Source organism: Choloepus didactylus, chromosome 18 (genome assembly GCF_015220235.1).
Source record: "Choloepus didactylus isolate mChoDid1 chromosome 18, mChoDid1.pri, whole genome shotgun sequence".
Taxonomy (NCBI): Eukaryota; Metazoa; Chordata; class Mammalia; order Pilosa; family Megalonychidae; genus Choloepus; species Choloepus didactylus.
Genome location: NC_051324.1, coordinates 46,930,399 through 47,001,359, shown reverse-complemented (window position 1 = coordinate 47,001,359; position 70,961 = coordinate 46,930,399). Strand labels below are relative to the sequence as shown.

General features: G+C 46.1%; 2 protein-coding genes across 4 annotated transcripts; both read right to left on the bottom strand.

Moving 5' to 3' along the window:
• Positions 1-4,151: 4,151 nt before the first annotated feature.
• Positions 4,152-5,898, bottom strand: HOXB13 (homeobox B13). Its single transcript, XM_037810113.1, has 2 exons — positions 5,298-5,898; positions 4,152-4,405 (listed from the first exon to the last, which is right to left on the bottom strand). Exons 1-2 carry the CDS (start codon positions 5,896-5,898, stop codon positions 4,152-4,154), a joined length of 855 nt encoding a protein of 284 aa, XP_037666041.1.
• Positions 5,899-32,764: 26,866 nt separating this feature from the next.
• On the bottom strand, positions 32,765-65,161 carry TTLL6 (tubulin tyrosine ligase like 6). Of its 3 annotated transcripts, none has more exons than XM_037810368.1 (16): positions 65,031-65,161; positions 62,826-63,047; positions 61,907-61,947; positions 60,839-60,957; positions 60,598-60,728; positions 58,946-59,102; positions 57,998-58,141; positions 57,387-57,472; positions 52,378-52,603; positions 50,900-51,075; positions 48,495-48,683; positions 47,443-47,617; positions 46,180-46,443; positions 37,668-38,043; positions 36,919-37,187; positions 32,765-33,805 (listed from the first exon to the last, which is right to left on the bottom strand). In XM_037810368.1, the coding sequence occupies exons 4-15, from the start codon at positions 60,857-60,859 to the stop codon at positions 36,919-36,921; spliced, it is 2,214 nt and encodes a 737-aa protein (XP_037666296.1). In that variant the 5' UTR covers positions 60,860-60,957; positions 61,907-61,947; positions 62,826-63,047; positions 65,031-65,161; the 3' UTR covers positions 32,765-33,805. The 3 variants fall into 3 exon arrangements, with proteins under 3 accessions (XP_037666296.1, XP_037666295.1, XP_037666297.1); XM_037810367.1 differs by having other exon boundaries at positions 61,907-61,944; XM_037810369.1 differs by lacking the exons at positions 58,946-59,102; positions 60,839-60,957; positions 61,907-61,947; positions 62,826-63,047; positions 65,031-65,161 and having other exon boundaries at positions 60,598-60,621.
• Positions 65,162-70,961: the final 5,800 nt, after the last annotated feature.

Below are 70,961 nucleotides of genomic sequence, written 5' to 3'. Positions count from 1 at the left end.
GGGGGCGGGGATAGCGAAGGCCACCAGCCTGGAACTTCAAGTTCAAAGGCAAAGTCTCTGACCCTCCCTCCCCATTATTCTGGGGCGATCGAACTCTTTTGTTGTCCCCCTCTCTTGGTCCCATTTTTGGGACAAATTAGGGAAGGGGAAGGGTGGAACTCCTTCCTTCTCCATCTCCTCGGAACACCCCCATCGCACACACCCCTTTCTACAAAGCACTAACTGGTAGCTAGACAGGGGAGGAAGAAAGGTTGGCATCGGTTCCCCATTGGACGTTTTAAATCTCTCTCCAGACCCAGGCCAGCGCCGGGGGTGGGGTGGGGGAGGGGCTGAGTGTGCGGCTCTTGGGCGAGAGGCCGAGGGCCGCTCCAAGTCTTTCTCCCTCCTTTCCCGGACAGGGACTGTTTTTAGGTGGGTGAGAATATGGTATAAATTTCTTTGGAAAACAACGAAATCTTCTATCGCCCCCTCCGCAGCAGTCACCTTCCGAGCTTTTTGCAATTTTACGGTAATGAGTTCATTTATTTAATTCGAGGTTGGAGCTCTGGGGTTTCTATTAGATAGGGCCGGGGGTGGGGCACGGAGAGTTTCCCCTGAAAAAAAACTAATTAAAGTGCAGCACTCAAGTTTTTGAATAAAACTTAATGAAGGGGAGGAGAGGAGCTAGAGACCGGGAGGGCATTTTGCTTCGGGTTGGGGGAGGGGAGCGGGCGCCGCTACGAGAACTGGGGGGCTCAACCTGGGACTTTCCCCTGCCACAGAGGCAGCTTCCGGCCTTATAATGACTCGGAGTATGGGGGACTGTGGTGCAGATTCTCTGTCCTTCACCGCCTCGCACGATCCTGGACGCCGGAAGCATTTGCCAGCGGAGTAAAGGACCCCGGAGCTGGAGTCTCGGGTTCGCTCTCCGCAGAGTCGCTGCCGGAACCTTAATTCGAAAACAGCTTCCGGAGGTCGCGTCTACGCATTTCTCCGCCATACTCCCTAATTCGGCCTATTAAATACACCAGCTTTGGAATTAGACGTGATTTCAGACCTGGACCCAGCGTTGTTTGCTGAGACTCTGGGCGGGAGGAGATGTTTGGCTCCGAGGTAGGGGAGGGGCGTGAAATAAAATTATGCCTTGTTGGAGACAAGACGCCCGGTGTCTTGTCCAGAGTGTCTGATTCTACCTATTTGTGAACGTTGTGCTCACCTGCTTGCATGAATAATTTTAGCAAATAGCTGCAGGCCAAACGTAGATGTGTAGATTTTGTTGTTAGCTAGACACTCGAGTGAGGGAATTAAATATGGTCGGTCTCGGGGGTGTAATTAGCCTGGAGTAAAATTAGTGTTTGGAAAGGGATTCCATAAAAGAATTTAATACAGAACGAAATTAAATATTTTTTGCACAGGTTCCATACAAGTAAATCACAGAAAAAAAAAAAAGTGGGGGATCCACCGCGAATTGTTATCGCGAGGAAGACAAATATACTCCGGTGGAACGAAGCCGTGAACCGATGGCAGATGGCGCCGCTGCCTTGCTCCCTGAGCCCTGAACGTTTTGTTCTTCCTCCATCCGAGATCGCTTGTGCCACCCTCCTTGCCTTCCTCCTGGGTCTCTCGGCCTCTGGACCACTTCATCTGCTGGGTCCCGGCCGAATTCCGGGCGACTCCGGGTCCTGGCGCTGCATACGCGGCCCGGAACCCCTTAATCCCGGAGGCTCGGAGGGAATTTAAACGCTGGGAGGGGAATTAAAGCCGAGGTGGCCGGTGGGTTCCCCTGAAGTGGCGAGCCTCCGCCGGAAGGGGGCACCCTTGCCTTTTTAATAGTCTAAACCCACTGTGGTAGCAAAATAAATCTCTAAGACCCCAAATCTTTTGTTTGTTTTGAAATTATTGCTAGCGAAAAAATAGGAGGAGAGGAACCCCAAAACTTTAAGGAATTGATAATGGAGTGGAAGAGTTCGAGCCCTGGGAGTCCAGTCTCGAGACCCCTGAACCCCTCAGGCCTCTGCCAGAATCTTTCGGTTAATCAAGGTGGTAGCCCCTCCCGTGGGCTTTTTCCCGCTCCATGCAGGGAACCCTCAACCATGACGCCCCCTCCCCCCATTTATCCTGCGCTTTTCCCACATGACCATCCGCATTGACGTTTTGTCATTTTTGCAGTCGGCGAGGAGTGATTTAGCAAACCTTATCGTTGGTCCCGTTTGGGTTTATGGGGGAAGAAAGAGTAAAAACCTGTGTTTATAAAAGATGCCCGCAATGGAGCTTGGTTTGCAGGAGAACGTGGAAGGCCAAAAGTGAACTACTCTGCGCGGGGCGCGTCACCGAAGAGCTTAAAGCTGGACCACGGGGCTTGCGAGGATCTTTTAAATCACGAAATCGATATCCCACTCCCAGTTCATCTTCCCACACACTCTCTAAGGAGACCCACAGAGGAAGGGCCATCTCGGGTCTTTTCCCTCAGTCTTTTCCCAGGCTCCTCTTTGGTAAATAGATTTGGAAGAGTCTGATCCGTTTTCCACCTCACTCTTTCCCGGGAGAGGAGCAGGGCTGGGATCCCACTCGACCGCGGGCTGTAAACACCCGAATCGCTCCGCTGCGGCGGCCGCCCGGGGGGTTCCTGGATAACTATGAGGGAGAAACCGCACTGGTCGTCATTCGGGGGCCCCTGGGAACATCGGTCAGAGAGGGTGCTCCCGCCTTCACCGCCTGTGCGTTCCATCGCAGGGAGCGGGTCTGCGGGACCCCCAGCCCAGTCTGCGGAAGGCCGGGCACAAACCCGCTGGCTTTGCTACGCGGCCCTGGTGGCGAGCTCCACTCGGCACCCGGCCAGGCACAAGGCACCGGGGACCGCCACCGAGGCGGAAACCCCGCGTACCCCTCAGGGTCCCCGGCTCTGCGAACAGCGGGGCTGCCCCAGCTTTCGGCACACTGCACTCCGGGTCTCTGTCTACATCGACCGACGCCAACCCCGCCCTCCACTCACTCGGGGACTTGTGGTCCCAACCAGCTGAATGTGAAAAGGAAATGAAGCCTGCGGCCAATGTCGCCTCGGACGGACGCCGGGGCCTTCCATCCTGAGCCTGGGGCTTTGCGGTTCTTTAGCCCCGTCTCCCAGACCCGCGGCCCGCAACTGCCCCTCTGGGTGTCGCCAGGAGGCAAGCAGAGGAGGAAGAGGTGGTGAAGGGGCCATTTTCTGGTTTCCTCTCCTGCCCATTTACACTAACGTGCTTGGGACCGGCCAGCGGGTAGGAGAAAGTACTACTCTCTCCTTCTGTCACCGGTGTTTGTGCCTGGGAGAGGCTGCGTCTAAGAGGCTACAAATTTCCGTTTCATGTGGCTCTCAAATACCCAACGAGAACGTTAAAAGAAGACTAGAAGATTTTTTTCAGTTTCCCCTTCTGCGGAGGGGCAGAGGGAAGAGGTGAGGAATGGTGAATTATCCAGGCACTTTCTCAAATTTCATTTCTCTAGAAGGAAAGAGAACAGACGAGAGTGCCCTGCTGGCTTCCTTTTCAGCAACCGGAAAATCCAAGAGTTGGGGGTGGGGGCTTCGGAGACCAGTGGGTACAATCCATTGAGTGGGGTGTGGGGGCCTCTTTTGTAGCTAATCCTACCCAGCTGTCATCTTAGAAAAATTTAGCTGGGCATTGTAGCCATAGGAATGAATCTGCCTTTTCTTTCTTCTCCCGGACCCTCTTACTGTCTCTGGGACAGGCGGGGGCTTTGTAAACTGGGAAGGGGATCCAAGAGGAAGCTGCCCTGCCACAGGTCTCCTTCCAAATTTATTCATGATCAGCTCAATCCATGAAAGTGGTCTCTAAAGTGCTCTAAAGAGCTCTAGATAGAATATATGAAGCTAATTATCATGACAACTAGTACTGGTTATTGCCACTGTTGGCATGAATATGACTGGAACAGGTCCTTTCGGGTCATGGTACCCTGGCAGAATGGGTTATAACTCCTGGCTTCACTCCCTGTCTGTGGACATAGGGGAGTCCCCAGACCGCCTCTGAGGAACAGTCCAGGGAGTCATGGCCTGGAAAGGATGTCACATCTGGAAACCCTGAGCAGAGTCCTCGGTCCCCAGCCCAGCCCCAGCAGGCCCCTGGTCTTCCCAGGACACCTCTACTCCCCCTCCTCCCCAACCCAGCCAGGGAGCTCCCTCACGGGGTAGCGTTGGTCTTGACCTTGGCTAAGACCTTCTTCTCCTTGACCCGGCGGTTCTGAAACCAGATGGTGATCTGGCGCTCTGAGAGGCTGGTAGCCACCGCAATCTTGCGCCTTTTGTCCTTGGTGATGAACTTGTTAGCTGCGTACTCCCGCTCCAGCTCCCGCAGCTGCCCCTTACTGTAGGGAATACGTTTCTTGCGGCCCCGGCGGAAGGCACACCCTTCAGGAGGATGCTGCACACTGGAGTCTGCGCGGTGGGAGGGAGAGGGAGAGAAAGACAAGCTCAGACCCCAGCCCACCGTGGGAGACCCAGGCCCCGCAAGCCTTGCAGGTGTACCTAGATCACCCAGGCACATATGCACTATGGATCCCCCAAAGCACACAGTGGCACCCGTGCTTCCCTCTGGTTCTCTGATCACCATCAAACCTCTGAAAGACAAGGCTCCAGCAAGGCCACCTTCACCCATCACTTCCCTAACATGCACTAGTCTGCAAACACTGACCAGGCATGTCCAGGCCTTTGCCCACAGTCATATACATACACTCTCACATGCATTTTCATACTCTTGGCCACTCATATAGAATCTACAGGCCAATTCTGTACAGGAGGGGACATGTTCCTGTCTCCACTTCCAATACACACACACACACACACACACACACACACCAATGCACACACCTAACTCATGGCTGCAGAAAATCTAAATTTAATTTAGATTATATTCTCTACTCTACACAACATCCAATACCTCTGTCCTCCCCATCTCACCCAGACACTCACACTTATTGAGTGTTATTTAGCCTTTGTGTAGAATTAGATTTTGATTGTGCTGGGTAGGGATATCCTGACCCCTGCTCAACTACAAAGAGTGCTAAGATCCCCCACGGATTGAAAAGCTGGTCTGAGGGCAACCTGGGGAAGTGCGGAGGTCTGGTGGCCCACAGGCTTCAGACAGCACCCAGCTCCAGCTCCTCACACTAACCCTATGGGCCCCCACACCTGGACGTTCCTTCAGTTTCCTGATAGCCAACAGAGAAGGACCAGGCTCCTCTTCACCAACTCCAATCCCCCTTCTTCCGGCCAGGCGAGCGGGGCCCACAACCCCATGCTCAGAGCCAAGAGGTCCCAGGGCAGTTACCTGCAAATGTCGCCTTCCAGAAGGGACCCGGTGGGTTCTGTTCTCCCTGGCAACACATCTGGCTGTTCCAGCCACCAGCCAGGGCCCAGGGTTGGTAACTGTCCACCGGCAGCAAGGAGTCGTGGCGGGGCTCCCCAGGGGCGCCCAGGGTCTGCACCAGCGACACATCCAGGTAACTAGCCACAGGCTGGTAGGGTCCCGGGTACCCCGGATAGAAGGCAAACTCGGTGGGTCGACTGGGGTACTCCTCCCCAGCCGCGGGAGTCTCCGCGGGGTAGCCTGCCAGAGTGGCCGCCTGGGCACAGGGTTTCAGTGAGCTCCGGGACACTCGGCAGGAGTAGTACCCGCCTCCAAAGTAGCCGTAAGGCACCGGAGCTGGGGACGCCCCCTGGGACACCCCCGGGCATGGGTGGCACTGCTTCGAGGGCTCCGCAGAACCTGGTAGATCAAGGGGGGCATAGCTGGCCGCAGGCATCAGCGTAGGCGCCGCAGGGTGGCTGGTCAGTGGGGAGTGGGCGACTAGATTCCGACCCCCACCCGCTCCCAGCAAGCCTTCGATATCCTTGGCCCCGTCCAAGGTGGCATAATTGCCGGGCTCCATGGGGCCGAGGGTCGGCTCATGGGGTGCTGGGGGTGGGGGATACAGGGGGCACCCAGCTCTCTATCCCCACCCAGGTCCTGGGAATCCTAAGCGTTTTAAATCGCTTCCAGTTCGCACAGCGCCTGCCTTCGGTGTGCCCGGCCGTCTTGACGCAAGAGACGCAGGGGCCCAGGCACGCGCGCTGATTGGCTGCGGCCAGGGGGAGAGAAGCTAATAAAATCCTCGCCGCAGAAATTGCGAAAATACTTTCCCTCCCTTTCCCCCCTCCGCGGTCCCCCCCCACACACACACACCTCTTTCCCTCTCTCTTTCTCTATCTGTTGCATTTGAAAACAACATGAGAGAAAAGGGAGGAAGTGTCTCTTCGCTGCTATCCAGTTTGGAGAGATTCAGCTCCGCGCCCAGGGGGAGGGGAGAGGTGGGAGGCGCCGCGAGAGGGGACGAGGAGCCGGGCCCCACCTCCGTCGCGTTCTCTCCCTGGCTCTCTGTCTCCGGCGCTTTGGCGGGTTTAACGAGAGAATAAAAAAGCTCTCCCTATAAAGCGACCATTTCGTGGGGGGAAGGGGAGCCGGGGGTGGGGGGGGGAGTGGGGGTGGGGCGGGGAGGCCGTTCCGGGCCTGGAAAGGGAACCCGGGAATGAGCCAGAGTCAGAGGAAGCTAGGAAAAACGGAGATTACAGGATATTTCTAGGATCCCCTTGACTTGGGTCCTGCGTACTAGCTCCCGAGTTCACTCTAGATATCCTCACCCGTTCCCGATGCGCTGTAATGAGCTACTCTAAGGCATAGGAAAGTGCCCGAGACGCCCCTTCTCCAGGCACCCGCAGCTACTGCCCAGAAGACTCCGGAGGTCCCGATTCCGGGGCGGGGCGGAGGGAGGGGTGGGGGACATTGGCTCCGACCCAGAAGACGCGAGATCGTGAGCCCAGGACAGCGCAACGTCCGGATCTGAAGGGGAAATGGAGCCTCTATACGTGGCTTGTGGAAGGGGTCTGGATTTCCGTTTAAGGGTGGGGAGAGAGGTACACAGAGACGGAGACACATGTTTAGAATCCCAAGAAGAGTAAATGAGACCCCCGGGGACGGCAGCCCAAAGACGAAAGAGAGAAATTGGGGGAGGGTGTTATAAAATCCTTAAGTGCCATTCGGAAAAGAGAATGCCTTTTCCCCCTTTTCTGGGTTGGAAGAAGTTCGGAGAAGCCAGGCCTGGCTAACTGGGGTTCTGGACCCCAAGGAAGCAGGAGCCTGTTCTCTATAGAGATGTCCAACCACTCTGCCCTGTGGTTGTCCCTCTATGGTCTAGGAGGATCTGAAAACTCGCCTTGGCATTGGCACATTCCCTCTCAAACTGACCCTTATCTGCTGTTTTCAGGTTTCAAATTTCCCTCAAAGGAAAGGGGGGTGGGAGGGGGAGCCCCGACCTTTGGCAGAATTGCTTGAGGGCCCCTTAACTGGAGCCTAATGTGCAAAGCAATTCAGAGGACTCAAACAGTTAGTTTCACAAATCTGTCTTAAAAGGTTTTCTGTTTCTGTCACTGCCCCTCCCAAATAAAACCCTTCTGTGTCAGCTTTTTCTAGAACCCCCAGTTTTTTCCTGGAGAGGACAGGTACCTTTCCATTGCACACCACGATCGTGGTAACTGTATGGGACAGACCCAGAGCTCTGGGGTCCCACCAATCTGAACTTGAACTTGAGCCACCTGTGGGAAAAGATTCATGCAAGCTGGAGTTGGAGAGGATACTGGGAGTCATAGGCCCATAGCGGAGATTATAGATCACCCTCAGTGAGCATTGCTAATAACAGATACAACAAGCACAGAATCCTTTCTTCCCATAATAATTGCCTCTTGCTTGTCTAATTATGAGGCAGAAATACCAGAATTTATACCTAAAGACTAAGACATTTTCACTGGCTTTGCCTTGGATATAGGGCATTTCCACAGTTTTAACTTCCGGGAGGCATGAATAGATCGCTACAGGAGGTGCTTATGGCCATCAAAAGACATGTGCTGGAAAGTCCACAGCAACTTTATTCATAATAGCTCAAAACCCAAATGTCTTTCATCAGTAAAATGGATAAATAAATCATGCTACTATTAAACAATGGAGTACTACACCAAAATAAAAAAGAACAAACTACTGCTACATACAATATGGATGAAGCACACAGATATGTGAGTGAAAGAGCCAGATATAGAGGAGTAACTTGTATGATTCCATCTCTATGAATCTCAAAAACAGGCAAAATTAATCTGTAGTGATAGAAAAAAGATTGCCTTGGGGAGGGGATTCCTAACTGGGAGAGGACATGAGGAAGCCTCAGGGATGCTGGAAATGTTTTCCATCTTGATCTGAATGCTAATTATATGGGTATGTTCACATAGTGAAAACTCATCAAGCTGTACATTTGCGACTTCTGCACCTTGCTGTATGTAAATTATATCTCAAATTTTACAAAGGAAAAGTAATAAAAAACAAGAAATAAAAATTTCACAGCAATAGGACCTGCAACTGTGCTTTTTGGACACGCAGTGTTCTTATCTGAGTCCATAGAAATGAGCAGGAAGTGCATGGAACTCTGCACCTGCTGGGATGCAGAGATGACCAACTCAAACCTTGTCTGGAGAAGCTCACCAGCTCAACTGGAGATACATGTAATCAGATACATTTTTATAAAAACAAATGAAAATACTCCATGGGATTTTTTCCCTCTAAAACTTATTTATATCTGCCAGATCCCAGGGAAGAGTTCTGGATATCGTGTTTATTAACATGGGCATTTATCCCTATTTCCTGTACATGTGTAAAGGTGGATGTATATGTACGTATGTACAATTTGGAGTCAAACATGGTGGGATTAAGTCTCCTTATCTGTAAAATAAGGATAATTCCTATCTCACCGGAATGGTTGAAGATTAAATGAGATTGCACACGTAAAAGCATTATATATAAAATGAATAACTGTTAGAAGCTTTATTTGTATTCTTGTATGTGTATCTGTTTCTAATGAATTAGAAGCCATCTGCTTTTATTTGCAAAGAAAAGGATTGTTGCGCTGAAGAGTGTCTGTCACTCCTCTCTCAGCCCTGGGTAAGCCTGCGGTTCCCGGGAAACTGAAGCTGGAAGCTTCAAGTCCTCCCTGGCGTTGTACGTGAGTTCGGGGCAAAAATGCATGCACGATCCAGGCGTCCTGGCAGCCCAGCCTTCCCGGCCTGCGAACGCCCTTCCCCCAGCCCCATAGACTCCTTTGTGTCCCGTTGGGAACCTCCAGGCAGACCCTCTGGGAACCCCGAGCCTCTCCCCACCCCCCTTTACTGACCCGGCCGAACGTCCTGAATGCCGCAGCGCGCTCCTTTACATACCAGCCAGACACCTCGAGGAAGGTCAAGGCCAAATTGAAAGTTAAGAGTCTGTCTACCTCCGGGAGCCCATTCAGCGCGGCTCCACAGACCTCCTGTGACCTTTACTGCTGGGCCTTGGAGCCGGGCCCCCGGGAGTTCCGGCCGCAGGGGCTTGGCACCTCCTTGTCAGCTCCCGCCCCCGCCCCGGCTCGGGACCACCAACGAGGGGGAGGGGAAGAGGGGCGCCCTGGCTCCTTGTTTAGGTTATTTGTTAAACTGTATTTTTTTTTTATTTTATTTTTTTGCAAAACAAAGTGAGCGCCCGTTGTCTTCGTTTTGGCAACTCGAACATGTGGTCAGGATGGTGGCGGCCCTCAGGTCGGTCGTGATGAATAATGAGAATTTATTTGCGGCCGAGACGCTTCCTTCTCTCCAAGGTTTGGGGCTCCGCTGTCAGGCCTGGCGGAACTGCTTGGGGTCGCTTAGATCCTCTAGGTTTTACAGAAATGGCCTAATTGCTTTCCTTTCTATCTTCTTTTCTTCTGTCCTTTTTTCTATATTTTCTCTCTTCTGGCTTAATATCTTGGTATCTTTCTCTTTCTTTTCTTTTTATGTCTTTCTGCCTTTGTTTTTAGTTCTTTTGCTTATTTCTGTGTCCATTCTTGATTTTTTTTCTCTTTCCCCCCTTCTTTATCGCTTACTTTCTGCTTCAGCCGACCCTCTTGCCTTTATTTTTTCCTTTGCTTCCCTTCTCCGTACTGTCACATACTCCATTTTTTCTCCGTGTTTTTTTTTCTTCCTCTGTTTTTCTCTTTCTTTAGTTTTCTCTCGTATCTTTATTTCCTTTCTGTTTCTATTTTTTCTTTTTCTTTTCCTCTCTGACTTCCGCTTTACTTTTCTGTGTCCCCTTTCCCCAGCATACACACTCTATTTTCCTTTCCCGCCCTCTTTCCTGCAAAAATTTCCATTGTTTTCCTCCGAGTCTGGAAAGGGCCTGGCGGCGTCTCTCAGGGCTAAGAGCCTACGCTGGGCTGGGCGTCTGGAGCGGCGTCGCCGGCCGAGCCCTGCATGGGACTTAGTGGCGAGACCCGGCTGGGGCTGAGCAGCGATTCGGACCCGCTCCCTGAAAGATCCTCTACGGCGGATCTTAGAGGAAAATCTTTTGGAGAATTTGGTGGCGGGATCCGGACTGCAGAGGCCCAGAAGAGTGAAGGCACGACGGCTCTGAAGAAGGAAGGACTTGGTCAGGAGGCCGCTGTCACGCTCCATCGCCGTCCCCAACCCGGGCAGCCCCGCGACCTTCTCAGGGTTAGGACCCTCTCTCTACAAACCTAAGGGCCTCAGGGCGGGTCCGAGGAAGCCACCTACGAAGTTAGAGCCGATCATAGCATCAAAACCACCGAACAAGAGGATCTGTAGAACGATTTAAAATTGGGTGCGGAGGGGAAAAGCGAGCTCAAACACAGGGCTGCTGCCGCCAGCCGAGATGGCGCCTAGAAACTGCAGGCTTAGCCAAGCCCGCAGAACGTGAGTGAGGTCCGGAGCCGGGGAGGGAGGAGGGAAGTGAGGAAGGGGAGCCAAATCGAAGGACCTCAGAACAGAAACTGAGAGCCCCCCACCAAAAGACGGCATCTTCTGGTCCAGCAAGCCAAGCCAGCAGCTCACTGCCTGCCACTCGCGCTGCATGGAAGGAGGACTGCCTCAGGGTTCCCATCACCCTTCTACACCCTGGGCTTTGTTGCAGTACCTGACCTCCTTCCACCTCTGTCATCCCTCCCCTGCCTCCCACCCCACCCATCCCCACCTAACTCAGAGAAGCCCTGCCGGTATCTGGCCCAAACCATTGGAAATTCTGGGCATGATGGCAAGTCCTAGAAATGATCTGCCCTAGCTTGATGTGCCGGGCAAACCATTTCCCCTCTCTGAGCCTCAGTTTTCCTTTCTGCACTGTGTAAGGAAGGAAGGCTGGGCTAGTCGTGCTGCTCTAGGTCTGTGACTGGTTCACTTTGGACAGAGCAGGCTGGTCAGGCAGAATGGGGGCAAGGGAACTTTGGGCAAAGGAGGGAGCCTTAGTATAAGAGAACCAGAAAGAGGGACGCTAAGCTCACTGTTGATTATTCCACAGGGTTCTATGGTGGGGGCTGATTATTAGGTCCTTGAGCCTCCCTGCCTCACTACCTGGCCTATATGGGCCAGATCAGATATGGGGGTAGCATCATGGACTGACTTAGTTGGGATGGTCAGCCCCAGGATGTAAACTCCACAAAGCCCATTAAGTGGGACCGGGTTGGTGTGAGTGATCACCTCCTCCACCCTTCCCTGTAATTCCCTGGGGAACCCACCACCCTACAGACCCCGAGACACTTGGGGTGGAGTAACAGGGATGGGATCCTCAATTGGGTGTGGGACACACAAGCAGCGCCTTTGGGGTTTGCAGCAGCTTCTGGGGTCCTTGGAGACCTTGTTTCCTTTGTTCCACCCTCTGGGTTCTCAGATGGCCTGGTCTGAGTGACTTAAGAATGGGAAATATATCAAAACACCTACCTGAAAATCAAAAAAACTATTTGAATCACTTACAACTAACTCTCCCCTCATCTCATTCTCCCCTGAGGGAACGAGGGAATGGCTGTAGGTGATAATTATTAGGATACTTATTAGGATAAATGCTGGCTACTCTCAATGCTGCTAGAGATAAAGTCTCAAACCCTCAAACCAAGAGGAATGTTAGCTCCAAGTCCCTGGCCCCTCTAGTCTCAAACTTACCCAACTGGCCTGTAGTAGAGCTGTAGGCTTCAAGGCTTGGGGGAAAGGACCATTTGGGGGTTATTATTCTTTGCTCTGATTCCCCATTTTCCTTGCCAAGAGGTCTGAGACCCTTCCAAAGATCCAGAATGTGATGATCTTGTGGCCAACCCCACCCCACATCCCAGACCACAGCAAAAGCTTTTCCCTTCTCTTCTCACTAAGTTATCTGTTCAAAGAAACAATGTTGGGAAAGGAGGAAGGCAGGCATTTCATATATATGTGTATGTGTGTGAAATACATATATATAATTCATATATATATGTATATATATAATTTATGTATATAGAGGGGAAGAGAAAAATGGCCCATAGTCCATCCCTACTGAGGCTTGTCTTATCCGTGGTGCTCGTGGTTCCTGTCTTGAAGGAACATAACCAAGGTGGGAAGGAGAGGCATCCACAAAGGACTTCCCCTTTGAGGCTCAATGAAGACTTGAAAATAAATCTCCTGTCTCCAAGTGTCTGACTGTGTATACCACCCCCGCCCATCAACCTTTCTGAATCTCAGCCCCAGCCTGAAATGAGCATTGGGTAGTTCCTGGTTACTGCTTTGAGGAGTAAAGGCAGTACTCCTCAAAGAATTGCTTTGAAGTCCATCCCCGCTAGGCCCCTGAGTTTCTGCAGCCACTTAAACCCAGACTCTGATGCTTTTTGAGACTGGGGGGAGGGGGCGTCTGACTGAATGTCTGCACTGACCCTAATAGTCCAGAGCTGATGCCAGCCATACATTTGGGACCCCTCCACTTCATCAAAGTGGGATTTGAGGTTAGAGCAGAGCTCTGGGTTCACAATCTGCTTTAGTGCTGGATCACATGGGTTTAAACTAGTCCTTCTATCTAGCCTATTTCTGAAGGTTTCTAAGAGCTCTGAGAGGGTAGATTTAATGCTCTTCACTTTAAATTTGAAAATCACCCACACACACACATAAAAAAAACTCCATTTTGTTCCTGTAGGTCTATAGTTTTCCCAAGATTGGAGGGGATTGTAGAGATTATTAGCCCCTGATGCCAGATATCTTTCCTCAGAGACATGAAGATCTTTTCTCTCTTCCTCATGTTGCTCATATGGCTGGGGTGGGGGTTGACAGGGGATTCCAATCTTGAAGACTACTGTGTGGAAACTAACACCGGGGGCTCAGCATCTAAAAGCTTAGAAGGGTAGCAAAGCTTTCGCCCATGGGAACTTTAGGGCTGTTCCTGATTGGGAGATATGTGGGGCTCCCCTTTCTCCCTTCTTTTGAACAACAGGAAGCCCCAAATTCCCTGGTTACTCAAAATGATCAGTTGGTGTTTGGCATTGGGAGGACCCTTACAGATAATTCCATTTTAGACAACTATGTGCTTGGGTGACTGAGTGGCAGATGCCTAGGAAAGGAGCTGTCTTTCCCAAATCAGAGTGAATTGACCTCAGGACACTAACAGCCATTCTTGTGTTTCCAGGCAGCTTGTGCTGCCTCTGTGGGAGCAGAAGGAAGGATGAATGCAGAAGACAGATCCCTATGGCAGCGGGATGCAATTTTGGAGCTTCCAGTGATTTCCTGATTATCTCCTCCCCATGCCTGCCCTAAAGGGTGGGGTAGGGAGATGTGGAGAGAGGGAGGGAGGAGGGTGGCCGGTCCCCAAAGACAGGCAGACTGGGGCATAAGGATGTAGAAATGCCACAAGCACAGGATGGTTTTCTGATCCCAGTTCCATTGTCCATCAGATCCTAGGGAGCCAAAGCTTGGCTTGGGGTCACAGTGACATCCCCTTCCAGGCTGAAGGATTACTGGTCTGAAATTCCCAGCTCCACCAGGCAAGGCCAGGACTCCGTTTCTTATTCCTGAGGTCAGCCTGGGTTCCCTAGAAATGGGACTCAGCCCCAGAGGTCCAGATGGCTGACACTGGGGAAGACTCATGGGAAGAAGATCCCATCTCCCCAGGCGCTGCATCCCCCCAGTAACCCCTGGCACATGTCACAGACCCAGCCCAGAATTCTGGATACCCTGCTTGTATGTGTGGTGTAGACAGGGATTAGGGATGCTCTCCCTCTCCATTGTCCTCTGATTGGACCTCTCCCCCATCAGTCTGCCTGTGGGTTCTGCATCCTTTGCCCTCTGCAGGCCCCATCCACCTGGTTTTTCTAGCCTTAGGAATCACCTGCCCCAAAGGGCACAGGCCAAACCTTGGAAAAGGCAAGGCATAGACAGACCAACCCTTCATTTCCGTGAATGTCAGCCACCCACCCACGCATGCCAGGTGGTAGCATTCATAGGAACCAGGGAGAACCCGCCAACAAGAGCAGGTGTGAGCCTAAGGATTTTTCCCCTTTGTCCAAGATATCCACTTCCCTTCCTTCCGCGTGTGTAAACACCTCGTGGGGCAGTTTTTTCAGTAATGGGGCTGAGAACACCTCACTCGCCGGGTTTACCTGCTGCTCATGGATAGCAAAGCGGAAAGCGTGAGAGCCTCATTCGGCCCTTGCCTTCCACCCACCCCGGAGGCCTCTTCTATGCCAGTAGGTGCACCCTGACCTCCGTGGATCCCCACCCTGAGGGTGGAGCCGTTTATCTCCAGGCGGAGGTTCCTGCTGAACCAAAACCCTCTTAGTGCGAAGGTGGTGGGCGCGCGGCTGTCGGCGCTGTGGCCAGCACTTCCGCGCCTGCAGACCTCTACATCCCTGTCCCGCTGCCCTCTCCTACGGGGTGGTCTCTGCAGAACTCTCAGCGTAGTCATGGTGTGTCTGCGGGGTACGGTGTTAAATGTATGTACCTTTCATTTAATCCTTGCAATAATAGTGCTAGGAAGGAGCAAGCCCTTCCCTCCCTCTTTACAGTTCAGAAAACTGAGGTTGAGGAGATTAATTTTTCCGATTTCTAGAAGCTAATGAATGATGGAGCTTGGACTCCAACCTCACTTTTTCTAGCACCAAAATCCAGACCGGATCATTTCACTTCTCTTCCTTATTCAAGCACTAAGTCATTTACAATGTTTAAAATGGAAGTACATCTCATTACAAGGTACAAACTGATACTAAAAATAGACCTAAGTGTGGTGGTGAGTGTGCAACTATGTGATGAAATTGTGATTGTATACTTTATAGATGAATTGTAGGGTGTGTGAATATATCTCAATAAAATCTCATGAAAAAATAGATCTAAGATATTTGGGAAATATTAAAGGGCTCCAATATATTGGCTCTGAAATAAATAAATGAATCCACGTAACAACCAGTAATTTTTGACCAGTACCCCATGACTTTGAAAATTACCAAGCCGTTTCAAAGCTCAGAGGACTAAGCTCTGCTCCTGACTCCCCTGGAGGCCTCCCAGTTTCACTTCAGAGTCCATTTGAACAACAAAGGAGCTGCACCTGGAGAAATTTCACCTGCAGTTGAATTGACCGAGGCTCCAAACTCCTCAACCTTGGATAGCCCTGTTGCAGTGCAGTGCAGAGAAGGAAAACATGATTGTGCCAAAACACCTTCCAACTCTGCCTTCGCCATGGAGAGAAGATGGGTAGCACTGAGTATTCTGAACTTGAAGCTGTGGATGGTTGAAATGAGAGTGAAAGTTGATATGTGTGTGTGCATATGTTTTTCTGGGATATGGGTCCACAGCTCTATTGATTTACCCATCATCCACCTTCAAAAATTATCAATTATAATAGCCACTCTAGTGTCATCTACCTGTTCTCTACATTTTTTTTTTCCTGGAGTGTTTTAAAGCAAGTCCAAGGCATCATTTCACTCCAAAAATACCAAATACTTTAGTGTGAGTCTTTAACAGATGAGGACTCTTTAAAAAAAAAAAATCATATAACTTTCATGCCATTATCACATCTAACAAAATTAACAATAATCCCCCAATACTGTCCATGTTTGAATTTCTTCAATTGCCCCTAAATTTGTTTTTTACAATTGTTTTGCTCAAATCAGGATCTAAACAAATTCTACATGTTACATGTTACATGTTATGTCTCTTAACTTTCTTGTGACCTTTAACAGTTTTCCTCCCTCGCCCCTTTTTGCGTGCTGTTTATCTGTTGAAGAACCCAGGTCAACCGAATTTTCAAAGGGATTGGTCACCCTCGATAGAGGTTACTCCCCACTCTTCTGGGTTGGACCAAACAACCTATTTTTACAGGTTTCTGCCCCTGCTTGTTCTCTAACCGTGGCAGGAGAGTGGGAACAGAATTGCTGCACAGTTCCCTCTGTTTCCTCCCAAAGTAAATGGAGCTGGGCTGGTGTGTGCCACGACCCCACCCCCCTTCCCAGCCACTTCCGGACTCCCTTTGATACCTTTCTTGCCCTTGGAATGGTAGACTTCCCTCCCTTTCCACTCCCCAGGAGCCAAGGATGGAATCCTTTGATGGATCTTTGGATTATCTAGGTATCAGGGAGGGTTGGAGACTAAATACATGGCTCGAGATCTAGAGGCAAGGTGGCTGCGGTCACCAGTTCCTGCCTTGGGGAAACCCCCAGAGGCATCCATGCTTCCAAAGGAAACCAAACGGCATGGTCTGTTCTGTGGGGGAGTGGCCAGCCCAGCTCTGCCATCTCTTACTCCTTCCTGTAGCCAGGACATCACTGACGTGAGGAGACAAGACTTCTGTTCCAGCTCTGGCATGTGTGCCCAGCTGTGTGTCCTTAGGCTGGTCATCTCTCTTTGGACCTCAGTCTCCTAATCTGTAAAATGGAAGTGATTATGTCTGCTCAGCCTTCTTTACAGGGCTGCTTGAAGACAAGATGAGGGAAGTGGAGACTTATGGTATGTATATAACTAAACAGTTGTTTCTCTCATAGTTGGTGTTGTCTGTCCAAGGAGAAGGTGAGGAATTCCACTGGGGGAAGAGGAATCAGTCAATGACCTTGTTCTGGTCTCAAGTTTATGGGAGAGTGCCCATGCACAGCACATCAAGCTAGAAAGATACAAGAGAAGCTGTGATCTCCTGGCAAGGAGAAGAGTACCAGGATGCCCAACTCCTCTTCCCCAGGAGCCACTCAAGGATCCTGGAGGCTGGATTTTATTTTGGCCCTGAGCCACACACCCCCTAAAAAAAACAACACGGCCCATTCCCCTCCCTTCTTTCTAGGGTTCCCAGCTTTGGAGCACCGACCTCCCAAAGCCCAAGCTTGTCTCCAAGAGGTACTCCAAGAAACACTGACCAGTTCCTTGGGTTCAGAAGCTGAGGACCCCTCCTCCCACCTCCTGCTACAATAAGTTGGCTCTGCTTTTCAAGTTGAAGTCTCCATTGCCCCTACATTTTAATCTGGGACACTGAGCCAATGCAGAAAGCAGTGCAAACATCAAGCCCTCACATTTTTCATTTCCAAGCTGCACCTAGCTCATAAAGAGCTGGCGAATGTAATAAATTCTCCCCTGCAGGACATGGTTTTAGTTAATTATTGGGTTATTCAAGGTGACTCAAGTGTGAAATACAATTTGCCCTCGTAAACTGAATCTCACATAATCCATCCTGAGTAATGGGCTGTTTGTGTTCCTCTCCAGAGACTTAGACCAAACTTACATACATTTTATTCTTTGAGGTTCTTGGCATGAAATCTAAGTGTGGCTTCAGCTTAAAGAGAGCTCACTCAGCCAGCTAGGAGTAAAAGATTGGGTGTTGTTTTCTCAAATGCTGATTTGATGGGGTTTCTTTCCCAGAAAATCTGGTGTTTTACACACACAAACACACACACACACTACATGCATATATTTTGCATATATTTTAGTCACTTGTTTTGCAATATGTGCAAAGGACAAATGAAGCCATCTCATTGCAGAATAAAAATGAATGCTGGATTTTGCTACTGCTGGCTGGCAGCCATAGATCCTCCTGTTGCTGGGGCCTCTGAAATTTGGCTTTTAGCATTCAAGATCCATGTTTGTTTCACATTCCTAGGTCTCTACTGTGCATTGTTAAATTCCGTTTCTTTTTGTTTAAGTTTTAAAAGCCCTTACCTCCAGGGCCCACATCTGCAAAACAGGCTTCTGACCAGGATGGATGTGGGATTCCCATAGAGCCCTTGGCATTGCAGAGCCTCAAGGTCCGCAGCATCAGGGAAGCTACATGTTTTAAACCTTTCTGGGATGGTGGGATATGAGACGCTGACGCCCTTCTTTAAAGAGAATCTGGGAGTGCGGGGGTTGCGGGTGCTCTGGCCACTCTGGGCAGTGCCACCTGCTGGCCAGGCTCCTTCTCCAGAGGCAGCGCAGAGTGGGAAGGGGGAGTGGGTCATCAGGGGGTGGGGGCAGGAGAGTGGGCAAGGAGGACCTAATGCTGGCTTTGAGCCCCCCACCCAGAGTTCAACCAGAGATGAGGTGAGAGACTCTAGCGTTGCACCTGGTTTCCTGCCCCAAAGAAAATGGCCAGCTTCATTGCGGGAAGGAAGGAAGGGGAGACTGAAGGAAGAACGGCAGGATGGCTTAGAAGGCTCTGCCATGTGCCCTGTGCTGAGCCAGTTTTGAGCCCAGGGCAGCTTCCTCCAAATTTTTTCCTTCCTGGTTTTCTTTTCCCCTTTTGCCTCTTTTAATTCCTTCCTTGACTTGGAAGTCAGATTTTTCTTTTTCCAGTGCCAGGGAGGCTGGATTCCAAAAACCCCTTAGCTTCCTCCCAACCCCAGAACTCTGTCCTGGCTGGTCTGTGATGTTCCTGGGGCTTCCAAATGGTGGCTAAAGTCTGTGTCTCAGCCAGAGTTTCAGCCTAGAGTATTTTTTTTCCCCACTTATAGCCAGGCTGTGGAGACTACAAACTGAAACAAAATAAAATCCTCTTCATCTCTCTGGCCTACTTGAATTTTCAGTTTTAAGAGGAAAGGAATTTGTTGTAGTTTCAAACTACATGGGAATTTAAAAAATGCAGGTGGTGTGGGCCACCCTCCCCATGAAAACAAACCTGTCCATTCTGTAGGCATCCGAAACAGTGCCCACCACACCCATCTGCAAACAGAGCCATCCACAGCAGCTGCGTCCTCACACATAAATGCTCAGACCTACCATTCGAATAAGCCAGTTAACTAACTAGTAACTGTTAATTCCTTCACCAGAACTGGGGTACTGAATCCAGAGAATGCCACCCCCACCCCCACCAAGAAACTGATGCAGCCTATGGCAGACAGACTGACAGAGGAGATGAGGCCATATAGAGAAACGGAAGGAAAGAAGAGGGATGGAAATTAGAGTTAAGGGGTTAGAGAATTGGGTACCAGAGAGAACAGAGCAGAAGTTCTAGTGAGGGGGCAGCTGTGCCAGGTACGTGTGCTGGCAGGGGATTGTCCAGTCCATAACTCATGCTGGCACAGATGCAAATCACCCAGCTTAGTACCCGCTACTAGAGTGGACTTCTAGGATGCCAGAACAACCAGCCAGATAGGTCAAGCCCGGGAGAAATCAGCCGGAGCTATTGTTTGGCTCTTCTCCAACCAAATAATAGCAGGCCGGTGAGAATGTTCACTTTTCCTGGACTGTCAACTCCCGCGGGGAATTGTCAGGCTCCCTGGGTCCTTATGTAGGAGCAGACCCCCAGCCCCATCCCAACTGAGGCCAAGAGCCTCCGGGTGGGGAGATCTCTCACCTCTACCTTCATGTTGGAGGAAAAGTGCTTTGGCTTTTTGCTTATAAGCCCAACTAGGGTGATTCTGAAGTATCGTCACCTCCAATCTTACCTCCTTCAGTGAAACTCAGGTTATAAGTCCAGAAGCAGGATCCAGACAACACCCACCTTAAACTTAAAAGTCGTGAAAAGCCAAGGAGTTTTTGTTTTTTATTTTTATTATTAATCCTACTCTTGGTCATCTCCTCCTGCTAGATGTGACAGTGCCACCACCACATTTATGCAAAGAAATCTGGGGCATTTGGGCAAATACTCAGCTTCTAACACCACCACTACTCCCCCACCCTTTAGCCATATCTGTGGCTTTCTTTCAATGGGGGTGGGGAGGGAGTAGGGTGAGGTGGGAGTCAGAGACTGCCTGGCTGACTGATCTTTCCTTTTTCTAGCAGTTTCTTTGGAGGGGACAGACAAGGGTAGCAGGATCCCCAGAAAGGGAGTAGGAGGTGGGGAGTACTGTCATCACTGAAAGAAAAGAGAAAAAGAGGCAGTTCCTGACTTGGGGGTAAACCAGTCAGTTTAGAATTCAGGGGATGTTTGGAATATTCCAGCTTCTGAGAGGCTGCTAGTGGAGGAGACAGAGCAAGGTTTACCCTGACTGCTAGGAGCCTGGAGGGATGGCTAGCTGGCCCATGAGTCAGAATCCCCTTCCATGGGACTCCCTTTGGGGATTCCTGGAGGGTGGGATCTCCCCATCCACCCAGCATCCCCTCTCCTAGTCCAGATGTTCCCCGCAGCTAACTTGGGCCACCGTCACCGTCACCTCTCCACTCCCCACTCACACAATTCATCCTCTGGGGTTGCCCAGGATCCCGTGACAAAGAAACGTCTCCAAGACCTCTGCTTTTCCTAACCAGATTCTGGCAAATCCCTTTGTTTCTCTGTGCCTGTTTCCCTATATTTTTAGCGATGGGGACACAGAAGACAGTGAAGCGCCAATCTAGGCAGGAAAGGGGGGTCTGGGCAAAGCTGTGAGGAGGTGGTGGACCGCAGACCCATGCTTTTTCTGCAAGGGGATGGGAGGAAGTCTGGAGCCTGCCTTTCCAGGTACTGGAGAGCAAGCGCCCGTGGGAGCAGCAGACCCAGCCTGGGCGGCCTCCCCTCTTTCGCCCCATATTTTCACCCAGGCCCCCAGCTCGGTGCAGAGAGCGTGGGAATCCCCTGCCCGCTGGCTTCACCAAATCCTCGGATTGCTTTCTTTCGAATAGTGAGTGCGCAGGAAGCCAAGCGCAACGCGGAGAGGTTGTCCCAAGCGGGCCGCAGGGAGCGTGTTGGGCTGGGAGAGCCAGGGTTTCCCCGTTGCCTTCCTCCCGCTCCAGGCTTTTCCCTCAGGTACTATTTATTTCCGCGAAGAGTATTTCTCTCGGGAAGTCTCCTTTCCGAGCCCCTTCCCTTCCTCCGGGGACACCCACCCTCGGCGCAGCCCCAGCTTCCCTCGGTTGCCTGCGGCAGCCAAGTCGGGGCGGAAACACTCTCTCCTTGGGCGGCTCAGCGGGTTCCAGGCGAAAAGTTCCGAGGATCTTCACAGTCAAGACGACTGGAGGACTCGGGCAGCTCCAGTAACAACAACAAATAGATTTCGACTCGAGAAGAAACGATTCGAGTTGGGCTTACTTTTTAGTCTGAATGGTGCAAATGATTCTTCCTCTCTGCTCTTCAGGCTGAGGTCTCAGCTGCAGAGACCTGGTTTGGAAGCTACAAAGAGTCAGTTCCTATTTTTACTGGCGTAACCCCCCCCCCCCAATTTAAGCAGCTTAAGAAACTGCTTTACCATCGTTCTCATTGAGTTAAACTCTGCAAACTCGTCTGAAAAAGAAAATGCTTTGTTTTGATTTTTTAAAACGAATTCCTGAGTAGTCAAAGGTCTGATTTGTATTTCTAACTATCTGAGAAAAGTCTGCATTTTAGTTGTTATAAATTTTGTGTAAATCAGACCTTAATAAGGAGTGATGCAACTAATTTTTACTTTTTAATATTTTCAAAATTGTCCGTAATAAACCAAAATAACCTATATGACAAAAAATAAACTCTATTAGAATAATAATTTCCAGATTTTTCAATCTATATTTTTAAAAATAGGTAATATATGCTAAAGGAAAGAATTCAAAATTTACAAAAGGACATACATTGAATAGAAAAGCAATTCTTCATTTCACCCCTTTCCCCACTTCTTCTTTCTATACGCAGCCACTGTTTCCAGACTCCTCTGTCTCCTTACAGAGGTGTATATAAACACATCATTTTAACACAAATAGCAGCACGTCACATATACAGCTTTATATTTTGCCTTTTATTAAAAAAATAACAGGTTTTAAGGATAGTCTAGACCTGTACTACTGCCTCCTTTTTAATGGCTGTAGAGTATTTTGTTGTATGACTGTACTATAATTTATTTAACCAAGTGCTTATCGGTGTGTATATAGTTTCCATCTTCCTTTTCCTTTTTAAAAAAAATTGCAAACAATTTGCACTATATGCAAATATGTGAGTATATCTGTATGATATATTCTTAGAAATGGGCCATATCAAAGAATTTGTGCATTTAAATTTTAGAGGTTGCACTTACTTTCATAGGTTTAAAAGCAATTTGTATGTCCTTTTCCAAAGAACCCTCTGACCATGTCTTTCCATTTTTCTATTGTTTTTCCCTGATCTATTTTCTTACTAATTTGTTTCTATAATATTTTACTAAAATGTGAGCGTGTAGTTTTTGTTTTGTTAATAAAGGTTATGAAAGATCTAAAACTTACCCATCTCGTGTATTAGGGATTCCCAGCAAGTGTTTCCTGGAGGTGTAGGGCAGGTTGGAGGGAACAGGGAATTTGGACTGACTATTGCCTGCTCAGATTTTCTTCTGTAGAATTCTGTTTTTATTGGAAAGTGAGGAGAGTTTTTTTTTTTTCTTCCCCTTAATTATCTTCTCCTCTTTTCTTTTTAAGCTTAGAAGCCACAGGAAAATTCCCTCGTTGGGCTGGAGAACCAGAGCCCTCAGGCCCAGCACCCATGGCAGCCTCCTTTCTTCTAAGCCTCAGCCAAGCCTAGGGCACCTCCCCTTCCCAGGTTCCGTGCCCCCAAGTCACCAGATGCTCACCCCAAGAGCCTTAAAAAAAAAAAAAAAAAAAAAAAAAAACTAGAAGAAAATTAGGAGTCCAAGATAAGGCGCCTCCAGGCATGGCAGATGAGCTTTTGGAAATGCCCCCTTCCACCCTGGCAGAAGAGTGGCCGTCTGTGGCCTCGGCCTCCCGTTCCCAGGGAACTGAGAGAAGGCGGCCAGCAGCCCTCGGCTTCCCCGGGACCTAGTGACCGCCACGCGCTGATCTGTGTTCTCCGAGAGGGTAGACAGCGGTGAGACAGCAAGGACCCGGATGAGAGACGGAGGGTGGGCCGGGCTGGAGTTGGGGTGCAGGTGGGGTGCGAGGTAGAAAATCAGGGACTTTCCTTCGGAAACTCGGAGGGGTAGGAGGGATCCGTAGAGGCCGCCTGGTGCTCTCCCAAGAGGTGCCGCATAAAACGCGGAATCCCCGCGCTCAGCTTGCTGTCCCCCATCCCGCCAAAACGCCGGGACGGTAATCCGCGTCTCCAGACCTGGTCGCAAAGGCAGCGGTTTGCAACCGCGCGGGAGTTTTCCCTGGCGTCGTTGCCAGCGTTTTGCTGGGGGTTTGTTCTTTAGCCCCACGTTGCCCCCACTCTCAGGAATTCTTTGGAAGACAGAGTGGTTTGCGTCCATTTATCCTACCTGGGACACAGACAAGAAACTGGACAAAAACGAAGGCTGATCTTTAGAGAGAAACCTGGCCTTGAAGAGTTCCGTGGTTAGGATCTGGGTATCCCTCATGACAGGAGAGGAAATCGCTAACTTTTACTGAGCACTGGCTGCCAGCTGGGGATTTGCTTACAACTTTCAAGGTGGAGGGACTTCAAAACGAGTCAAATGCTCCCCGGCAATGTTTGAAGTTTTAAAGCCAAATATACCTTTTTCAAGATTTTGTTATTAATTTTTACTCCCTTAGAATTGTTGGAAGTGAGTTGTGGATTTGGTAAATTGAATTTCAAAGTTTTTTTTTTAATTATTCAGATAATGACTTATTATCTATATCTTTTTGCGGAAGGATCGCTCCAGGAGAAGTCTGAGGTGCTTTATGAGTTGATTTCTGTCCAAAAAAACTTAAACTTTTGGGCCCCATTATTGAGTTATTTCAGGTAAGAAAATGCTCCTCGATTTATCCAAATAATTCCTTGAAATAGTGTCAACTGCACACTTGGGCTTTAACATCTCTGCCCCTGTCTAGAAAGGGAGGTGGCCCCAGCCCCTCCTGCCTTGCTCTCAGTGTTTCCCTCCCACGCCCACTCTGCGACCCTGCCTCTGGGATGAATCTGTTTTTCTAAGGGTCTCCGGAAGCTCCCTTTTTTGAGGGGAAGGGGTGAGGAAGAGTGAACTGAGGAAGGATCTAGTGTTGCTGGTAGGAGTGGGGGCGGCTGAAGCAAGCAACTGCTGAAGAGGACTCCAGATTTCTAATGGCGGCTCTCTCCACCCTGGACAGATGGCCTGCGAACCTGGGGCCATGACCCACATAGGCTTTATCTACACTCCGTGGTACCAAGAGCAAAACACGATCACTCTGAGGTTTTCCCGGAACCGGTTGTTTCGGTGTAGACAGTCTCCTATCAGTCTGACCCCCCATTTGCTTGTGAGCAAGGTGTAAAAGAGTAAAGGGAAATGGGAAGTTGAGGACATTATTTACTTGTTGAGTCTGGGTGGACAGTATTATTTCCCCACCCCCACCCCATTTTCAGGGTTGAGCTGAGAGGGATTTTAAGCTTCGATTTCTGAAATCCTTGTTTACATGCTCTGACATCAACTTCCGCCTTTCTCTCTTAGTTTTTTATTTTATTTTATTTTATTTATTTATTTATTTTTTCCCTGGAGCTTCTCTGAGGCGATTTCTACATGGACAAAGCAGTTGTGGCCAAGTGGAAGGTGAGGGGACAGTTTTATAGCCCAATCAGGTGTCACAGAAAATTCGTTCCCCATTCAGAAGCACGAAGATTGGGAAGCGGGGTTAGCAAAAAGCCAAGTGTGTGGTCTACCGAGATCCAGGTCCGGGGGGAAGTGCGGACACACCCCGGGGCGACCCTCCCAGACCGAGTTCGGGGAAAGGACAGGCAGAGAATTCTAGAAAGGCAAAGAAGTTAACGATGTTTGGTCGTCTGGGGGCTTATCAGTGCGTCGGGGTCAGGCAGGGGCCTAGCGGACGCCCTGGGGCAGACGCAGCCCAGGGTGGGGCAGCGCAGGTGGGAGACAGGGCTGCTGGGGGCTTGGCCCGCCCACTGACCCAACCTGAGACCCCTTGGCGGCCGGGCTCTGAGGACATGCCCCTTCGGAATCCCCAAGGGAAGGAAGAGAATGGCTGGTGGAATATTAACCCCCTCCGAGCTCTGAAGGCGGTGGTTCTTGGAGGACGTGGATGGAAAAATGGGGAGGCTCCTGCCCCTTCTTCTTCCCTCCATCCTTGAATTCACTTCCCCAAGCCCCTGGAATTCTCAAGCCCTGTTCAGCGGGACGGTGCATGTTCTCCCGTTCCTCTGCTTCGGGGCTCACAGTCCCCGAGAGTGAAGAGGAGTCGCGCAGGGGGGACGGGGTGGGGGCGGGGAGCGTCAACCTCCAGCGGTGCCGCAGGGAATGCCCCAGGCAGGTTCATGCACCTTTTAAAGTTGATTGGGTGCGGGGGAGGGGGCGGTGGCAAGGGGGGGCGGTGAGGAGAGGGAATTATCGGGAAACACCTTCTCCATAGAGCTGAACCTCAATCCTTGGCAGTAGCAGAGGCGGCGCCCGGAAGCGCCGCGGAGTTGGGTTCTTCCACTGTTTCGCGCGCACCCAGGCCTGGGCAGCGCTTTTGGGAGGGCCGGGGCGCGCGGTAGGGATGGCAGGGAGGCTAGGGAGTCGCGGAGGGGTTTGTTGGCCGAGCGGGGTGGGAGTTGAAATCCTCGATCGATCTCCTCACTCTTGGCCGGGCTCGGGGCCGCTGGGTGGGGGCCCGGAGAGGGTGCCTCTCGGCGGTGAATCAGGCGTCTGACCTTAGCGCCATCCCCGGCCTCGCTCCGGCGGGTAAACATCCTCTGCACTTTGGAAACTGGTGGGACGAGAAAGACGAGGGGGTGGCGGGGGAAAGGGAGGGAGAAAGGCTGGCCAAGGGGAGATTCTGAGATTCTCCCTCAGGAAATCAGCGGTGACCTTACTTGCGGGCAGCCGCTCTGTCTTCTCAAGGCCGACCAAAAAGCATCCCAAGGGGCGGTGTTTCTCTCTGGTTAGAGAAAGAAAAGGTTCACTTGGGCCTCGGAAAGGCGTCTACGGAAATGCCTTGAGCCTTGGGGAGGGAGTGAGGGGAGGGAAGGGGCTGGTTGGCCTTTGCTCGGAATCACTCGAAAGACATGTCTCTGAGGGGAGACTGGGCATCCGTGAAGGGAGAAGGGAGGGCACGTGGAGGCGACTTTTCCCGTGTTCAAGAGCAAAAATCCTCACTCCTTTGGGAGAGACTTTGGCCAAACTGCAAGAACTGGGTGACTGTGCCATCATTTTAAATGTTGAAGATGATGTAGAGGAGCCTTTTTTTTTAAACCGTTTATTAATAATTTTAATAATTCAAAATTATTCTTGGGCCCCGTGCCTAGAAGAGAGAAGCTGTGGGGTCAGACAAATCATTGACCCCAAGCCACTCCCCACCTGCTTCAGGCCATGGACAAGTGTCTTCAATTCCCTGATCCTGGTGGTAGTTTCCTCAGCTGTAAAACAGGGATAATAATGACAGTCACAGAGTTGATGGTGGAATCAAACCAATGCAGGATGTGCCTAGCCCAGCCCAGCCCAGCACACAGTGGTCAGCAAAGATGTCCCACAGCCTCAGCGCCCTCTCAGTCGTGTTTCCCAGAGAAACCCTGGGTCATTTACTTTCTGCCTGGTTCTAGCCAAGTGACACTAGTGACTAACGAATAATCACAGCCAGCTCCATGCTTCTCTGCATAGCCCCCTGAGCAGAGGGAGAGAAAGAAAGAATGTAAGGGGGAAGGGGGGGTAGAGAGGGAGGGAGAGAGGAGAGAGAGGAAGGGAGAGAGTAAGAGAGCAAGAAAGTGAAAGAGAGAGTGAGAGAGAGCAAAAGAGGAAAAGGGAGACAGTCAGAAAAAGAGCGAGAAAGAAAGAAAAAATGGAAGAAGAAAGGAAGTTCAGCCTTCCACGCCCGAAGACCCAAGGGGTCTAAAAAGACGAATGTAAGAGTAAATCAGTTACTGCGGGCAGCGACACTCCTAACAGGCTGTGTTTTCAGCACATTTTACGTTCGCAGAAGAAAGTAATTCAGGAAAGGAGCCTGGTGGAATGCTTTTCCTGGCTTTGGCACATCAGAAGACTTCCTTCCAGCTGGTCTCCAGACTTGTTACAACACCGACGTCCCTGAGCCTCAGTTTCCTATGCTGTAAAATTGGGGTAAGCCCGCCGCCCACCCTGCCTTCCCTGGGAGTCTTTATGGGAGCGATGACAGAATGGAAGTGAGCACGCTGGGACGCGCGGCTCTGCTCACGTGAACGGCCTTACACTGATTCCCACGCGAGAAACGAATTCCGTGTGCGCCGTTCAAGTTCAAAGAATGGTGGTCCGGGAAGGACTGTGCGGCGGTCCCGCGTGGCCTTGGAGTCAGGGACCGTGTTCAGTGTCGCCTCCATAGCCTCTTGGGTCCAGTTTTGTCACACGTAAATGGGGAAAATACCGGGCTAATAACGTGGTTTTCACGATAATAATGCTTGTAAAGAACTTTGCACCAGGTCCTGGCACATAATATGTGCTAAATAAGCAGGAATGATGCTTATCCGTATGGGGAAACAAAAGCAAGCCTGATTTCACCCTCCCTGGGGAATTGACTTCACCTCTCGCGGCTTTGGGGTGTGGGAGCGGGAGCCTCTTGGGCCAAGTGGACAGAGGGGCTGGAGGAAAGCGCTTGGTAACGCGCTGTCGGGCCCGCCCGGAGCTTTTCTTCTGGGAGCGCACGTGCAGCTCCCCCAACCTCTGTCCTATTTCCTCCAGCATGGGGCGGATCCCCCTCCAACCCCGCTGGAACGAAGGCCCGGCTTCTCCGCAGGGAGCCCTTTCGCTTCCCGCTGCCAGCACCCGCGGGACCGGAGCCCTGGTCCAGGCTCTGGAGCTGGGATGCCTTCGGGCAGGGAACGAGTGGAGGTGGCCGTAGATGCGCGGGACACGCCTGCGAGGCGCAGTGTGGGTGAAGCCCCCGGGGATAGCCGCCCGTTAGGGATTTTTCTCCACCAAAGAGGGCGGGACTCGGGGATCCTAGTCTGCCGCACTCCGGGTCGCTTGGAATAGCAACGTGGGTCTAGGCGGTGGGGAGCGGAGTTTTCTTCTCCGCTGTCCTGGTCTCCAATTCTGGCCAAACTGGCTGGTATGGACCGTCCCGCGAGCATCCTCTCCAACAGCCTCCAAAGCCCAGCACCAGCCTCACTCACTCCCCTGCCACCCCCGACTCCACCTGCTCTCTAAGCCCTCTCTCCAGAGATGGGGGAACAGAGGACCGGCTCCAATCACCCCCTCCACCTCCAGTCTCCAGGCCCTTCTGATGAAAGGCAGCATGTCCCTGCAGGGATTCCAGGGAAATGCTAAGAAAAAAGAACCGGTTAATTGGATCTGCTCGGTGAACTATTCCCCTTTCAGGAATAGTTCAATGCACTTTTCTCCTCTTTCCTTTTCCTGTGCCCCCATCTCCTTAAACAGGCAAGTTGGAGAAATCATTTCAAATAATCAGGAAATCTTTCACTGAGTAATGGGGACCCAGATAGGGATATTGAATCCAACAGCGGTTTTATTTCTTTCAATGGAAGTCCAGTCCTTCCATCAGATATGCATAGCTACTGTGCATCTCTCCATGAAATATCACAAATCTCCCAACCAGATGGCAAGGGGTATAAATTTTCATAGGTACAGTGGGCCTCAGAGTCACCAAGGATCTGAAGGTCATAAGGGGGCCTATTTAGGCTATGTCCACACACAACCAAATTATGACATGAAAACTGGAGGACTCAAATCAAATCTTTCACACTTAAATAAAGGGAAAAAAACAGTTGAAAAATATCCAGATAATTGAGAAAATTTGCAAACATATCCATCTCACCAGGCCCCCATTTGTGTTGGTGGGTGTGGTAGACAGAATAAGGGATGTCAACTAGCTGTTTCCTGGTTTAAAACTGAAAATAAAACCCCTTCCCTTCTGAGCTATGAAGGTGGGCCTGGGAGAGCTCTGCCTGGGAAGAGACTGTAGGAATTGTCATGGAGAGTCTGCGGTGGACAAGTGGAAGGGTGGAGGGAATAAGAAATAAAGTTGGCACTGAGTCAGAGGCCCCAAGACTAAGGCCTGGCTCTGTGTCCTTGAAGTCCCTGAGCCTCGGATTCTTCACTGTAAGATGGGATAATACTGATCTCACAGGACTGCTGTGAGGAAAAATACAAATGATACCTGAGAAATGCTTTGTATATCTTTACCATTATCAACCTTTGCTTGGCCTGGGTCAATCTGAAAGGGCCTAATGTGGCGACCATGTCAGGGACGGCAGGGGTCCAGCTTGGGCCCCAGCCCCGGGATGGGAATGAGCATCCCCATGGCTGCCTGATTCCCTGACACGCAGACTCAGCCTCAGTCTCTGCCAGATGCGAGAAACAGCACGAGTCCATTACAGTGGGACTGCCTCAGCCCTTGTTTGCTTTGGCCACATTGTGAGGGCCTTGCTGGCTTTGCCAACAGGATTTTGGTGTTTGCTCTCCCTCCTGGAGAGGCTGCTCAGGCAACTGGCCTCCTGCTCCTGATTATCATGCCTACAATCTCCCACTGGGGCTCCCGCAAGAGGGCTCTGCTGACTTCCTGCCGCTTCCACCCCTTTCTCAGATGGATGGGTCCCTTTTTATTGTCATTGTTATCACCGGACTCCTAAGCTTGGCAAAGCAGGATGGTGGAGGGATGCCGCATTCTTTTCCTTTAAGATGGCTGCCCAAGAAGTACATATCCAAGGACAAAAAGGAACCAGGAAGTAAGCCAGGAAAAGAAACCAGACACCCATAGAAACTAGGCACCAATCCTGAGATTTTTAAAGGACTTGCTTTGCTCTCCTACATTCCTTTCCTCATGCTTTCTGGGGACAGTAGATGTTGGGGGTGAGAAGGGGGAAAAGGGGGCATCTTTGTTGAAGGTCACCACAGATCAGTCAGAGCCCATGGTCTGGGAGAGTCATGGCGGAAACATGACTAGCAGGTGCCTGATGGGAAGAACACGTGCTTAGACCAATCACGTCCCCTCCCATCCCAAGGCAGCTCCCCGAGCCCCCAGCCGTCTCTCCAGCACACAGTGTGCATTCAGGGGACGTGAAATACCCTCCAAGTGACACATTGCCTGCTTGGCTTTCCTGGGCTGCTGTTTAATAACTTAGACTCATGGCTGTAGAATGCAAAATAATTGAAAGCAATGCCTAGTAAATTGCAGTTTCAAGGTCTTCATTGCCTTCCTAACAATTTGCAAAATGCTTTTTATTGCTTTTTTAGATTCGAGTTGAAATGCCACTGTGCTGTAATTAAGTTAAGTGACATGCTAGCTGTAAAGACAAGGGTTGTGAATGATTATATTCAGCTCATGCAATCATCAGTACTGGGGGTGGGGAAAGGACACTTGGAACAGCTGCTGATCCGCCTGCCTTATACTCCCTGCCAGGGTGAAAGGAACACTGGAGTCTGAAGTGGCCCTTTAAGTTTAGCAAGAGTTACTGGGTGGGTTATTTGTGGTGGGTTAGGGACCATCCAGGGTGGAGTGACCCAGATGAGTGGCTCCCAAACCTCACTGTGCATCAGAACTCCCTGGAGAAGCTTTTTAAATCTAGATGCTCTCTTTCAAGATTGATTAATTTGCTCTAGGCGGACCACATATGTTTTAAGCTGCTCAGGTAGTTATAGCCTGGGGATCAGGAGAAACTGCCTAGCCCAAATTGGCTATTTTTAAATAACTTGGTCTTTGGGAAGATCATCTATCCATTTAGAAATGTTTCCTTCAATGTAGCTCTTTTTAATCCATCTAGGGGCATGCTCATTCAACTGCTTTATGAAAGATACCTTGATTTCCACTCTTCAAAATCCCTTCTCCTCATATTTCTGTTTTCTTTCAGAGGACTCAGTCCTTTTGGAGCCATCTTTGTTACTTCCTTTCCTTCTCCCCTATACGCATTCGGCTGCTATGTCCAGGCTTTTTAATGTTTCTCTTATCTTTTTCTTCCCCCAGCCAGCATCTTTATAGACACCACAGGGGCTGTACAGGACTGTAGAAGTCTTCCAACCATTTTTCCTACCTTCAACCTTCAGTCTATTCCCTTGCCAACCTCTATTCCACCATCTACTACTAACACTAAATAAAATCCACCACCTACTACTAACACTAATTAAAATCTCTTTCACATTCAGACACCTTCAGCGGCTTCCCACTGCCCTGAATTGGGGAAAAACTTCCCAGGAAAGAATTTTAGACCTGCTACAACATTAATTCATTCAGCAAACATTTACTGAATGCCCTACTATGACTTAGGTACTAGGCTAAAAGCAGGGAATATAAAGATGCAAAGACATGGTATAGTCTAGCAGAGAGACAGCTTCAAAAATAAGTTCACTATCATGATGAGTGCAAAAACGACGATACAAACAAAGGGTACCTGAGTCTCCACCATGGTCTCTAAGTTGTGTTTCTATCTCCCTCTCCCAATTTTCCTTTCCAATCAAGCCAAATTGGACTAGACCCTATTTCTTGATTATGTTCAGGGTTGTTTTTAATTTTCTTCCAGGCCGCTACATATCTCAGTCTACAACTCATATTCACTTATAAAAATTCTATTTGTCCTTTTCCACCTCTTCAAGTATAACCTCCTCCAGTGAAGCAGCTATGGTCCTCCCAGCTGGGTATGAAGGCATTTCCTTCTCAGCTACTGATACTCTTTTTCAGTGGCACTTAACTCAGGATAGTTATCTGTTTACTCCATGGGGCAGGAACTGCTACTAGCATTTTTTGTCCCCTCTCAAGCACTTAGCAGACAGTTGCTCTGCCTAGCCCTATGGGTGAACAGATAGTAGTAAGGGTGGGGCTGGAAGGCACCCTGCCATTTTGCCTTTGGATCACTCAGAGTTTTAAAGTCTCTAAGCAGGACTGGCTACATAATTTGCAGGGCCCAGTGCAAAATTAAAGTGCAGGGCCCCTTGATCAGCAATTATTAAGAATTTCAAGACAGTGACAAACAATACATTCAACCAAGTCAGGGGCCCTTCTAAGCATGGGGCCCTGTGCAACTGCACAGGTAGCATGCCAATAATGCTGGCTCAATTTCCAGTATCAGAGGTGCAGGCACCAAATTGTCCCTTAGGAAGATGAATAATTGTGACTTCACCTTATTAAGAGACCTTCCTTTTTATCAGCCTGGGAAACTTGATTGGCTGGGGCTGGTATCTGGAGGAAAGAAGGAAGAGGTTCAGAGCTTCCAGAAAGTCCATGAGCTTTCTGGATGCCCCCGTTCAGCAAGTCTTAAATCTGCTTGGGCAAGGTGATGATCTATGGCAATCTGATAACCACCTCCAGGAGAACTGGCCTTGGATCAGTCTTATGTTGAGCTTTCTGAATGACATCAGGGAAAGGGTTGGCAAGTGAGGCTGAAGAGACAGTTCAACTTTTAGTTGTCTGCTCTGTGGGAATCAGGGGCTCCTTCTGCTACCCAGATGAGCCTTGACTTACTTAGTAAAAGAAGTCCTGTACCAGCAGTCTTCAAAAGCCAGGCCTAGATGGAGATGAAGATACTGTGTGTTTTACAGTTGACACAGAAAATTTGAGGCTGGCTTCTTCATTCATACTTTGGATAATTCAGGTCTTTTGCCTGAGGGGTACTGTGGGTTTCAAGTATTCTTAGAATCCCTAGAAATTCATTCCACTGAGAATCTATAAGGCTACGCTGGGCCAACATTGTGAAGCAGGTGCTTGACTTCAGACCTCACCCTTCCTCTTACCCCATACTTCTCCAAAGCTCTCACCAGGGGTCTAATTTAGGAAGAGCAAAGTGAGGCAAAATTCTTGACCATATTCCTGGAGAGAGCACAGAAAGTGATGTGGCAGAAAGGGACAGGGTGAACATCGTCCCTGGAGTTTGGCCAGGCCTCATGCTGGGCAGAGACAAATGAGCCACGGTCCTCTGGAGAGGGCCAACTCAACAAAAGAGAGCAGGGCTTACTGTAGACCATTCATCTGAGGAAATTCTTCAAACGTTCCTGATACATTTAAAGTGGATTGGAACTATTTTATTGAGGCATGCATAAGAGAGATATTTCTCCCACTTCCCCTTCCCACTCTCCTTCTGGATCAGGCTTCTCCACCTGGCATTGAGCATGGCAATTTATTTTATTAATATACACCTGAGGGGAAGGTACGTCATTTTTGCAGGCCGATGGAAGAAAAATCTGCAGGCTAGATGCTCTTGCCTCGCCTGTTTCTGGCCAGATTAAGCTGGGATGGTAAGGGAGGTAAGCAGGAAGATGTTTGAACACAGGTTGTAGAGCCCTGGGTTGGCTGGAGTGGTCTTTAACTGGTGAACTTACAACTGCCCTGCTTCCCTTACTTGGGACTTATGGTTACCCATCATACTCAGCCCTGTCCCTGTCTTTTATCTTTGGAGTTAAAGACCAACCAACATAGGCCTGTTGGTGGGCTGAGGGCTTTGTACTCCTAGAAACTGTGAATCCTTCTCTGACACATACCCTCCCCCACCCCACTCTCCAACACACACAGGTTGCTCTGTCTGAAGGAGTGTTCAGGATGGTGGTGACATGTGAAGGATCCACAGGAATGCCACTGGTGGGGCGATCGGGGTGTGTCCAGGGGCAGCACCACACAATTTCCAGAAGTAGCACTGTAAGCTGAATGAGTGGGCACAAAAAGCAAGGCTATTGGTCTCAGTGGTGCTAAGGGGAGGTATTTACAAGATCAGGATATCTGAATGAGGAGATACAACTTTCAGTTGATTCTATGGACATTGTAGACACTGTGGAAAGAGACAAATAGTTTCCTGGGAGTCGGAGGTAGGAGGGGAAAAAATAGCAGAGATCCAGTCTGATCCTGAAGGAGGAAAAAAAAAAAACAATTTCAATGGCAGCATAATTACCATCATCATCATCATTGTAACCATTGCAGTTACTGTTTATTCAGTTGGGTGCCAGGTACCCCACTTTAGCAAGGCATTTAATCATCCTTACAATCCTACAAAATGGGTTTGCTATCTCCTAAAATTCAACTGTTGTACAGATCAGCAACCCTGGGATCAGTCATCTAAAGGAAGGACAATGAGAGTATAGGGACTTGAGGAGGAAAAAGGAAGAATTTGTCAGGGCTCCTTTCCTCACATGGGTCAGGACGGGCTCTGAGTTCATGGCAGAAGGGTAAACAGGAAGGAACACTGGACTAGTTGTCAGGGTCCATTATGTGTGTGAGGCTGGACAAGTCAACCAAGTCTTTGAACCTTGTTTTTCTTCCTCTGTAAATTGGACAAGGTAAGAACATCTGCCTTGAGAACCTCACAGCACTGAAATGAGGTTTACATGAGATATAGCATAGAAACTTGATATGTGTAAGGTATTACTATCACACTAAGAAAACCCCTGATCCATAATTTGGACCTCTGTACTGCCCTTTCCTTCTTTTATTCAACCATTATTTATTTTGTACCATTTTGTACCAAGTACGGGTGAGAAAGCCATATTCTCACACCACATCCTGCCCCCTTTGAAAAGCAATACATTGATCGATGGGCAGCCTGCTATATATAATTTGGCTCTTGCCTCATAGGCAGTCCTTTACATATAATCCTTTACAGGAGAGAAATTTAGAAGCCATTGTTTGACCTAAAACAAAAGGCCAGCTCTCAGATCTGCTGTCCCCACATGGCATTCTAGGAGGTCCTGTTTGGTCTTGGCCCATCTCTCTGCTACCTTCACTGGAGAGCCACTTACGATGTCCTAGGCTCTAAATGAAGACCTATATTTAAAATATCATTTGAAAGAAAGTGTGGTTTCAAGAAGTTGGGACTTGGGAATCAGAAAGATCTGATTCATTCTTGCTGTGCCACTTCAAATCTGTGGGACCTTCTGTATGTTAAACCTTATTATACTCTTTGTGCCTCTGTTTCTTCTTTTCTAAAGTGCACAGTTGTGGTTGGAATTAAATTAGATAAAATATATACCCAACAGAGTGCTGGCACATAGTAAGCTACCAGAAAAGGGTAACTAATATCATCATTAACATGAATAAATAAAAAACCTGATAGTGCCTTCATCCATTGTCTACTACGGTAGTAAAAAATTTGTAATATACGACTCCACATGATAAATTGCTCTAAGAAATTAGAGCCAGGGAAAAAAGTTCCCTCCAAAGAATCACTAAACTTATTTTTAGTCACCCAAGAGAAAAGATTGAAACATTCTCTGCCTAAAAACTCCCAGAGCTGCTGGGACACCATGAACCTAAACTGTACTATGGTAAAGAAGGACAAGCAGCAGAAGCAGCATGTGGTGTTAGAGCTTCAGCTGAGAAGGAAGCTCTCCTTGTTCCCAGCTCACTTCAACCCAAAACTTTTATTCAAAAGTAACTAACCCCATTAGACCCTAGTCTGGGTGGGGGGTGGGGTGGGGAACAGACCCTGATCTCAGGGGTACCCCAATCTGATGGTGGAGACAGACATAGTTTGTGCCCTTGGGAGTCTCTAGTTTGATTGTAAACATAAAAAATGACTAGAATAGAATGCTATGTTTGGCCTTTTCTGCTAAGAGGGTCAAAGCCAAATTCAATGGTCAATGCAGGAAGCACTTTATCATACTCTCCTGATATAATTATCTCCTCCCTTTGTCTGTGTGGCTTCTGATCATTACTACTTCATTGTAACAGTCTTACTGCACAAGAGTTTTCATTGCAAGCTACTGTATGTCTTTTTTTAAATAGTAGGAGCATAAATAGGAATTAAAGACCTTCTTAAAATTCCAATACCAGAAAATTACGAACTTTGAATTGAAGCCAGTGGGGGTGGGCCTGAGTTCTATGAGGATTGGGACTTTTGTTCCAATAACAGTCCTTTAGCTCAGCCTCTCTCTGCTACACCTGGTCCAGGTATAGGACAGCCCTTACTCACTACCCTACCAAAGATACTTGTTGAAAGAACAAATTCCCAGGGCCACTTCCTGGACCTCCTGTGTCAGAATTTCCAGGGCTGTAGTCTGCAAAGCGACAAGTTTAAAAAAGACCTCCAGATGATTCAGATCATCAGGAAAATACAGGAAATTACAGGTGCAGTTTTTCTCTGAGCGTGGTCAGAAGACCACCAGAATCACCTAGAGGAGCTTATTAAAATGCAGATTCCTGGACCCCACCTTGGATGTATTGAATCATAATTTCTAGGAGTAGGGCCCTGGAATAAGCATTTTAAAGATGCACCTCTGGAGACTCCTGTGGACGCTGAGGTTTACTCACTGGCCCTCTTGCCCTCTTGCCCTCTTGCCCCTTGCACTGTGAGTCACAAGGGGGCCAGGTCAGAGTGTCTGGTTGGTATATCACAGTCTGCCTTAGGTGGCAGGGATGAGGAAGATAATGAAAATGTATGCCCTTCTTCTATAGGCATGCCAACAGCACTAATCCTGCAACATGCAAAGCTATATTATAGAGTATTATGGAGTTCTCTGACATTTTTACATATGACCTTCTTTTAGAAGCACTAAAGTTCTGGCATGGCAATTCTTGCTATCTCCTTGGTCCTTCTACCCAGTGGAATAAAACTTCCCAAAGGCACTCTGTTCTGTTGTTCTGTCCCCTCAGTCCAATGCATTGCAGGGCCACCCTTTGGGGCAAATGATCTGGGCCTTGGCCAGGCTGACATAAGCATTAAGTATGTGAGAATCAGCCCTTAATACCTGGCACAGTTCTACTTCAGAGACCTCCATTTCAGACTCTCAATTTCAGCAATAAGTGAAAGACAAGACAAGGTGTACAATGGTGTGGGCAAATCAGTCATATCAGAAATATATATCCCAATGTGGTCACATTTTAACTGAAGTTAGCCTTAATTGCCCACTTACCTGTATGTCTTCATTAATCCATCCACCCACCTACCTACCCAACATCCCATAAATATATAGAGAGCACCTGCTGATGCATCAGGCATATTGAGGGAATATTGGTGGGCCTACCTAGTTCAGCTCATATCCCTTTTGGCCAGACAACAAGGAGTGAGTATATGCTTCCTGATCTGGTATATACAGGTCTCTCATGGCACCTGTATAGCTTCTGCCAGGCCTCGGATCCAGTCTGGCTGGAGTGGCAACCACCAGCAGGTCATTCAGGGAAACATCCTGGCTGTGAGGACTCGGCAAGAGGAGGAGGGAAGACACATTCAGCTTCCTCTTCTCGGCAGAGCTTCGGGTGCGGAAGTACCACTGCCGAGGCAGGGAGGGGTTTTCTGGAAAAGCAAAGCCATTGGCAACATCAGTTTGTGCTGCTGGGCTCAGCACAGATTCCTGGTAAAGGCCACCTCCCACTAGGGTCCCACGGTATAAAACTGGCTGAAGCTCTCTGAATCGGAATCAACCATTGCCCCTTTCCTCCAAATAGTTTCTCTTCCCTGAGTCTTCATACTTGAGCTCAAATCATGCCCATAACTGGATACAGACTCAGTTGAATGGACCTCATCTAAATGAGAACCAGTAAATATTGAAGAGGGTGCTTAGAGATCATTCCAATTTTTATATTTTGTCTTCCTGGTCAGATTAGAGACTACTTAAGGGCATGGCTTATGTCTCTTAACGTTTGTCTGGGTACCCCTGAGATCAGGGGCTATGTATCCCCTTCAGACTAGTGCCTCCCTAAAGATTAGGACTGGTTTTGTTGGTTGCCCTATCCCCTAAACTCTTGGCACACCCATGTACATGCCGGCACTTACGGGTCTGGTTACTCTTGAAGAAAATCTTTGAGTTGTAGCGAACCGGGAACAAGGAGAGCTTCCTTTTCAGTTGAAGCTTCGTGAATATCTCTGACACCAGATGCTGCTTCTGATGCTTGTCCTGCTTTACCAAAGTCAAGTTTGAGTTCACGGTCCCCCAGAAGCTCTGGAAGTTTTTAGGCAGAGATGGTTTCAAAATTTTCTCCTGGATGAGGTGCTGGGGGATCTGCTGCTTCTTGTCTTGAAAGGAGACCATCCTGCCCAACTCTGGGCTGCTGCATTCAGAGCTGATTGTCATGGTCAGCTTTGGCTGAGACTCAGGGGAGGGTAGAGCTTTGGTGGTGTTTAATTGAGTGGTTCCTACTGAGGTAAAGGGCTGAAGAGAAATAGTCTAAAATGAAATTGTAGAAATCAAAGGGCTCTTTCCTAAGCCATTCTTGATTAAAATAAAAAAAATTAAGAGTTGAGCTTATAAGTAGCAGGAAAGATTTAGGTTAGAATAGTTTCCTAACCATGAATTGGTTAAACACTAGGGCAGAAGATGGAGGGAGTCTACACAGCTTTCCTTGGAGGTCTTTAAACACTAGAGAGAAACTGGTAATTATAGAAACAAAATATGATATTACATCTATAAGACTGACAAAAATTAGAAGGTTGGATAATGCCAGTGTTGGTGCGAATGTGGGGTACAGGAACACTCATGCAATGCTAATGAGAATATAGATTGGTAAGTCACTCTGGTGAGCCAGCTAGACATACTTGGTCAAATAAGATTACAAATACCCTATGACCCAGCAATTCTGCTTCTAGGTATATACGCCAAATAAATTCTTAGATAGGCCCTTAAAAAGGCATATAGGAGGATGTTCACTGCAGTTTACTCTTAGCTGGGGAAAGTTAGAAGCCACCTGCATGTCCATATCTTGGAGTGGTGGTATAGCGAAATGAGTGGTTGTATGTCAAGAGGTATTATGCAGCTGGTAGAAACTAGAGGGTAGTCTTCTCTTCAATAAAAGGAACTGCACTTGGTGAGATTTGCAGCTTTTTGTCCAGGAACACCCACAATCCACATGACTTAGGCAGCAGAAAGCCATAACCTAACTGACTGGAGGTGTCAGAGGACAGAGTCTGTGACAGTCAATAAAGCCAGAAAGAAAGGAGGTAAATCTTGAAAGGCGGAGGTCCTTTCATGTGTAGTTTGACTGACTGGGTAGTATGGGGGAAGTAGATCCCAGGGGAGCCAATAAAAAAAGCAGTAGCTGGAAGCTGAAATAACTAAATGGAGATTTCAGTTGCTGCTGACCACAGCAGATTTAGAATTTAGAGTTAATGGATTTCCAGAACAAAGATCACTCTTTAGAGGAACAAACAGAACTCAGAGACACTACAATGAAACATTGATAATGTCCAGCATCCAATCATAAAACCACTAAGCATGTAAAGAAGCAGAAAAATGTAATCTTCATTCGAGAGAAAAAATTGTCAATAGAAACTGACTGTGAGATGACCCAGATGTTGGCTCATAAAGACAAGAACTTTAAAGCAGATAGTATAAGTGTCAAGGAATTAAATGTCAAAGAATTAAGGGAAAATAATATTAACAATAAATAAAAAGTTGGGAATCTAAGCAGAACAACAGAAACTATAAAAAAAAGAAATAAATAGAACTTCCAGAGCCCCAAAATACAAAAACTGAACTAGACTAAATAGCAGACTGGAGATGGCAGAAAATAGAGTCAGTGGGTTTGAAGACAGATTAATAGAAATTATCCAATCTGAAGAACAGAGAGAAAAAATATTGAAGAAAAATGAATAGAACCTATTAAGCTTGTAAGACAATACTATGTGATTTAACATACATGTAAATGAAATCCCAGAAGGAAAAGAGAAAGAAAATAAAGATGAAAAAATATTTGAAGAAATAATGACCAAAACTTCTCAAATGTGGTAAAAGATGCTAACTTACAAAGCCAAGAAGCTCTAACCCTAAACAGGATAAATGCAAATAAAACTACCCCCAGACACATAATACTCAACATGCAGAAATCCAAAGGTAAAGAGAACAACCAGAGAAAAATGACACATTTCATACAGGGACCAATGCTATGAACATGGCTGACTTCTCATCAATAAAAAAAAAGTGGGAGACCAAAAGATGATGGAACAACACCTTTAAAGTGCTGAAAGAAAAAAGAAGTCAACCAAAAAACATATCCTTCAAAATTGATGACTAACCAAAGACATTTTTGGATAAACAAAAGCAGAAAATTCATAATCAGCAGGTAGATATACACTACAATAAATACTAAATAAAGTTTTACAGGCTAATTAGAAATGATATCAGGTAATAATTCATCTCTACAGAAAGGAATAAAGATCACTGGAAATAGGAACTATAAGGGTAAATATAAAATAAACATATATTAATATATATTACTACGTATAATAAATATATATATATCCTTCTCTTAATTCTTTCAAATAAGAAGGAAATTCCTTATCTTTAATTTCTTAATTAAGAATTTCTTAATGACAAATACTATGACTGTTTAAAGTGAAATTTATAACACTTTATTGTGGGATTTATAAAGTTTGTTAGTACAAGAGAGGGAGTAAATTTCCTAAATTTAAAATTGAGAACAACTATAACTCTCAGTAGATTATGACAATCTGAATATGCATACTTCAGATGCATACTTCAGAACCACCACTAAAAAAAAACTGCAAAAAGTTATAACTATCCAGTGGCTAAGAGATTATTCAAATAGAGTTGAGAGGTCATTCTGGAGGTTACTCTTATGCAAACTTCAGCCAGATATTGCACATTGCCACAGTATGCCAAGCCCCAACCAACAGTGTTCCTGAAAACCCTAAAGAATATCCTGGCCTCTATCTAAGACTCCATAAAAGTTTTATCTATTAAGTTTATTTTTTTCAGGAACTTAAAGCCTCCAGATGGCTTCTATGCCAGATAAGCCCTGAAATCCAGAGGTACCAGTCTCTCCAAGAATATCAACCAGTTTCATTCTCTTATCCCATGATGTCAACACCCCCTTCAGCATGAAGAAGTTAGAATGGTCATTGCCCAGATATCCCTGAAGATTGAGAGAATGATCAAATGAGAGGGAGAAAATGTAACTGAGAAGTTAGGATTTAACAAATGATTATGACTACAAATTCATTATATAGATATTTCTTTTTAGTTTCTAGTGTATTAGATTAGCTAGACAGAAATGTTAAAATTGTTGAACTGTAATCCTGTAGTCTTGATCTTTGATAATGATTGTATAACTATATTGTTTTCATCTTGTGACCATGTGATTATGAAAACCTTGTGACTGACACCCCCTTTATCCAGTGTATGTGCAGATGAATAATAAAATGTAGACATGCATGAAAAAACAAAACAAAATAAAAAAGTTATAACTAAAAAGGCAATAGAGGAATGAAAACTAACAAATATTTTATTAACCCAGAAAAAAGCAGAAAAGGGGGACCAGAGGAATAAAACAAACAAATGAACAAAAACCTCTTAGCCCAGAAGAGATGAATAGAAAAGAAATACCAAAACTTTAGCCCTAAACTCAATCAAAGAATGAAAATGGAGAAAACACTCCAATTAAAAGGCAGAGATTGTCAAACTGGATAACAAAGAAAGACCCAGTTATGTGCTTTTTACAAGAGATGCCCTTTAAATACAAAGAGGAAAATAAGTTGAAAGTGAAAACATTTAAAAAAAGATATACAACACACACACTTATCATACCCAACTGGAGTGGTTACATTAATATCAAACAAAATAGGCTTTAAGGCAAGGAGAATATCAGAGATCAAAAAGAACATTTCAAAAAGGGTCAATACATCAGGAAGACAAAACAATTATAAAAGTGGATGTGCTTAGTAAAGGAGCTTCAAAATACATGAAACAATATGACCCAGCAACCCCACTCCTAAGCATATAACCCAAAGAATTGAAAACAGAACTCAAACAGATATTTGTACACCAATGTCCATAGCAGCATTATTGACAATAACCAAAAGGTAGAAACAACCCAAATATTCATCAACAGATGAATGGATAAACAAAATGTATAAACATAAAAAGGAATATTATTCAGCCATAAAAAGGAAAGAGGTTCTGATAGATGCTACATGGATGAACCTTGAAAACATTGTGCTAAGTGAAATAAACCATACATAAAAGGACAAATATTGTATGATTCCACTTATATGCAATATCCAGAATAGACAAATTCATAGAGACTGAAGTTAGATTAGAGGTTACCAGGATCTGGGGGAGAGGTGGGGAATGGGGAGTTCTTGCTTAATGGGTATAGGGTTTCTTTGTGGGGTGATGAAATAGTTTTGGTAATGGATGGTAGTGACAATAGCACAACGTTGTAAATGTAATTTATACCACTGAATTGTACACTTAAAAATTGTTAAAAGGGAAAATTTTATGTTATCTATGTTACCACAATAAAATAAAAAAATACAAAAAATAGACAAATATAAACAGAGAAATAGACAAATAGACAAATATAAACTCACAGTTGAGATTCTAATATCCCTCTTTCAATAATTGATATAGAAAATAGACACAAAATCAGTGTGCATATGGAAAATCTAAACAACACTATCAAACACATTGATTTAATTGACACTTAGAGAGAGCTATACCCAGAAACTGCAGAATATACATTCTTTCCAAGTGCACAAGAAACATTCACTGAGATAAATCATTTGTTAGACCATAAAACAAACCTTGATAAATTTTTAAAGATTGAAATTTTATAGACTATGTACTCTAACCGCAATGGAATTTAATTAGCAATTAATCACAATAAGCTATCTAGAACAGGCCCCAAATATTTACAAATTAAACAATACATTCTAGATAACCTATGGGGCAAAGATGAAATCACAAGGGAAATTAGAAAGTATTTCAAACTGAATGATAACAAAATTGCAACATATCAAAATGTGTGATATGTAGTTGCATACAGGGAAATTTATAATTGTAAACACTTGTATAAGAAAGAAAGAAAGGTTTAAAATAAACACCTAATTTTCCATTTTAAAAAGTTAGAAAAAGATGGCAAATTAAACTCTCCATTAGTATAGAAAGAAGGAAGTAATAAAGATTATTGAGAAAATCAATGAAATGGAAAACAAACCGTGGAGAAAATTAACAAAGCCTAAGGTTGGTTCTTTAATTAATAAACTTGATGAACCAACTTTAAGACATCAAGGTAAAGAAAGAGGACACACAGAATACTTATGTCAGCCATGAAAGTGGGGATATCACTAATGATCCTGCAGACATCAAAAGGATAATAAGAAAATGTAAAGAGATCAGAAGGGACAGTAGTTTTTTGAGGGTGCAGGGTAAGATGGATGAAGCACATTCCATCCTATCTCTCTCACTGAATGTACCTATAAAATATGCACAGAATGAATGCATGCAGTAGTTATTTTGAGAACTCCAAAAAGTAAATATTAGCAGGCAGACTGAGGAAGAAGAGAATTCAAAGCATCAGTAAGCGAGCAGTGAGTTACTGTTTCCTCTGTATCCCCTGGCTTGAACTCAAGACAGCCCAAAATCCGGAAGTGGGTACAGGGAGTATACAGAGAGGTCTCCAAGAGACTCCTTATAATTTTGGCTTGAAGGGTGAGAAAGGGGACTCCTAATCCTCAGAGCCAGGTTTTCTTCTTTTCTTTTCTCCACTGTCGTGAGCCCCAGCCCCTGTGAAATCCTGAGGTGGTGGCAGCAGTGATAGCAACACAATCAACAGTACTGGTTTATGAACTCCTGGGCTAACCTCCAGATGTGAATGTGTGTATCTGATCCTAAACAGCTTTTAGAACTGGACTAAGGGGGAGACCACCAAAGGAGAAAGATCACCATGCAAACATTATCAGAAGAAAGCTGGACACAAGTCAACAACAAAAGACAAGCAACCCTATTTTTAAAAATGGACGAAGGTCTTGAATAGACATTTCTCCAAGGATGATATACAAATAGCCAATAAACCCATGAAAAGATGTTCAACATCTTTAGCCATTAGGGAAATGCAAACCATTGCATAATGAGATGCCACTTTACACCCACTAGGATGGATATTATTTTAAAAATGGAAAACAAGTGTTGGTGAGGATATGAAGAAATAGGAACCCTCATTCACTGTTGGTGGAATGTCAAATGGTGCAGCTGCTATGGAAAACAGTGTGGTGGTCCTCAGAAACTTAAATATAGAAATAACATACAGAATTACCCAGCAATTCCACTTGTAGGTATATATCCAGAAGAACTGAAAATAAGGACTTGAACAGGTATGTGAACAGCATTATTCATAATAGCCAAAAGGTAGAAATAACCTAAGTATCCATCAATAGATGAATGGATAAACAAAATGTGGTATTATACATATGATGGGATATTATTCACAATAAAAAGGGATGAAGTTCCAAAGCATTCTACAACATGGATGAAGTTTAGAGACATCATGTTGAGTGAAATAAATAAGTCAGACATGAAAGGACAGATATTGTTTGATTTCATTTATATGAAATGATGAGAATAGGCAAATTCATAGAGATAGAAAGTAGATTACAGGTTGCAGAAAGAGGCAGGGGGAATGGAGAATTATTGCTTAATGGGTAAAAGAGTTTCTGTTTGAGTGTTGAAGAAGTTTTGGTAATAGACGGTGGTGATGATAGCACAATATCATGAATGTGATTAACACCACTGACTTGTATATTTGAAAGTGGCTAAAATGGGAAATTTTAAATTGTATATGTTGCCACAGTAAAAATTTTTTAAAAATTACATAGTTAAGATTTGTGCATTTCAATGCATGTAAATTTAATCTTAAAAAAAAAAAAAAGAAAAAATAGGGCTGGGGAGGTGGTGCAGAAAGCCCAGAATGAGATATTTAACCCAGTCACACTCAAATAAATTTTAAATACATGCATTAAAACAAATCCCTACTTTGCAAACAAGCATACAAACAAAAAGATATACAAAATTTAAAAAGTTAGAACAGTTGCCTGTGGAGGGGGAGTAGAGAAGAGAACGGGAGGTGAGCATAGGGATAAAAGAGAAAAGTAAATAAATAAAATACTAAAATATGAAGGCCTGGGATGAACCAACTACGCTTCAGCAACCTGAAGTGGGAAGTCTGATTAAATCAACCCTCTGACTTAACTTAAGTCCAAAAAAGAAAAAATAATAAAATGTTACAGCCTTATTTTTTAAAAAAAAAATCTCTTCAGAGGCAATTAGGACTGCTTTAATTATCTTACGTTGATGAGAAAAGAACAAAGGCAGTCTTAATAAGTAGTAATAATATTAAAAGAACGGCTCACACTTCTCACACTTCCTGCAAGACACTATTTCAAACATTTTCATGGATCTTTTCATTTAATCCTCACAGTAGCCCAGTGGTAGGTACTATTATTAAAACCCCGATTTTTAGATGGGGGAAACTGAGATCAGAGTGACTGTATAGAAGTCATTCATATACAAGGAGATGTCAGGATCCAAACAGAGGCAGTCAGATTCTAAAAACCCTCTAGAAGGGGGTTTTGCAAACTACAGGTTGTAAGTCTATTAATAGGTCATGAAATTAATTTAGTGGGTTGTAACTGATATATTTAAAAGTATAGAATAGAATAGAACCAAAAAACACAGACTAGAAAATATCAAATGAGTCACCAAATGTACTGTGGCTGAGCATTGTTTAGAAATTTTTTTCCAGTTGTATGTGCATGTGATGGGTTGTGAAAGTGTATTTCTTACAGTGGGCTATGGTTAAAATCTTTGAAAAATACTGTTTACTCTGTACTGCACTTGGACTAAGGGAAGACCCAACAAAGCTGAACATTTTCCAGCAGTTACAGTGAAGGCATCACATGGCCCTCGCTGGGTCTAAGTGTGATGAACACAAAAGAACCTGAGCTATGGTGGTCAGTACCACCTTCATGTGGCAATTTAGTTTCTGCAAAGAAAGAAAATCAACTTGTCACATTAAATTAATATTTTTTATTTGAATTTTATTGGTACTATAGGTTTAAAATGTGCAATCTTGTCTAGGTTTTGTAGCTGCACAAGAAATATAAGCATAAAGATTTTCCATCTGGTTTTATGCTTATATATATTTATAAAAATAATTGACGTCTACAGTGTGAGGGTCTGAGAGAGGGCTTTTTTTTCCCTCCAAAAGGTGTCCATGTACCCCTAGAGTTTGAGAACCACTGTTTAGTTGGTAAACTGCCTAAGGAGAGGGGGTGCCAAAGATGGCCTTTCTAAAAGCACTCCCAGGCCTATACTGCTACAGTGGTATGCCATTCCACAAATTGGGCTTCACAAGTGGGAAACTGAGGCCCAGAGAGGTTAAGTGGCTTCCTTAAAGGGCCACAGCAAGTCAGGGGCAGAGATGGGCCCAGAAAGCCAGCCCCCCACCATTCCTCCCAGAGTGTGGCCCTCTGGGGGATGGATCCCTCTGCTTACCGCAGTGCTGGCAGATATGCTCCCTGCAGAGGCAGACTTGGCACCCTGGAAGCTGGGTTTACCGAGCTCCAGCCCATAGCTGAAAAGGCCTGAATTCCTCAAGTCGGGTACAGAGCCGAAGCGCCTGGCAGGTGTAGGCTTGGGGAGAGCAGGGCCAGCCTCCTTCTGGGGGGCCTCCTGGTTGAAGCTGTAGTGTATTTCACTGTTCTTTACATCACTGACACTCAAGGGCAAGTCAGGTTTGCAGGACACTAATGTCAAGGGCTGCAAGGAGGAAACCAAACCAAACACAGAGCCCCTGGGAACCCAGCTCTGTCCTCTTCCAGACTGATCTGCACCCAAGTGCAGGTGCTGAAGAGACGAGGAGGAGAAGTAAGGCAGTTGGTACCAAAGTCTCTCTAATCCAGGGGTTCTTAGTCTGCAGTTCTTGGAACCCCTAGAGGGCTCATGGGTGGGCTTCAGGGGATCTGTGAACTACTTGAAACTGCATTTAAAAAATTGTATGTTTATATATTTTCTGGCAAAAGATTCCATAACTCCAATCAGATTCTCAAAGGGTCTATGACCCTAACAAGGTTAAAATAACAAAACAAAAAACTGCTCTAATCCTGTCCCTTTAGTTGAGTCTTTGAGAAAAAGGAGATGGATTGAAATGTCAACTGAATCTTTCCACTAAGCAGGAAGAGAGCTAGGCGACGAAGGGGAAGCCAAAGACTTAGCTCATGGAGGAAGCTACTCTACAGGATAACTGGGCAGCTGATCCTCAGCCTAGGGCTCCAGATCCACACTTTTAGCAGAACTCAGGCTGGAAGGACCCAGTGGAGGTCAGCTGTCCCCATGCAATGTTCTGAGAGTCCTGCCTCCCAGAATCTCTTCCCAGTGGCCTGCTTGCTCAGCTGTGTCCCTGGAACATCCCAAGTCTGAGGCAGGGACCATGAGAACATACAGTCCTGGAGCCCACTCCCTAAATGGGATCATGCTTGGGCTCCAGAATGGTCCTGCTGTTTTCACACCTATTGGAGGAGGCAAGAAGGACAGAGTAGTATAGAGTCATCGCTGCTTGGATGGAGGGATCCTCTGAATGACGCTAGGCTCTTGGGCCTTCCAGGCTCCCCCTCCCTTTGCCCAGCCCTCCCTCCACAATGCTCCATTCTTTCAGTATATCTGGGCTCTGAGTGGTGGTCTCCTCGGCAGCCCCCCATGGATTGGCCCCAGCTGGGGAAGGGTGCTGGGTGTGCCTGCCGCCCTCCCGTCTGGGTTTACTTGTTTGGAGCTGTGGTCGGTGGCCTTGGGTTTCTGCTGCTGTCTCTGTTGACAGCTCCTCACGCGCTTGCCCCTTCTTTGCTCGCCTGCTGATTCCCCCGGCATCTCTGCCTTCTTGTCTTTCACTCCGAAGGCTTTTTTCTCCTGTTTTAGTCTCAGCTCCTGGATCAGCTGCCTGCCCATTGAGGAGCAAGTGAGCATCATGGAAGTTAGGATGGGCTGTGAATCTAGGGATGGACAAGACTGGGCAGAGGCGGGAGAAAAGAGGCACCCGAGTGCTCCACACTCCTTTCCTTGGTTAGTCCAATCTGTTCTAATGACAGAAGGCCAAAGAGCAGGGTGTGGAGGAAGGAGTCGTTCCTCCAACCATACTGTTCCCAGGATGGGGAGTAGCATCCAAGGAGAGATACAGAGTAAGGAGCTACACCTGACTCCACTACACCCCTCCCCCTCTCCCCACATCCCTTAGGCTAGTCCCCACACATGTCAAGTTCTGGGGAGAAGCTCTGGGTGGGAGGCTCCCGTGTTGGACTACTTCACATGCTGGGCCTCTGTGGCCAATGGATACTGGTAGTGGACAAAAGGTAGTAGGATATGGTGAAAAGAGCATGGGCTCGTGCATCAGAATTTAGGGGTCCTAGTCCCTCTTCTGTCACCATCTTGCTGTGTGATCCCTTCTCTTCTCTGACTTCCACTTCCATAAAATGAGGAGGTGGGTGGGGATTGGACCAGATGGCATGAGGTTCCTTCCAGCTCTTAAATTTTATACCTGCATGAATCCATGAGGCAGCTCTGAGAGGCTAGGTATTCTGGAGAGGGATGGGGTGCCTGTTGCTTGGTCTGTCTCAGGGGTGAGTTTCTAGAAATGGGGACCCATCTACTTAACAACACCCCACACCATTCCTGGTCCTTGTGAGTCCAGAGTGAATGTTCCCCTGGCAACTTCAAGGTTGAAGCTCGAAGACCCTCCCTGCCACCCCAGGTCAGTCAACCAGCAGGTCAAGTACAATCCCCAGAACACCCCATCCACTTCATCGCGGGAGCCCTCCTACCGGGTATACACCTCCCGAGCCCTGGAAGCAATAGTATTCTGGAAGAGGGAGTTGTTGTCCTGGAAAAACTTCGCATACTTCTCCGAGTTCAGACTGGGGTATATCAACCGGAATCCTCCACAGTTTTCCTTCTCATACTTCTCAGTTTTCTTTAACCACACAGCCTGGAAACCCTTGACTTCCTCAATCCTGGTGGGAAGCAGAACATAGGGCCGCAGTTAGTTTTCTTGGGCAAAGCTTTGGGGATTATGGTACTTGGAAAGAACATGTCCAAGCTGAATGCCATCTGGGGCCAGATGAAGGCCTTGTACATAAGAATGGCCAATGAGCATTTGCTAAATAAATGCATGAATGTCTCCCTGAAAGGAGATCCTATCTCTCCCGGGACAGCCACTGTCATAATGCACTAAGAGCAAGTTAGAAGAGCCTTTCTGACAGCTCACCAAATTCTCTCCTGTTACAAGCAAAACCCATTTCCCCCTTGGCTTAGTTTTGACAAGGCAGACTGTTGCTGCCTTCCCATCTACAGCCCTTATTACTCTTCTCTAGAGAATGGCAGCTTGTGTTTTGCTAAATTTGAGGGCCTCTTGGACGAGCTTGATGAGCTTTTATGAGCTGTGATGATCTCATCCTTCCTCACAGCACCCTGGGGAGGTGGAGATCAGGTATGGAGGCATGATAAGCCCCTTTATACAGCAGGGAGACCAAGAACCACTGAGATATCCAGGCCCAAGTAATAACAAGGTCACTGATTGAGGGGAGGGCCCTGGCTGCTTCTTAACCTGACTCTGCCTCATTCTTGAGGAGTGTAGAGAGAGCATGGCATAGAAGAAGTGGTCCTGGAGTCCCAGGAGGCAGAGCCACTGGGCTCTAGGTCCAGCCCTGCCACTTACCAGCAAGGTGACCATGTCAGGTCATTGGAGTCTTGGTCTCCTTAGCTTAAAAAATTGGACACCAAACAGCCCATCCTACCTACCTCCCCACCTTCCTTATGGAGAAGATGGGGCATGTGAAAGTGCTCTGAGAAACTCTGCCATCCAAATACAAATACTCATTGCCCCAGTTCCAGAGGCTCAATCCCAAAGGATCAGGCTGGTTCTGCTCATGAGGAGGGCAGGTGGCTGTAGTGGGATCTGAAAAGCAACAAACGCCTCTCCTTGACCAGGGTCAGAGTCTTGCAGACACTAGAGTCAGTCTGTTGAATGAAGGCCCCAGGAGGCCCCCGTTAAAAGGCAAATGCTGCCCAGGAGGAATCAGGGAGACATTACTCTGGCAGACACAGGAAAATAGAGTGGGACAAATCTTTCTTTTTAGTAAAAATAAAGGAATGGTTTTCTTTTTTAACATTATATACATTTTATTTTTTATATTCATATAATATCAGTAAAGTCATATCCATTATATATAGTTTTATACATATATCTATAACTTAATCTCCTATTTTTAGGAACAATGCAATATTCAAACTGCTACATTCTGCAAATATAAACTCATTTTCCAAATAGGACTATCACTTGTTAGAACTGACACCAGCCCCCACCCCCTCCACAACTCCAGGCAAGATTCTTTTTTTTTTTTTTTTAATTTAGTTTTATTGAGATATATTCACATACCATACAACCATCCATGGTGTACAATCAACTGTTCACACTACCATCTTATAGTTGTGCATTCATCACCCCAATCTATTTTTGAACATTTTACTTTACTAGAAAGAATCAGAATAAGAATAAAAAATAAAAATAAAAAAGAACACCCAAATCATCCCCCCATCCTACCCTATTTTTTGTTTAGTTTTTGTCCCCATTTTTCTACTCATCCATCTATACACTGGAGAAAGGGAATGCGATCCGCAAGGTTTTCACAATCACACCATCACCCCTTGTAATCTACATTGTTATACAATCGTCTTCAGGAGTACAGACTACTGGGTTGGAGTTTGATAGTTTCAGGTATTTACTTCTAGCTATTCCAGTACATTAAAACCTAAGAGGTGTTATCTATACAGTGCATAAGAATGTCCACCAGAGTGACCTCTCGACTCCATTTGAAATCTCTCAGCCACTGAAACATTATTTCATTCCATTTTGCATCCCCCTTTTGGTCAAGAAGATATTCTCAATCCCACAATGTCCAGGCAAGTTTCTTACTAGTCTCTAACACAAGTTTTAGTGCCAGGCACTATGACAAGCTTCTTACATGCATTATCTCATTTAATTCCCCCAACAACCCAACGTACCATTAGCTCCATTGCACAGAAAGAACACTCAAGCTCAGAGAAGGGTCACAGAGGCCACATAATGATTAGGCTGCCAAGTCATAGTTTGAACCAGGACAGGCCAGTCTTATTAGGAGCAAGGAAGTCATAGATAATGGGGTCCCTGGGTTGGGAGGAGCTACTGTACCTGGTCTTCCGAGAACGACATTGCTGCAAGAACCGTCCCCGCTGTCTTTCTTCCTCCAAGACTTTCTTTTTGTCACAGGTTCCTAGGTTGATCAGGACCAAGGTGTCATACAACAGATTGTCTTTTACCTCTTTATCCAACCAGGAGTCAGTGGAGAAGCTTGGAGAGTGGTTGACCTGTGACGGCAAGATGGCAGCTGGGGTTGGACTTTCCAGAGTGAAAGCAGAAAGTGAGGGCCAAATGCTGCTTCCAAAGTGCTATCAAAGCCCACTGAGGGGCCATGGTACCAAGGCAAATGGAAGGAAAAGCAGAGATGATCTGGACTAGAGCCACAGTGGGGAAGGAGGAAGATGAATTCCCTCTAGTTTAAACAGCTTTTATTTCTACTTTCACTTCAGAAGCACTCAGGGTGGCCCTCTCTTTGATTCCATCTGTTGTGTGTGTGTTATCACGTGTGTGCTACACACTCTACAAAGCAGGACAGAAGGGGGCAGTCCAAATGGACAAGCTTGGGGGTAGGAAGTAGAAAGGAGTGATGCATTCAGGAGCCTGACCTGAGATAGGGGGTTGGGGGAGATGGGTGGGAGGAGGGAGAGGACTCATTGCTGCCCACAGGGAAGTCCATACTGCCCAGAGACAGTTATTAGACTTCCAGTGTGACCTTTGTAGATTGCTGGCAGTTTCCAAAGGCTTGCTCCTGGTGGCTAATTCTCCTCTTTGGATAAGCACTCCAAAGAGCCATATCCTCCTTTCCACCTACTCCTGGGAGCAAGGGTTTGGAAAGGAGGCAGGGAAGGTCCTAGGATCTGATCTATAATTCTGAGTTCTCAGCTCTGGAGTCTGACTCTGGGTCGTTGGCACTTGGTACTAGCACCTCTGGCTTGCTCTTTGCATGCTCTTCCCCAATGCATGCTGAATGGCCCCTAAGAGGGCCCCTGAGGACAAGCCCAATGGAAGAAGAGAGGCAGCCACCCAGAAAGAATCTCCTCTTCCTCCTCCCACCAACTCATGGGACTGGGGAGGCAGGAAACTCACTCAGTGGCAGCAGACACCAGGCTGCTCTCTGTTGGTGCTTGGAAATGAGTGGTCCAGGCCCTTGAGAGCCAGGCATGGCAACTCCAGCCTCATATTCAACCCCGTCAACCCAGCTTTGATGCAGAACATCTCCTTTCCGGGAGATGACTTTATTACAAAAGGTGACCCTGTCTTTAGAATCACTCTGTGCTGGAAATCTGTGTTTCCAAGGCTGGGTGGCCCTCAAGAAGGCGGAAAGGATTCTCTAATTCCCTGCCATCTACCCCCCTCTGGTGGCCATTTCTCAGCTAAAAGAGAAGCCCCAGGCTCAGTGAGCACCATGGAAGGAAGTGGCATAGGAAGTTGATTACAACAATCAGGTAAGCCTGGATTTCAGGAGTCCCTGAAGGTGGTGGATCCCAGTAACAGGGGACAGTTTTCACCCTTCAGCCAAACCTCCCTACCTCCAGCAGCCAGGGTTTGAGTTTGCGGTCCAGCAAAATGTCAAAGCCCAGGATTTCAAAGCAGGCACTGTTGAGTGTGTGGTTGGGGAAGCAGGTATGGTAGTTATGCTTGATGATGGGGTGGGCCGAGATGATTGTCTTGATGATAACATCCTCGATGTCTCTCCATATCTGCTCCATGTTGTAGCCGTGATTCTCCATGTGGATGTTGAAGGTGGAGAGCTTCCTGCAAGGGAACCACAGGTCAGGAGGGAGGGCTGTGACCTTTGGTCTTTAAGGCTGTGGCTTGCTGGAAACCAGAAATTTCTGGGAAAGATAAGACCCCAGAAGCAGTGGGGAGGAAGACTCAGGAGTCAGGATGACACCAGGGCTGGGTGAGCACAGGAGGGGCCTGCTGGAGTTACAGGTACACACTTCTCAAGTCTCTCTAAGGCCCAGTGAGGGTGGGGGCTGATATAAAGGCATATAAGATATGGCCTGGGCACTTTCACTGTGACTCAGAAAACACTCATGGGCTGGGGCAGGCAATGGGTATCCCAGGTAAAAAGCTTAATGGATTTAAAAAACAAACAAAACCAAAACACTTTTTAAAAGAAGAAGTTAAGAAGACAAAACAGAAAAACAAAACATAACAAAAAACCTACAAACATTCTACATGGTTTTGCTTTGGGGGCAACGGTTTCTCAGCCTTTAATATTCATTAGAATTGGGGAAACTTTAAGAACACAGATACTTGAGTCCCACCTCAGCCATCTGAGGGGATTCTGGGAACATTAAAGACACAGAAATCTTGTTTTGGGGCTTCCCACAAGGAAAAAGCAACCCTGGGGCATTTCCACAGATAGGGTGACTAACCATCCTGAGAAAGCCATAACTGTTCCAATTTTAGCCCTTGAAAGTCACACATCCCAGGAACCCCCTCAGTCCCAAGCAAACTGAGATGGTCGGTCACCCTATCACAGAGGAGAGTGGAGGATATCTATAGCATGTGGAGAGGTTCTTGAGGAAATATCTCAGTGGATGCTCCAAGCAGCCCTGAGTGGGGCAATACAGAGAGAGGGCAAATCTGTCAGATCCAAGAGGTGATGGTGGGGATGGACACCCACCGCCTTACCCGCACATGCACTTCCTCACAGAGAGCCAAAGTGGGAAGTGGAAACACGAGAGAAGATGCAGGGTGTGAATAGTGGAGAGGAGAATGAAGAAGACAGGAGACATGGCTCACGCAGGCAGTTTGAAAAGCTCAGTGACCCCAGCCCTTGGGGTAAAAAAGGAGGAAGCAGGGTGGGCCTGCCAGCAATCATTTGCTAAGTACCCGCTGTACAGCAAAGCTTCATGCAATGAGGGGATACCAAAAAACTGCCACCTATGTCATGGGAAGCCTGAAGGCCATTTGGGGAGTCAACACACATTTGAAACTAAGAATGCATTTCTATAAAGATAGATAAGCAAAGACCTCTCAATATAGAGGTCAACCTCCTTTATCTGCCATTGCCAGGGAATGGAGCGTTGCACATAAATGAATTTTCCGGATTGCTTGAAGTCAACCATTTCAAGTGCAAAAAAATGTCTTTAATTTGCCTAATTGGAAATAAATCTTCCTGAAATAGATTATACACTTCCCTGGCTTCTTATAACAGAGGGTACAAAATGCAACATAACCTTTTCTTGATGACTCAGGCATATTGCAATGAATATACATTGCTATGTAATTTCATAATGCCAAGTGGTTGGTCAATTCAATTTAACACACCAGCTATGTGCTGGATACTCTGCTGGGCCTTGGAAATGAATGATGAAGATGGCATGGTCTCTGCCCCGGCTTCTGCCAGGTTTTCCATCTTTCTATCTTCTTCATTATGACAAGAGCACACCACCCCTACTTAATTTGCAGCCCAGTGGGGAATTTCCTGCCCTCATGATTAGGGCAGAAGAGGCAGTTAGTATGAGAATCAGACTGTCCCAAAGGATGGGGAGGAGGAAAAGGAAGAAAGGAAGAGGGAAAGGGGACAAGAAAAGAAGAACCCTGCCAGGTGACATGGGAAGCACACAGGTCAGGGCACGATTCCAACCCTGAAGGAGCTTAAGCACATTTGGGGGCACAAGACGAACACAGGCCCCAAGCAAAAAGAATAGTAATGGGCTACAGCTGAAATTGACTATAAGGAGGTAGGAGTTCAGAGATGGAAATGTTACTGTGGGTGGTTAGACTCAGACTCCAAGGCTTGTCCTTACAGATGGAACCCAACCCTCTCAGCTGGTAGGTGATGAAGCAGAGGCCCAAAGAGAAGATGGGTTTTACCATCTAGGACTGGACCAGAACATAGAATCAGATCAGAGAAGGCTACATAATGCTTAGTGTGACAGAAGAAGAGCTTTTAAGGATGTTTTCCCCGCTCTTAGGTTGGAGCTGAGCAAAGGTGGCGAGGTGGGAATGAGCAAGGCCTGTATATGAAATATGGGCAAAAGAAAGTGCCCTGGCAGAATGCCTTGGAGTGAATAAATAGCACAGGCAGTATGGCATAGCGGAAAGGAGCACGGACAGCCTGGGTTTAAATCCCAGTTCTACCATTTCCTAGCTGTGCAACCTGGGGCAAGTTACTTTACCCTTCTGTGTCTCCACTTCCTCATATGCAAAATAGGGATGAGGAAAATAAAGCCTACTTCATAGTATTGTTGCGAGGATTAAATGGGGTGAGGCATGTAAATTGCTTAGAACAGTGCCTGGCATATGGCAAGCGCTTAACAATAGACTGTTTGTGTTGTAGAAATACTAGTGGCAAATGGGGTCTGGTCAAATTATAGTAGATGGGCAGAGGAGTTTGAATGTGATGCTCTAGGCACCTGGGAGCCACACTGGTTTCCTGATAGTGGAAGTAATAAGTGTACAGAATGTAGAATAATAACAGCCTCTGCTTGCATAGGGGTTCTGGTTATTGACGCCCATTCACACACATCATCTCACTAGATCCTCACGGTGTATCTGGTAGGCAGGCCAGCTGGTGTTCATGTTTTATTATTTTGTTTTAGTGATGAGAAATGGAGGCACAGAGAGGTTAAGCAGAAGTGCCTAGAGCTCGGGAGATGAGCAGGGAGGCTGGTGTAGCCGTCCAGGTCTTCACTTGAGACACTGGAAGGAGGAACCATCAGGACTGAATGACTTGCTGAAAGAGGAAATGTCCAAGATGATTCCAAACTCCCTAATCCCAGGGATTGCAAAGTAGAAATGGGGAGGTTGGGCAGGAGAACCGGTTTGGGATGTTGGGGTGGGAGCAAGGAGAGAAAATGCATTCACATTGGGCAATGCTGAGTTGGAGGCAACAGAGGGACATCCAGATGGAGCTGAGGAGAGATGGGTCTGGAGCTCGGGACAGAGGGCTGAGGCCATGAGAGGAAACAACTGCTTCAGCAGAGAGAGGTGGATGGAGAAGGGCTGAAGGGTGAGGACAGGCCTGTGGAGCAAGGGAGATGAGGAGAAGGAAGAGCAGGGAGGGAGGGGGAATAAAACATGGCAGAACAGTACTTGAAGTCCCCCCCCACCTTGCCTTAGTCCTGCCACCCTGCTATGCCCCCTCCTTCACGGCTTGAGGGCCCCAAAGCCTGCAGTTAGTGCGTCAGCTCTCTTAAGAGGGTGATGAGGGCCCTTCAGTGCCACAACCTTAGAATAAGGAAAAGTAACAGTAACCGCCAGCACTGACCCTATGAAGTGGGCAGGGCAGGGGGACTAGTCTCACTGACTTCATTTTACAGAACAAGAAATGGAGGAACAGAGAGATGAAGTGACTCAAGCTTACTGGGCTGGCAAGCATCAGAGCCAGGATGAGAAGCCAGGCCTCCTGAGGCTCCATCCTCGACGTGCAACAGTGCAGGAGGCTCAGCCAGTGCCCGCAGTCCAGCGGGGAGAGGAGGCTGGGAGGACCTCAGGCAAGATGAGTGTCCTCTGAGAAAGGGGAAGATTGTCTCCTCCCCAGGCTTAACACATCCCCTTCAAGCAGGCTTAACCTAGTGATTTGCCATTTGCTTTTTGGAACTCTGCCACTGCGGACATTATGAAATTCATGTGCCTCCGATGCATTCAAGCCAAACTGATTGAAGCCAACCTATTTATTAGTCCTGTGAAGCCTGGTGCAGTAGGAAGGGCATGAGCTTCGGAGACAGACAGACCTAGAGGTCCCACTCTAGTATTCATAGCTGTGTGACTTTGGGCAACTTAAGCTCTTAGAGACTCAGTTTCCTCATCTGGAAGATGGAGATGGTGTCATAGCTTCTCCACCTACAAAGGGTAGGTTAATGCTGCCTTTGCTAGGTGTGAAAATTTAACCAAACAAAAAATGTACACAAAGCACATTTATGAGGCCTCCATAAATACTTGCTCCATTCTGTTTCCCCTTTTGCCTGGTCATGTTCAGATTTTTCAGTTCTCCTTTTTCTCAAAACTCAAATGAGACACAAGGAGAAGATACCATGAATGTGAAAACCCCTTTGTGAAGATACGCTCATGAATTCCTCTCAGTTGTCCCCCTTTTTCTGGAGAATCCTAAAAGCCAGCTAGCCCCAGGCCACGTCACACCAAGTCATTGTGACACATAACTGGAGAATGTCTAATGGAGTAGGGGAACCACAGGCCAGGGAAAAACTTCCTGGCAGGTCCTTCCCATGTGGCAGACTAGCAATCCATAAACATCTATTGATTTGGGAAAATCAGAAGGGCCAACTGTAGAAAGAGTATGTTTTGGTGTGTTATGTGTATCCTGCTAGGAAACAGTTCATGTTTATCTCTCCTCCTCCCAGCCTCCTAGGGTTTACAACGTGGCCTTCTTTTAATGATTAACATCCCAGAGGGCCAAGGGGAAAGTGTCTGTTCTGGGCTTAGAGGCAGAGAGATATTTTCTGAGACATATGACCCAGGATGGAAACACATATGGGGACTGATAGGGTTTGGGTAGGATTCCAGAGAGCAGTTCTGAGGTTGACTGGGAAGGGAAAATAAAATGAAGCTACTTCCTTACCTCTTGCTGCCAGAGTGAGCATCTCGAATGAAATTTGAACTGTGCTTATTAATGGAATAATTAGTCAGGTGCATGCAGATGTCATCCTGGGAAAAGAGACACAAGTCTGTGGAGCCAGGCAGGAAGGGCAGGCCTCCTGCTTCCACCCATGACTCCCTCCCATGGCTCTGGGGCTTAAAGGGATAGGAAAGAAAGGGAAGAACCTAGGATTTATTTCAACTGGTAAAACACAGGAAGCAGGAAGCAGTATCCTATGATCTGGAGTTTACAAAGAGACTCCCAATTCCTCCTGGAGCCCTGGGAGGGCCTTGCCCAAGGCCTTGGATACAGGCAGATCTGGCTGCTAGTCCCAGACTCACCTCTTCATAACTGTGTGACTTGGGACAAGTTCCTTACACTCCCTGCACCTTGATTTCCTCATCTATAAAATGGGGATAATAATCCCTATTTCTGAGGGCTCCTGTGAGGGTAAAATGAGAGAACCTATGCAACCTGGCAATAGTAAGTGCTCAAAAAGCGATAGCCATACCCACGTTTTGAGAAGACGGATTTAACTAAGATTTTTGATCTTGCCAAGGGGTGGGGTTAGGTGGTGCATCCACTTAGCTCACCAGGTTGTCTGAGCAAGGGTAGGAGTAAGAGGTCGTAGCAAAGCGGGTAAGTCCTTCATTGTACACAAAAATCCTGAGAGGGTCACAAGATGTCACCAGCACATAGATCCGTAGGTCAAATTTGAACCCATCAATGATAAAGGGCTGGGAGGAGAGAACAGAAGACACACAAGCATCAGAGGAGAAACTGAAACTTGAAAGTTACTAGCCCCCAAACCGTCTAATGTCATAACGGGCAGGCAGGCTTGGCCAGGGTTGAGAAAGAGGATGAGGGGATTTAGACTCTGTCCTGACATGTGACCTTGAGGAAGTCACTAAACCACACTGTTCCTGTTTCCTGACTCCCAGTTGGCACAAGCAACCACCTCTATGAGGTGCCTTGGCAACTAAAAGTAACATTAAAAAGTCCTTAAATGAAGGACATATTGTCACCATCCAGAACTACATTATTACCACAGTTTTGCTAGAATTCTCCCACAATGCTGTCTCCTAGCTGTTCCTGTCCCAGGGAGACCATTCTTTCCCCTCCACACACTTCTAGAAGGCTCTCTCCCTGCAATGAGCTTAAGCAACTATAACCTCTGACCTCTAGTCAGGGAGTAACGCTGGTTACCAGTATGTCTCCAGGACTGCCTCCCACCCCCAAACGAGCCAAAGCCTCCAAAACCAAAGGTCCTCTCCAAGTTGCTATCTGTTGTAGGAAAGAGGCCAGCCTGGTATGACCAGAACCACTGACAAGAGTACAAGAATGGCTAGCAGGGTGAAGGACACTCTGTCCCAGGTCCATCTCAGCACCCTTGGTCAGAAGGCTTGGGTCTAACAAAGTCCAAAGGAGAAGGCAGGACTCAGTTTCAGTTCCACTCCCCATGCCTCCATTTCACATTCCGTCTAGTGGCACTAGAGCCTGAAGTTTGCCATGGGTGATAAATGATTACAATGAGGAAGTACCTTTGAAATATAGAGCTGACAGATCAGATCCTCCCCTGGTTTGATTTCTTTCACCGACCGGGTGATGAATATACCTCTCCCTTGGCAGCCTGAATCCGGCTTACAAATGTACGTCTTATTTTTTCTTGACCTGCTGTAGCTCTGCAAATCTCCCCAACTACCAGAGCAGAGAGGGAACGAGATACACTTTTAGCTGGGGAGCAAGGAAAAGGAAGGCTAGCTCTTTATGAAAAAAAAAAAAAAAAAAAAAGAAAGAAAGAAAAGCTATCAAATGTGAGAGAAGTTCTGGCACTGACAGATAGATGCCCAGAATCTGGCAACAGGAGAGATAGTCAAGTATACAGTGGAAAGGGTGTGGACTCTGGGGGGAATTCAGGCCTGGATTTAAACCCACTGATTAGCTGTGTAACCCTATGTAAGTGACTTGACTTCTCTAAGCCTCAATTTCATCATCTATACAATGAGGATAATTATGCCTATCTTGTAAGATGGTTAGTTAAATGACATAATTGCAGGCAAAGTGCTGATATGCACTGTGCACCCCTTTAAAGGTGGCTGTGACCCAGGTAGTTTGGCTTCTTGGGTTTGTAGATAGGAGACGGGGAGTTCTGGATCTGGCTTAAGACCTGATGAGTGATGTGAACTTGGGGCAGTCTCTTCCTCCCTCTGGGCCTCAGTTAACACTTCTACTTCAGTCAGAGTGTGGGAGGGCAAAGAATATCTTAGAATTTACCTTGAAGAGAGTATATTCAGAAGAAATAAAGACACCAAATTAAAGGATGACAAGTCTCAGTCTTGCTATACTTCTTGTTTTGTATTTGAACTCAAAGGAACCCTGTGACCATAGAGGAAGTCATTTAACTGGTATTCCTCAGTGGCCATGAAATCTGGAGGTTCCTGTTGACCTGACTATTTTCTTCTTGGTTGCTGCTAAGCACGAAACTTGTTCTGATAAGCTAAGGAGCAGCTTGGCACCCCGGAGCTCCTGGTATTGGCTGGGGCAAGCTGGGTGGAGAGAAGGTGGCAGGATTCCTCCGGTTCCCTTGCCATTAGAGCATAATTCTGATGGTAATGCTTCACTGACTACCCCCCCAGATTGCAGCCCAGGTCACATTCATGTCATCTCACATTTCTCCTGTTTCTTTGTGGTGTGGTCCAGAGCATTTCACATACCAGGAATGGATGCCCAGTTTCAAGATAGATAAAGTGAGACCAGAGAAGGGGAAGGGCTGCATACCACCCATGGTGCTGCCATGAAACAGAGGCCAGGCACCCCTCCCTACTCCTGATCTGGCCTTAACCACCACCCCTCTCCCTGTGGAAGTGCTCCTGGTCCTTAAAAATTCAGACACTGCACAGTGAGATGTTAGAACAAATCAATTATACATTTGAGTTCAAAATCAACAGCATTCAAGGTTGGAACAAACTCATCCCAGTTCCACTTAATGCTTCAAGGCATCTAGCCCCCAAATGTCATCCAATTTTATAGGCAGAGCCTTGGGTTTTCTCAACCTTAGACTCCCCTTTGTCTTTCCTCTTCCTGAACAACAAAGAGAGAGGAGGGAAGGGAATTAGCAATCAGGGATTCAGGGGCAAGAGGGAAATGTAAATTGGGGGTGGGATTGGAGATGGGAACACAAGTCAACACTCACTCAGCAGGGAGACACCAGGTCCTAGGGAAAAAGCAGAAATCTTTAGGGAACATCCTTAGCATGCGGTTCATATTCCTGGCCAGCAAGTCCTTGCGGCAGATTTCACTCATCCCAGGGAAGTGATTGATTTTCTGCAAAGGAAGCCAGGATTCGTGACCAGTGGAGGGACATGAGAGTGCTCTTCGCTCCCTGGTTGGGCAGATGCCATGCTTATACTGAGGACCAGCTGTGGCCCAAATACCTGGTAGCTTTTCATTTCCATCACTCGCTCCAGTGACACTGAGTAGTCTGTCCAGTAGAGAGTCCAGTCATCGTTCTCCCCTCCCTCTCGAAGGCCATACTGTTGGGCAGCCCTACGCACTGCAGCGGTGTTGGAGAAAGAAAGACCTTAGTCTAGCAAGCAAGGTGAGGAGCATGGGGTGGGCAGGTTATGTTTTTAGGTGCTCCTGGAGCACTTAAGCAAAAGAACCCATCTCCTTGGGACTGGCATCCCGCTTCCCCTGTCTGGCCATGCACCATTGCCGAGAAAGGAACATGGAGAATAGAAAGCTATGGAAGAATACAGCCTATGTTCAATGATCCTCACAGAAGGTTATCTGTGATGAATGTTTTACCTGCTGTGGCTTGCCTTCACCAGTAAGCAGACCTCTGACTCTCCTCCAAACACAAAGCCACCGAATGTCCAGGAAATACAAACTAACTCTTAACATGAGCCAGAGCCAAGCTTAATTAGTGAGGTAAATTGGTAGAAAAAAAGTGACACAAATGTATTTCATATACTTGCTATCACATCGTTTTCCCCCATCCTTGTGAATATGAATAAATGGGAGTTGACTCCAACACAAACACAAATGTCTTCAAGAGTCAGGGAAGAGGGAAGTGCCTGAGGTGACCAGGAGAGTACACAGCCAGCCTAGGTCATTCAAATTCACATTTAAAATAACAACAATGCCAAACACCATGCCCTGTGGTACAAAGTGGGTCTGTAGGCTGCATTCAGCATGTGGACTGCTGCTTTATAACTTGTGCTCTGAAAGAGAGCCATAGACTACAGCAATAGCTATCAATCATATCCCTAAATCATCACATGCAAGAATTACAGGTAGTTGAAGTACATACCATTGTGGTCAAAACCCATGATGCTTGGAATGAGATTCCCAAACCCCTCAATACTTAAGCTATGAGAACCAAAGAAGGGGATTTGGAAACACCCCCTTTCAACTTTAAGAGTACACAAAGTAACCCTTCCCAACTCTTTGGGGGAAATCAGTGGGTCCCCATCATAGATTGCTTGAATGCAGATGCTCACCACTCTCATATCGGCAGCTAGATAGATTGATCACCAATCATCTGGAAAAGAGAAAAAGGAAAGCAGCAAGACAGAGACAGACATATTTGCCAGAAAAAGAGATTACACCCAGAAACGTGCTGTCCAAGGTGGAGCTGCATCAAACTCAACCTGTTGGGTGGCCTGATCCTCTACCACTCTAAGCCTGATTTAGCCTTTTCCATTACTGAAGACCCAGATGCAAAGGGCAGACAAAAATAGAATCAGAGTACTGTTACTCTGCCCAAGAGGTAGAAATTCTATATTGCAGTTATAGCTAATTTTGCCTGCAGCTTCATATTAATATCATCACCTCCTCAATCCTTTACTCCAATGGCCCATGAGGGACAAGAATTGAACATCATTTTGGCCAAAACACTTAATTGTCTCCCTCATCTTTCTGCCATTAGGGGAAGCCGTGAGTTAATAAGTGGGCAAGCTTTTAGATGTCAATTAGACTGAGGGGTGATTAATTTTCCCCCAGAATGCAGTAAGGCATGCCGAAATATTAAACAAGCACTGCAACGTAGAAGTTGCAGTCAGATCCTAATATGTTGGTGCTCTTCTGTTATATTTAAAGTGTACTGAATTCCCAGGACAATAAGCACTTTTTAAAAAACATGGAAACCCTCTCTCCCAATCCAGCCATTTAAGAAAAAAGGCATTCTAAATGCAAGGTGTGGTTTTTAGATTATATACACCATTATTTGATTCTATGAAACAGATCATCAAAAGTGGATAATATTTATATGAGCTGAGAGTGGTGTGATTTTGACAATGTCAACACAATTTCTGCAGTCCTTCTCCTTTACTCTCTGTTTAGCAGCCAAGGTCCACCTCCCTCCAGGTCCCTCCTGTTCTCACCAACATAGGTCCCCACTTCCCATATTTCAGTCCTTACCTCTTTTTCTTTTTCTTCTTCTTGCCTTGCTGCTGGACGTTCTGAAGCCCTTTTTGTGTCCCAGTGTTCTCTCTCACAAAAGCCAGGGTGATGACTTCTCTTTGATCTTCTATGAAACTGTCCATCTTCTCTTCTGAATCTGACCCTTCTTTGCCTTCCAAAGTCAAGAACGGCAGCATCTCCTTGGGTTGGGAGGAGGCTCTGGGGAAATGCCCAGCCCCTCTGGAAAGAGGGAAAAGGAAGCGGTAGTTACATGGATCCACCTGCAGGGGGACCCCCTCCCTTGCTCATGAGGGTGGTGAACCAGGGTTCCAAGGCAAAGCAACAGGATGTGATTTATAAAGTGCCACCCAAACTCCACAGTTGGTGCAAGCTCGAGGAGGGAGCTGATGCTACCTTTTGTCACTGTCTATGACCTTGGGGACTCGCTCAGCCAACCCAGGCTTTGGTTTTGCCCTCCTGAGACTTGGAGGAGCAATCTGAGATGCTAGGCATGCACCACCTGGTAAACAATCTTATTATTAAAGCAAGTCAGTGTCTGGAGACAGCCACTCAGAACCAAGTGCCAGGCTTCCTAGGTGAGGGAGTTAGTCCCAGAAGGTGTAGGTGACGTGCTCTGAGGAGTCCTTGTTAACACTTGCAACGTTGCATTGTATGTCCACAGTAGCAATCTGTTTGCATAAAAGTTAATGCAACTGTCATTCATGGAGAACAGGACTAATTTGTAGCTGACTTAACAATAAGATTCCAGCCCAGGGCCAGATGTAGATATTCAGAGGCCCCAACCACAGAAAAGGCTATGGGGTCTCCCTCATCATCCAATTAAAAATAAAAACAATGCTAAACCATAAATACATATAAGGAAACCCAGTGAGTTCTCACACTGCCACACATTACGACTTCTTTGATGTTTGTTTGAAATTTCAACTAATATCCAAAAAAAAAACAAAAACAAAAACAAGGTGGTGGTGGTGGTGGAGGTTTAATGCTCCTGCTTCATCCTGAGGAATGTGCCTGCTCTACCTCTGGGTAATCCAGAAGTAGCCAGGCACAATTAATTGATTCATAATCCTTTTACATCCATGGTTCTTGTGACATAAAACCAACTTTCTGGTGCTCTCCCCTCCTCTCCTCACCTCCTAAATCTTCCTCACCATTTCAATCCCTCTTCTTTGATGCCTGCAGTCCTCTTGCAACTTACTATCTGTTCTTCCTTCCAAACTTCTTCAGCTTTTTAAAAAACTTAATTTATTATTATTATTGATATAACATTAAAGGAAGTTTGGAAAATGGGCTAGGGTGGGAAATCACCTGTAGCCTAATATAGCAACTTTGTGTATTGTCTTTTATTCTTAGTTTCTAAGATTATCATTTTTTACAATTGTAATCATAATACATAAACAATTCTGTATCTGCTTTTTGCCACTTACATTGATATCCTGAACATCACTTTAGCTGAGGCAAAGTTTATGTGTTTCTAGTTTTTAATGACTCTGTAATATTCCACTGCAGTAATGTCCTTGAATTTAACCAACCATTGCCCTGTTGCTGGAAATGTAAGTTGCTTCCAATTTTTACATCACATACATAGTTCTAAAATGAACACTTTCATGTATAGAGGGCTTTTTACTTTTTTAGGATTATTTTCTTATGACAAATATCTAGAATTGGGATTATTAGGTTAGTGAATATGAAAATTATATAGTTTCTGGTGTGTGTATGTGTGCATCTATCTATCTGTCTACCTACCTATCTTCTATCTATTGATATGCCATGTTGATATATATCACCATATTGTTTCCCAGAGGGATTCCAACAATTTGGACTACCTTTAGCAATATGCAATACCAGGTTCACCAGAGCAGCCTGATCTCTTAGGAATCACCTCCCCTCTGCACCCAAACTTGCTAATTCTAGACAACTTTTGTACCCTACAGCTATGCGGTTAATGTTATTGCACCCTTCCACCTCCCTCTGGCCCTATTCTAAACCAAAGTGGGTGGTGGGAGCCATCTAACTGTGGAGGCTATCTATGAATAATTTAATAATAAGCCCATATATGGGTATCCTGCATTAGGCTTTTCAAAGCATTTCCATACACATGATCTCATTAAATGCTCACAACCACCCCAAGAGAGAGGGCAGAATTAAGTCATCTGAAGATTGCCACTTTGTTCCCTCTTGCTGAAGAAGGCTGCAGCTTACCCTCAGGCCCTTTGTGGTGACACCTGAGCAGGGAGCGAGGTTGTGCTCAGCGCAACTGACAGATGAAACCTGGGCCCTGTGAGTCGATCATTCCCAGTGAACAGGAACATTCTTGGCAAAATTCAAGAGGGCTAATGTGCATGAAATCTTGACCTTGGACTTTTTCCTTCCATGCAGGTAAAACGGCCAGCTCCACTCCCCTAGCCCTCCACCACAACAGCTCCTGTTTACCGAGCCCTCAAGGAGGAGGAGTGGCTCTGTTTACCTAAAGGTTAATGTTAACTAGGGAGAGAAAACTGACCCTGAATTTGGCCTCTGGAGTTGCGGGTTGTCTTTGCCCTTTTTCCAGTCCTTGCCCAAGTAGTAAGAACAAGCCATGGCTGCATCCATTTGTCTGCCTCAAGAAAAGAATGAAAAGGTTGTCGAACTCTGTACACAGCCCTTATACAACAGGGCTTCAGGCACATACGGGCAAGGAACTGAGACTGTGAACTTTTAAAAGAACTGGCTCACCATGGCATTCTTGCCTACATTTTCCTGTATTCTAGGCCACACAAGAGCCACCTGGTTGGCAGCCGCGACAGGTGCAAGATAGCAGATAATAGGGCTTGCTTGCTACTGCTTTTGCTTTGTCTCTACCCCCCTTGCTCTCTATTCCCCCAGCCCTCTCCTCCCTGCTAATCACAAAGGCTGAATCCTGCTGGCCTCTCTCCAAGGGCTCCTGAAAGAGAGTTATCTGGTTCAAAAGTTGCCTACTGGAGGCTTCTATTTTGAATCCAGCCTGCACAAATGTTCACTTGGCCCAGCTGGTGTATTGTTGTTAAGAGTTTTTAAATAGAAATAGCTACCAATAATTAGAAAATGCAGATTTCTCATAAAAATCTAGATTTCTAATCGCTATTGGAAACAATATGTCCCCATTCCTTCATGCCAGCAATCAACTAGAGCCAAGGAAGAGCTCCCCCTTTAGACATTTTCTGAATTGCACCAGTCCTACAACACTATTGTGTCCCTGAGACAGGAGCCAAGTGTCAGTTGCATGGTACTATGATTTTTCTTATAATAGCATTAAGAGAGAGATGAAATACTTCTCTGTTTCAGGCTACATGCATGGCTTAAAGACATGGCTCTGTCTAGCTCTTGTTTCCAAAGAGTTGTGAATGAGAAGAAAAGCTGCTTTCTCCAGGGCTGAATAAAAAAGCATTTTAATTCTCTCATTTTCAAAACAAGAATTAGATCTGACCCACCTGAAGCCAAGACCCTCTTAGACTTTTCAGATGTGGGCCTTATTTGGCTCTATCAGACTTCTCTTACCCAGTCTCAGCAACCACTCCCTGCTAACCTAGGGGTTCCCACCTACTCTCCTGCCTAACAGTTAGTGCCAACATCAAAAGCAGGCTTATGATTTCTAGGAATAAGAGGAGAGGCAACAGATTCAGAGGACAAAGGAGAATACAAAGGGGTGAAGGGACCATAGTACGGGATACAAAGGATATCAAGAAGACCCTAGAAGAGCATAAAGAAGACATTGCAAGACTAAATAAAAAAAATGGATGATCTTATGGAAATTAAAGAAACTGTTGACCAAATTAAAAAGATTCTGGACACTCATAGTACAAGACTAGAGGAAGTTGAACAACGAATCAGTGACCTGGAAGATGACAGAATGGAAAATGAAAGCATAAAAGAAAGAATGGGGAAAAAAATTAAAAAAATCGAAATGGACCTCAGGGATATGATAGATAATATGAAACATCCGAATATAAGACTCATTGGTGTTCCAGAAGGGGAAGAAAAAGGTAAAGGTCTAGGAAGAGTATTCAAAGAAATTGTTGGGGAAAACTTCCCAAATCTTCTAAACAACATAAATACACAAATCATAAATGCTCAGTGAACTCCAAATAGAATAAATCCAAATAAACCCACTCCGAGACATATTCTGATCACACTGTCAAACACAGAAGAGAAGGAGCAAGTTCTGAAAGCAGCAAGAGAAAAGCAATTCACCACATACAAAGGAAACAGCATAAGACTAAGTAGTGACTACTCAGCAGCCACCATGGAGGCAAGAAGGCAGTGGCACGATATATTTAAAATTCTGAGTGAGAAAAATTTCCAGCCAAGAATACTTTATCCAGCAAAGCTCTCCTTCAAATTTGAGGGAGAGCTTAAATTTTTCACAGACAAACAAATGCTGAGAGACTTTGCTAACAAGAGACCTGCCCTACTGGAGATGCTAAAGGGAGCCCTACAGACAGAGAAACAAAGAAAGGACAGAGAGACTTGGAGAAAGGTTCAGTACTAAAGAGATTCGGTATGGGTACAATAAAGGATATTAATAGAGAGAGGGGAAAAATATGACAAACATAAACCGAAGGATAAGATGGCTGATTCAAGAAATGCCTTCACGGTTATAACGTTGAATGTAAATGGATTAAATTCCCCAATTAAAAGATATAGATTCGCAGAATGGATCAAAAAAAATGAACCATCAATAAGTTGCATACAAGAGACTCATCTTAGACACAGGGACACAAAGAAACTGAAAGTGAAAGGATGGAAAAAAATATTTCATGCAAGCTATAGCCAAAAGAAAGCAGGTGTAGCAATATTAATCTCAGATAAAATAGACTTTAAATGCAGGGATGTTTTGAGAGACAAAGAAGGCCACTACATACTAATAAAAGGGGCAATTCAACAAGAAGAAATAACAATCGTAAATGTCTATGCACCCAATCAAGGTGCCACAAAATACATGAGAGAAACACTGGCAAAACTAAAGGAAGCAACTGATGTTTCCACAATAATTGTGGGAGACTTCAACACATCACTATCTCCTATAGATAGATCAACCAGACAGAAGACCAATAAGGAAATTGAAAACCTAAACAATCTGATAAATGAATTAGATTTAACAGACATATACAGGACATTACATCCCAAATCACCAGGATACACATACTTTTCTAGTGCTCACGGAACTTTCTCCAGAATAGATCATATGCTGGGACATAAAACAAGCCTCAATAAATTTAAAAAGATTGAAATTATTCAAAGCACATTCTCTGACCACAATGGAATACAATTAGAAGTCAATAACCATCAGAGACTTAGAAAATTCACAAATACCTGGAGGTTAAACAACACACTCCTAAACAATCAGTGGGTTAACGAAGAAATAGCAAGAGAAATTGCTAAATATATAGAGATGAATGAAAATGAGAACACAACATACCAAAACCTATGGGATGCAGCAAAAGCAGTGCTAAGGGGGAAATTTATAGCACTAAACGCATATATTAAAAAGGAAGAAAGAGCCAAAATCAAAGAACTAATGGATCAACTGAAGAAGCTAGAAAATGAACAGCAAACCAATCCTAAACCAAGTAGAAGAAAAGAAATAACAAGGATTAAAGCAGAAATAAATGACATAGAGAACAAAAAAACAATAGAGAGGATAAATATCACCAAAAGTTGGTTCTTTGAGAAGATCAACAAGATTGACAAGCCCCTAGCTAGACTGACAAAATCAAAAAGAGAGAAGACCCATATAAACAAAATAATGAATGAAAAAGGTTGTCACAGATCCTGAAGAAATTAAAAAAATTATAAGAGGATATTATGAACAACTGTATGGCAACAAACTGGATAATGTAGAAGAAATGGACAATTTCCTGGAAACATATGAACAACCTAGACTGACCAGAGAAGAAATAGAAGACCTCAACCAACCCATCACAAGCAAAGAGATCCAATCAGTCATCAAAAATCTTCCCACCAATAAATGCCCAGGGCCAGATGGCTTCACAGGGGAATTCTACCAACCTTCCAGAAAGAACTGACACCAATCTTACTCAAACTCTTTCAAAACATTGAAGAAAATGGAACACTACCTAACTCATTTTATGAAGCTAACATCAATCTAATACCAAAACCAGGCAAAGATGCTACAAAAAAGGAAAACTACCAGCCAATCTCCCTAATGAATATAGATGCAAAAATCCTCAACAAAATACTTGCAAATCGAATCCAAAGACACATTAAAAAAATCATACACCATGACCAAGTGGGGTTCATTCAAGGCATGCAAGGATGGTTCAACATAAGAAAATCAATCAATGTATTACAACACGTTAACAAGTCAAAAGGGAAAAATCAATTGATCATCTCAATAGATGCTGAAAAAGCATTTGACAAAATCCAACATCCGTTTTTGATAAAAACACTTCAAAGGTAGGAATTGAAGGAAACTTCCTCAACATGATAAAGAGCATATATGAAAAACCCACAGCCAGCATAGTAATCAATGGTGAGAGACTGAAAGCCTTCCCTCTAAGATCAGGAACAAGAGAAGGATGCCTGCTGTCACCACTGTTATTCAGCATTGTGCTGGAAGTGCTAGGCAGGGCAATCCGGCAAGACAAAGAAATAAAAGGCATGCAAATTGGAAAAGAAGAAGTAAAACTGTCATTGTTTGCAGATGATATGATCTTATATCTAGAAAACCCTGAGAAATCGATGATACAGCTACTAGAGCTAATAAACAAATTTAGCAAAGTAGCGGGATACAAGATTAATGCACATAAGTCAGTAATGTTTCTATATGCTAGAAATGAACAAACTGAAGAGACACTCAAGAAAAAGATACCATTTTCAATAGCAACTAAAAAAATCAAGTACCTAGGAATAAACTTAACCAAAGATGTAAAAGACCTATACAAAGAAAACTACATAACCCTACTAAAAGAAATAGAAGGGGACCTTAAAAGATGGAAAAATATTCCATGTTCATGGATAGGAAGACTAAATGTCATTAAGATGTCAATTCTACCCAAACTCATCTACAGATTCAATGCAATCCCAATCAAAATTCCAACAACCTACTTTGCAGACTTGGAAAAGCTAGTTATCAAATTTATTTGGAAAGGGAAGATGCCTCGAATTGCTAAAGACACTCTAAAAAAGAAAAACGAAGTGGGAGGACTTACCCTCCCTGACTTTGAAGCTTATTATAAAGCCACAGTTGCCAAAACAGCATGGTACTGGCACAAAGATAGACATATAGATCAATGGAATCGAATTGAGAATTCGGAGATAGACCCTCAGATCTATGGCCGACTGATCTTTGATAAGGCCCCCAAAGTCACTGAACTGAGTCATAATGGTCTTTTCAACAAATGGGGCTGGGAGAGTTGGATATCCATAACCAAAAGAATGAAAGAGGACCCCTACCTCACCCCCTACACAAAAATTAACTCAAAATGGACCAAAGATCTCAATATAAAAGAAAGTACCATAAAACTCCTAGAAGATAATGTAGGAAAACATCTTCAAGACCTTGTATTAGGCGGCCACTTCCTAGACTTTACACCCAAAGCACAAGCAACAAAAGAGAAAATAGATAAATGGGAACTCCTCAAGCTTAGAAGTTTCTGCACCTCAAAGGAATTTCTCAAAAAGGTAAAGAGGCAGCCAACTCAATGGGAAAAAATTTTTGGAAACCATGTATCTGACAAAAGACTGATATCTTGATATATAAAGAAATCCTACAACTCAATGACAATAGTACAGACAGCCCAATTATAAAATGGGCAAAAGATATGAAAAGACAGTTCTCTGAAGAGGAAATACAAATGGCCAAGAAACACATGAAAAAATGTTCAGCTTCACTAGCTATTAGAGAGATGCAAATTAAGACCACAATGAGATACCATCTAACACTGGTTAGAATGGCTGCCATTAAACAAACAGGAAACTACAAATGCTGGAGGGGATGTGGAGAAATTGGAACTCTTATTCATTGTTGGTGGGACTGTATAATGGTTCAGCCACTCTGGAAGTCAGTCTGGCAGTTACTTAGAAAACTAGATATAGAGTTACCATTCGATCCAGCGATTGCACTTCTCGGTATATACCCGGAAGATCGGAAAG

Coding starts and splice junctions, on each gene's coding strand:
- TTLL6 (XM_037810367.1), bottom strand. CDS start 63,004: ATGCTGCCGTTCTTGACTTTGGAAGGCAAAGAAGGGTCAGATTCAGAA. Junction 61,945..62,825: donor AAGAAGAAAAAGAAAAAGAG/GTAAGGACTGAA, acceptor CTTTTCCAGATG/ATTGGTGATCAATCTATCTA. Junction 46,444..47,442: donor CCGACCACAGCTCCAAACAA/GTAAACCCAGAC, acceptor TCCTCCTTGCAG/CCCTTGACATTAGTGTCCTG.
- HOXB13 (XM_037810113.1), bottom strand. CDS start 5,898: ATGGAGCCCGGCAATTATGCCACCTTGGACGGGGCCAAGGATATCGAA. Junction 4,406..5,297: donor CTGGAAGGCGACATTTGCAG/GTAACTGCCCTG, acceptor CCCACCGCGCAG/ACTCCAGTGTGCAGCATCCT.